Source organism: Microcaecilia unicolor, chromosome 9 (assembly GCF_901765095.1).
Source record: "Microcaecilia unicolor chromosome 9, aMicUni1.1, whole genome shotgun sequence".
Lineage (NCBI taxonomy): Eukaryota > Metazoa > Chordata > Amphibia > Gymnophiona > Siphonopidae > Microcaecilia > Microcaecilia unicolor.
This window is the reverse complement of record NC_044039.1, coordinates 156,901,348-156,973,436: the sequence shown is the minus strand read 5'-3', so window position 1 is coordinate 156,973,436 and position 72,089 is coordinate 156,901,348.

The following is a 72,089-nucleotide window of genomic DNA, read 5'->3' as shown; positions in this document are numbered from 1 at the left end:
CTTCCCTCAGAGAATCCCCAGGAAACAAGAGGTCTTTTAAATTCCTTCATTATAAACTGCTATAGTTTTTTCATCTTGTGAAAGTTAAAAGAGTATTTACAAAGCTCTTATACTGCAAATGCTACTTTATGTTCCATAGTTATTGTTATTTTCAAAAGATATGAAGTAGTCATCATAATATAATAATTCAAAAACTGTTACATTTCCAGATGGAACAGATTCATTATGCATAGCAACTTGTTCTTGTATGTTTTCTGAAATGTATTATGCTGGCACCATCTATTTAAAATGCTTGAAGGTGATAGGAATGCTGTTGAAGTTTCATTTACTTCATCATCACAACATATGGCAGTCCATGATTACAATAACATTGTGCATAAAGAATATTCAGATTAATATATAATGCTACCATAAAGTTCATATGTTTAGCTATAGCATAATGCATTTTATTACATCACACAATATTAGTATTGCCTTTGCTCAGGTATTACAGAGGTAATCTACGCTATGGCTTTCTCTTCCCTGATCGCCCCTTTTACTCCTCAGTCATCTAGCGGTCCAACCGATTCTTTTGCTGGCTTCCTGCTTTTAATATACCTAAAAAATTTTTTACTATGTGTTTTGGCCTCCAATGCAATCTTTTTTTCGAAGTCCCTCTTAGCTTTCCTTATCAGCGCTTTGCATTTGACTTGACATTCCTTATGCTGTTTCTTATTATTTTCAGTCAGTACCTTCTTCCATTTTCTGAAGGATTTTCTTTTGCTTCTAATAGCTCTAATAGGTTGTTTATCACTCATTGAATAAGACCTATAAATTGGAGTAAACTGTAGAAAATAATGCTAATGAAGCATAATTACAAACTATGTGGGACACATTCTAGATGTTCAGAGTGTATAATAGATGTACTTAATTACATTCTCTTTGTAGGTTTAACTATTTGCCTGTCTTGTTTTCTCCTGTGATGTGCTACTTACTCTTTGAATGTACATATGGAAGCGTTTGCTGTGGGTTAAAGTTGGTTTATGAACATTAGGGACACCTAGAAGAAATGTTTTAAAGATGAGATGTTCATATTTTAAGACACGAGTTGTGAAGATGTTCAGAAATAAATGAAATGAATAAGAAATACTCATTTTTTATCTTGAGCTACGTAGGGTTGCTAGGTGAAAGGAAATGGTTTTCTGAAATTAAAAATTTTTCAATATGTTAGATAAATATCATTAGTCTTGGAAAAGTAGTAAATCTGACATGAGAAACATTTTTATAAAACAATGGAAAACCTGATGAAATATTTATGTGTCAAAACTAACATTGCCTAATAATATATCTATTTTACACATTAATGCTGTGTTCATGGACTTTCAACATATTGTATTAGATTTTTGTTGAAACTCCTGAATGCTTCAGATATTTAAACTAAAGTATTGTACATTTCTGGCAGATGACTGTTTATTATGTATTAGGAGAATCACTTATGAAAAATTACTATAAAAATTGCCTGTCTGCACCCTTCATAATCTGACCCAGCTTACCCCATCATTCACTTTCTCCTCGGTCCCAGCTGTTTGTCTCACTTCTGTCCTCTCCCCCTCCTGTGATCCTAACACTTCCTTTTTAATCTCTGAATCTTGATTTCAGCACTCTGTTCTTCCTACCTCCCTAGTCTAACCACAGCATCTTTTACAGTGGAACCCTTTCACAGAGATAGGAGCCAAAACAATGCTCTCTTTCTCTCTCTCTCCTCTCTATACTGGAATCCTCCCCAGAGTTTAATTACACAATGAGTGAAGAAATCTTTTCTCTGATTTTGTTTTAAATTTACTACTTTGTAGCTTCATTGCATGCCCTCTAGTCCTAGTGTTTTTGGAAAGAGTAAACAAATAATTCACGACTACCCGTTCCACTCCACTCATTATTTTATAGACATCTATCATATCTTCCCTCAGCCATCTTTTCTCCAAGCTGAAGAGCCCTAACCATTTCAGCCTTTCCTCATAGGGAAGTTGTCTCTTTCCCTTTATCATTTTTGTCACTATTCTCTGTACCTTTTCTGATTCCACTATATCTTTTTTGAGATGCGGTGACCAGAACTGCACACAGTATTCGAGGTGCAGTCACACTATGGAGCAATATAAAGGCATTATAAGATCCTTATTTTTGTTTTCCAGTCCTTTCCTAATAATACCTAACATTCTATTTGCTTTCTTAGCCACGGCCAAACACTGAGCAGAGGGTTTCAATGTATCATCAACGATGACACCTAGATCCCTTTCCTGGTCAATGACTCCTAAAGTGGAACCTTGCATCATGTATCTATAGTTCGGGTTCTTCTTTCCCACATGCATCACTTTGCACTTGTTGACATTAAATGTCATCTGCCATTTGGATGCACAGCCTTCCAGTCTCATAAGGTCCTCTTGTAATTTTTCACAATCCTCTTATGATTTAACAACTTTGAATAACTTTGTGTCATCAGCAAATATAGTTACCTCACTAGTTACGCCCATCTCTAGATCATGTATAAATATGTTAAAAAGCAGCGGTCCCAGCACAGACCCCTGGAGAACCCCACTATCTACCCTTCTCAATTGAGAATACTGACCAATTAACTCTTCTCTCTGCTTTCTATCTTTTAACCAGTTTTTAATCCACAACGGAACACTATCTCCTATTCATTGACTCTCTAATTTTCCTCTGGAGGTTCAGGACAAATATATTCCACGTATTAGAAAAAAGGGAAAAAAGACTAAACGTCAGCCGGCGTGGCTAAACAGTAAGATAAAGGAAATCATTAGAGCCAAAAAACAATCCTTCAGAAAGTGGAGAAGAGAACCAACTGAAAGTAACAGGATAGATCATAAGGAATGCCAAGCCAAATGCAAAGCGGAGATAAGGAGGGCAAAAAAGGACTTTGAGAAGAAATTAGCGTTGGAAGCAAAAATACATAGTAAAATTTTTTTTAGATACATTAAAAGCAGGAAACCGGCCAAAGAGTCGGTTGGGCCGCTGGACGAAAATGGTGTTAAAGGGGCGATCAAGGAGGACAAAGCCGTAGCGGAGAAATTAAATGAATTCTTTGCTTCGGTCTTCACCGAGGAGGATTTGGGGGGGACACCGGTGCCGGAAAGAATATTTGAAGCGGGGGAGTCGGAGAAACTAAACAAATTCTCTGTAACCTTGGAGGATGTAATGGGTCAGTTCAGCAAGCTGAAGAGTAGTAAATCACCGGGACCTGATGGTATTCATCCCAGAGTATTAATAGAACTAAAAAATGAACTTGCGGAGCTACTGTTAGAAATATGCAATCTGTCCCTAAAATCGAGTGTAGTACCGGAAGACTGGAGGGTAGCCAATGTTACTCCGATTTTTAAGAAGGGTTCCAGAGGAGATCCGGGAAATTATAGACCGGTGAGTCTGACGTCGGTGCCGGGCAAGATGGTGGAGGCTATTATTAAGAATAAAATTGCAGAGCATATACAAAAACATGGACTGATGAGACAAAGTCAGCACGGATTTAGTGAAGGGAAGTCTTGCCTCACCAATCTAATGCATTTTTTTGAGGGGGTAAGCAAACATGTGGACAATGGGGAGCCGGTTGATATTGTATATCTGGATTTTCAGAAGGCGTTTGACAAAGTGCCGCATGAAAGACTCCTGAAGAAATTGCAGAGTCATGGAATCGGAGGTAGGGTATTATTATGGATTAAGAACTGGTTGAAAGATAGGAAGCAGAGAGTAGGATTGCGTGGCCAGTATTCTCAGTGGAGGAGGGTAGTTAGTGGGGTCCCGCAGGGGTCTGTGCTGGGTCCGTTGCTTTTTAATGTATTTATAAATGACCTAGAGATGGGAATAACTAGTGAGGTAATTAAATTCGCCGATGACACAAAATTATTCAGGGTCGTCAAGTCGCAGGAGGAATGTGAACGATTACAGGAGGACCTTGCGAGACTGGGAGAATGGGCGTGCAAGTGGCAGATGAAGTTCAATGTTGACAAGTGCAAAGTGATGCATGTGGGTAAGAGGAACCCGAATTATAGCTACGTCTTGCAAGGTTCCGCGTTAGGAGTTACGGATCAAGAAAGGGATCTGGGTGTCGTCGTCGATGATACGCTGAAACCTTCTGCTCAGTGTGCTGCTGCGGCTAGGAAAGCGAATAGAATGTTGGGTGTTATTAGGAAGGGTATGGAGTCCAGGTGTGCGGATGTTATAATGCCGTTGTATCGCTCCATGGTGCGACCGCACCTGGAGTATTGTGTTCAGTACTGGTCTCCGTATCTCAAAAAAGATATAGTAGAATTGGAAAAGGTACAGCGAAGGGCGACGAAAATGATAGTGGGGATGGGACGACTTTCCTATGAAGAGAGGCTGAGAAGGCTAGGGCTTTTCAGCTTGGAGAAGAGACGGCTGAGGGGAGATATGATAGAAGTGTATAAAATAATGAGTGGAATGGATCGGGTGGATGTGAAGCGACTGTTCACGCTATCCAAAAATACTAGGACTAGAGGGCATGAGTTGAAGCTACAGTGTGGTAAATTTAAAACGAATCGGAGAAAATTTTTCTTCACCCAACGTGTAATTAGACTCTGGAATTCGTTGCCGGAGAACGTGGTACGGGCGGTTAGCTTGACGGAGTTTAAAAAGGGGTTAGATAGATTCCTAAAGGACAAGTCCATAGACCGCTATTAAATGGACTTGGAAAAATTCCGCATTTTTAGGTATAACTTGTCTGGAATGTTTTTACGTTTGGGGAGCGTGCCAGGTGCCCTTGACCTGGATTGGCCACTGTCGGTGACAGGATGCTGGGCTAGATGGACCTTTGGTCTTTCCCAGTATGGCACTACTTATGTACTTATGTACTTATGTACTTATGAGGTACTTTGTCAAATGTCTTTTGAAAATCCAGATACACAATATCAACCGGCTCACCTTTATCCACATGTTTGTTTAGTGCAGTCCAGGAGGCGGCACAGGTAATGTACTAGAAGGAATTTGCATGCTAGGAAGTTGTGGTCTCTGGTTCCTTTTACTAAGCCTTGGCAAAAAGTGGCCTGTGGCAGTGTAGGCATGTGTTTTGGGCAAGCGCCGGGCCAGTTTTTACCATTTCTGCAAAAAGGGCTTTTTTTAATTGGACAGTAAAAGGGAATGTGGTAAAACTGAAACCAGTGTGCACCAAAACTGGCCTGAGCCCTTAACGCCACCCATTGATCTAGTGGTAAGGGCTCACGCACTACATACACAGTGACTGGTTGGAATGTACCAACTGCCAATTACCGCAGGAAAGGCCTCACGTGGGAGGAAATAAATAAATCATCCAGGTGTTATAGGCGCACAGCAATCTGAAATTACCACCAGGGGGCACAGTAGCCTGGCGATAGTCTCATTTTGGCATGTTCTGCATGTGCATAGAGCCTAACGCACCTTTGTAAAAAGGGACCTTCAGTGTGGTAAGAATGTTTACCATTACCAGGAGGAGTGAGATCCACTCTCTCCTCCCCTTTTTGGAGATACGTGTCAATTGAGTTGTGATGCCATGATAGCCATATGTGGCTGTGATCCTCTTAAGTTTGACCCTTCATGAACAGGACTGCTTAAAGTATTCCAAAGAAGTTATATGCTTACCAGAACTATAGTTACGTGAGGAAAGGGATCTAGGTATCATCGTTGATGATACGTTGACACCCTCTGCTCAGTGTGCGGTGGCGGCCAAGAAAGCAAATAGAATATTAGGTATAATTAGGAAAGGAATAGAAAACAAAAATGAGGACATTATAATGCCTTAGTATCGCTCCATGGTGCGACTGCACCTCAAATACTGTGTGCAATTCTGGTCACCACATCTAAAAAAAAGATAGTGGAATTAGAAAAGGCACAGAGAAGGGCGACAAAAATGATAAAGGGGATGGGATGACTTTCCTATGATGAAAGGCTGAAGCAGCTAGGGCATTTCAGCTTGAAGAAAAGATGGCTGAGGGGAGATATGATAGACTGAAGTGGAACGGGTAGATGTGAATTGCTTGTTCACTCTTTCCAAAAATACTAGGTGTAGAGGGCACACAATGAAGCTATAAATTAGTAAATTTAAAACAAATCAGAGAAAATATTTCTTCACTCAATGTGTAATTAAACTCTGGAATTCATTGCCAGAAAATGTGGTAAATACAGTTAGCTTAGCGGGGTTTTAAAAGGTTTGGCTAATTTCCTAGAAGAAAAGGCCATAGTCCATTATTAAGATGGACTTGGGGAAACTCCATTGCTTGCTTCTAGGATAAGGAGCATAAAATGTATTGTACTGTTTTGGGATCTTGCCAGGTACTTGTAACATGGATTGGCCTCTGTTGTAAACAGGATGCTGGGCTTGATGGACCTTTGGTCTCTCCCTGTATGGTAACTCTTATGTTCTTATGTGCTGAGTTCTAGTCTTGTGCATTGCAAGATAAAGTCAGGACATCATGGGGATAATTGTATAACAGGGTACATATTAGAAGGCAATTTTATAAAGAATATAGATGCCTATAATGTTTCTTTATAATACTAGTGTAACTGGCTATTTATGTGCTGGTGCAATCATTTATTCCAGCTATAGAGTCGGTGTAAGTGAAAACGTTTAGGTGCAACACCAACCCACTTAACTTACAGTATTCTGTAAGATACATACATAAGTGGGAGCCCTACCTATGACTGCCCATGTTCCGCACTCTGTAGATATTTGCCAAATAGCACTTAGGTGGCATGCAAGCATTTAAAGGTGTCATTGCACACTTATACATACATATACTACTATTCTAAACATTTATGCACATAATGCACACATAAATATTAATGCCTAGTTATAAAATTGCCCTCAAAATATGCTGGCATACCAGAATGAAAAATATTTGTGGTGGTGGCATTGGGCTACTGGTAGAACTCATTGTGCTACCTGCCAAAAAGTGTGAGAGTTCCTACTCCTTCTACGGTTACTGTTGGAACCCCTACTGGCAGCAGCTGGAGATTGCACAAGATTCTCAAGGGGTGAGGTTTGAGCAAGTGGGGGTGGGGGGGGGGGGGGGTGGGGGGTGGAAAAGAGTATGTGAAGAAGTAGTTGGAAAGAGAGAGAAGGTGCTGGATAATGTAATAACTAGGGTCTCTAAGTTGAAGAGCATAAGGGAACACTTAAGAAGTTAGAAGATGACATCAAAGGATTGAAAGACATGCAAGTGACGCTGTTTATGAATGCCATGGACTTCCAATTTACATTGGAGTGAGTAGAGAACTCCCTGCTTGCTTGCAATCTCAGATTCCTGAACTTTCCTAAAGCTCAGATGTCTTCAGCGAAAGAAATATGCAGGGGATTTTGAAGTTGCCAAGTGAATCTCTACCTCTAATAATAAGATCTATTATTTGCCCTTTGAAAAAAGGCAAACTGTGGAACCATCTGGATCAGATTTAAATACTGGCATTGAGACTGTGCCCCCTGATAGTTTAAATATAACTAAAATATTGGAGACTACTCAAGAGCTTATAGAGACCCATGCAACACTCCTAGGGGCCCTTTTACTAAAGGGTTAGTATACGGCAACTGCTGGAGCCCGGTGTTAGTTCCTACCCCCAGTGCTCGCTATTTCTGGCAGTACAAAAATTTTTCTATTTTTGTAGCACTGGTGCTTAGCTGGCAGTAATCGGGCAGTGTCATGCACTGCCCGGTTACTGCTGGGTTAGTGCGGGAGTCCTTACCGCCACCTCAATGGGTGGCAGTAAGTGCGCCCCCCAAAATGGCTGTGCGGTAAGTGGTTCACTTGCTGTATGGTCATTTATTTTCCAGCAAGAAAGACAGCCTTTTTACCTGCTGTGGTAAAAGGGAGCCTCAGCACATGTCAAAAACACACGCTGACAGTAGCGCTGGCCCCCTTTTACCGTAGCTTAGTAAAAGGACCCCCTAATGTCTTTTGTGTTTGAATCAGATAAGAACTTAATACTTCAACTAGTTCATTTTTGTTTAAAGGTCAAAAATTGTGGTGTTTTCCTGATGTGGGCAGACAGATTCAGCAAAGACGTAAGGCTTTTCTGGCTCTCTGCCCTCAAGTGTTACAAAATACTACTACTACTTATCATTTCTATACCACTACTAGACGTACGCAGTGCTGTACACTGGACATAAAAATATAGTGAATTGTTTTTGTGACTTCCTGTTAAATGTTTGATAAAAATTTCAAAATGTGAAGTATATATTCTATGACCTGATGCAGCTTAAAAATTTCATAGATAATAAACTTCCTTTACAGCTAGTTAATGGGCCTCCTGTTTAGATGCTGGTGTAGAATTCGGGTTATTAGTAATAGTCAACTAGGTTTGGGCTTTTCTTATATTTTCTTTTTCTGTTTATGGTATATAACTCTCTATAGTTTCTTTTAGATTCTGTAAATTGGGGACTGTAAGTGGATCTGTTTGATTTCTTTAATTTTTGACTTTTGTATTGCTGGAATATTCAGTTTCCTTATTTTGATCCTATTTTCTGTAAGCATTATGTTTTTTATTTGCTAATGATTGTGTGAACATCTAATAAAAAAGAAAGTTAAAAAAATGAAGAACCTCAAAAAACTGACTTTCTGAAAATTGAAAAACAACTTAAATGTCTAGGGAGCCCTTTTACTAAGGTGTGATAGGTTTTGTAATTACCGCATGTTTAATGCAAAAATTAATGCGCAGTAAATGCAGGGTCGTGGTCAGCATCTGCTCTGTATTTAGCGCATAGGGTAATCAATGTGTTACATTCAAATGATTCCCCCGCACCCCAGCACAATTCAGTGACTCCTGCATCCACAATACAATTCAATGAGTCCTCAGCACCCCTGACACTAGTCAATGACCCCTTGCACCCCCAACACAAATCCATGACCTCTCCCACACCCCTGCCACATATCAATGACCCCCACACCACTGATATAATCCAATGTCTCCTCTGCTGCTCTAGCACATTCAAATTACTCCCTACACCCACATCACAATCCAATGACCCCCACCACAAACCCTAATACAATACATTTTGACTCCCTTATACTCCAACATTTTCTAACGACTCCCCTGCACCCAGACACATTCAAATGATACTCCCATGCCCTCAACACAAGCCAATGACCATCTCTATCCCCCTGGGACTTCCTGGGAGTTAAAAAAATGATGGGTAGTGGTCCTAGGTGGCAGCGATTCTCCTTTGCTGCTGCCTGGGTTGGCGCCGAACTCCAGAATTTTGCTGATGATCCCTAGTGGTAGTCTCATGTACTATTAGGGATCATCCTCCCATATAAGGGTGGTGTGGGGGAGTCACTGGCTTGTGCTGGGGGTGCAGGGAGTAATTTGAGTGTGCCAGAGTATAGAACAGACATTTGAATGTGTTGGGGGGTATTTGAGGGAGTCTTTGCTGACTCTGGGTGAGTATTGGAGGGATGGGCGGAAGGTAGGCTATGGGGGATGGGGTTTGGCAGGAAAAGGGCAATAGTTTTCCTTGCAGGGGGCAAGGGTTGCTGAGTCAGAGGTGGGTTATTGAGGGGGAGCATGGGATATTGATAGAGGAGCTAATTAGATTGTGTCTGGGGGTCTGGGGAGTTATTGGATTATATTAAAGAGTACAGGGGAATCTATAATGACTACATTCAATGGCCAATAAACACAGGAGATTCCCATTGTGGGGTTTCTGGAGATGGGATTCTCAGTTTGGAGATTTACAGATCCATTGCCTCAAAAGCTCTCAGGTTCTAGGAAAATCCTGCTCTGGATACTGAAAAGCATGAAGACCCTGCCTCAGGACCTCTAAAGCATGGAGACCTTACCGCAGGAAGCCCAAAGTAGGGGACCCTGCCCTGGAAGCCCTGCACCAGGGAAAAACTGTCCTAGGATCTCAACCACCCACTCACTAATGAAATACCTACATACCTATCATCTATCCCTTACTCATCCAAGTATACCCTACCCACCTTCTTGCATACTACCTACCTATGTATCTAACTATCCACTCACTGATCAACTGCCACCTACCTAAGTACTCCTATTCATCTTCCTGCTAATCGACTTTCCTCTTGCTCCTTCATCTACAGAAAATCTTCCTCCTACCACCCTACACCCATTCACCCAGAGGCCATCTCCACTGGTCCTTCCATATATGTGTTAATCAAAGAGAACATCCTTTGTCTCCCCCTTCTTCTCCTTGTAGCATTCATTTACAAAATAGTGCCGCAAAAGGAAGTTTAGAAAAGGAGAAGGACACTGTCTTCTGCTAGGGTATTTATGGGGGAGACAAATGGGAGGAGGTTCCTAGAGGGAGTTGGGCAGTAGGTTGATGGGTGAATAAGTAGGTAATTGGGAGTACTTGAATGGGGGGTAGTTGGGCAGGTGGGGGATTAGTTAGGTTGGTAGGGGAGGGAGGGTGGAGATACTTGGGTAATTATGAGAATGGAGGGTTGATTAGTAAGTGGGAGGTAGGATTACGAGATCTGTGGTCTCAGGTAGCATCCCTCTGTCTTCGGGTCCTGAAGCAGGTGGTCCCTGGCGGAACTCAGGAGTCCTGGGGCAGGATCTCACTGACAGAGGTCCTGGTGTATGGTGTCCCTGCCTCTGGGATCCCAGGGCATTTTGGACTAGCTCAGAGAGCCTCCAATGTAATAGTTAGAGGTGTTGGTTATACTTAACTGCCACCTGTAATGCACTGAATTAACACAGAACTAAGTTCAGTTTTAACCTTTTTTTTTTTTTACTTTATTCCATTATAGCAAATAGTTTTACATATATTTTAACACATTTTTGCTTCAATGACTTTTGCATATCATCAATTTATTACATCAGAAATAAAGAAATTAAAATGGAAGTTTAAAATAAATCTGTTACTCTAATGCAGGTTTTTAATGCAGTCATTACAAAAGCCTGACAACAAGAGAAGTCTTATTCTTACATAAGATCATCAACTTGCAGAAAATTCTGGCTGTGGTTCCTAATTATAAAGTTAAATAGAGAGCTACTTTTGTTTTCAGTGCATAAATTTTACAGCTCCATAAGCTCTACTAGTTTTCTTCTTTCTCTGAGGATTCTTGACCACAGGATCCTAGATAATTTACATGGGAAATATATTTAGATTGTGGGTAAACTATTTTGTTTATCATGCAATTATTTAATATAAAATAGGCATAACATTTACCACATTACAGAAGAGAGAGAGAGAGAGAGAGAGAGAGAGAGAGAGAGAGAGAGAGAGAGAGAGAGCGAGAGAGAGAGCATGAATGATTTCTTATCTCTGCTAGAAAAAACTAAATTAATTATCTTGTCTGAGAATTTCATAGAAAAAGGCCTGTTTTACAGGTGGGCTGAAAAATGGATCTGCATGTGCCCAAAACACGCGCCTACACTACTGCAGCCCATTTTTGGCGCACCTTAGTAAACGGGCCCCTCAGTGCGCTATAACAGCTTTAATCATAAATATGCATCATCTGGTGGCCAAATTGGAGAACTACACTTCAGACATAATTAAAACAGGGAAATATCCAATACAGTTTACAGGTTTAAAACACACTGGGGCCCTTTTACAAAGGCACATAGGCGCCTACATGTGTCCAACATGTGCCAAATTTGTACTACCCCGGCTACCGCATTCCCTGGGCAGTAATTCCATTTTTGACAGACGCCCAAAACACAAGGTAGAAAATATTTTCTATTTTCTAGCACGTGGCACTTACTCGGTGGTAATCAGAAGTTTATACGCGCTGGCCGCTTACCACCCGGTTAGTGCGTGAGACCTTACCATAAAGTCAATGGGTGGTGGTAAGGTCTCAGCAATGGATGTGCGCTGGTTTTAATTTTGCTGCATGTCCATTTTCCGGCACAAAAAAATGCCTTTTTTCCAGGTGCGCTGAGTAAATGGACCTGCACGCATCCAAAACACACACCTACACCAGTGCAGGCCACTTTTAGGCACACCATAGTAAAAGGTTTGCACTGTTTCTTCACATGTTTATTTCTGTAACCCACCTAGAATTGTAAGATAGCACAGGCTATTAAAAAAAAAAAATAATAATAAAAAAAAAAAAATATATATATATATAATCCAAGTGCATGGTGACCCTGACAAGATTGAGCAGGAGCTTTGGCTGGATCAGCTGATGAAGGGTATTGCTACTTATACTTTTTGAAACAAGAAAATGTCAAACTCTAACTAAAATTATTTAAATAAAAATCAATGTTTAAATAATGTAACACTTAAAAAAAATTAATAGGAATACATATATAGGGCCTTCCAGAATCAAGATGGCAATGGAGTGAGAAATCACAGTGTAGGCTCCTGTTGCATTTTTAAAGTCTAAATATAAGTTTCTTTATTCACCATTAGCATAATGCCTAAACATAGTATTAGACATATTGCGTCATGCCTAAAATATTATTGGTCTCCAATTGTAATTGATGTAATGCAGCCATTTGTTTTGTTTTCATACCATCCTCTTTCTAATTAGGGATCCTCTGTGTTCTTCCCACACTTTTTAAAATTCCATTACCATTTTTGTCTCCACCACTTCCCATGGGAGGACATTCCAGATATCGACCACCCTCTTCTAGACACTAGAAATTTTAACAGCATAAAATTCAAATGTCTACTGTTCCTCCTTCTCCTTCACTGACTTCATTGCTGCATTGAACCAAAATAACAGCACTTGCTCTTCCCTTATCTTTTGGGGTTGCTGCTGCTGGAGTTTGGAAGGACTCCAGCTTGGACGGTGATATTTCAGTGAGCACTCTGGGGCCAACCTCTCCTGCTGTCTTGAGGATGATTGCACAGCAGTTTGCTCAGTCTGGGGAATAACTTGGGTTGTATCCATATTAACTGTGCAGTCAATTGATGCCTAATGGGTCTGTTCCACCTCCAGCTTTGTTGTCCAGTTCAGCACTGAGTCAGGAAGGTGAGGCTATTCCGCAAGCAAGAACAAAGAAAGGAAATGATGCTGAAGAAACATCCATAGGAGTAGGTTGTACCCAGTTTGGTGGCATACCTGTTTCCCTGGCCCTCTTCAACCTCTCATGAAACCAACAGTTGTGAATTTAGGTTCTTTGTGGTGTGCCCTAGAAAGCCTCCTTCAGGTTCGCTCTTCCTTTTTTAAATATCTTTAAACTCCTCCAGTAAATTGCAAGACCTGGAGATGCCTTTGACTCAACAAGATACCAGGATTGATATTATGGGTAATTCTATTGCTGAATTGAAAACTTTATCTGCACAGCATGCTCAGGATAGAAACATGTTGGTGAGACTATTATATAATTGAGGCATTATGCTTGTTTCATGTGGTAGTCTCTGAATTGAAGTTATAAGATTAGTTAATTTTATTATTTTGCGTTTTCCATTTTGGTTTGCAGAGTTAATAAAGTTTTCATTTTTGCAGTGACGTCACTATGGGAGGTTCCAGCATGTAGCCAGAGATCAGGCACCTTTAAAAGCCCCGGGAGTGGAATTTTAAAAGGACTGCAGTTGGTGCCTTGCTATAATGAGGAGCAGGAGGCCGCCTTAACCCTAGTCCCTGAAGAAAGCAGAGTGAAACTCGTGGCGTCGTAGGGGAAGGCGAAGGATTTAATGTGATTTCCAGTTACATGAAGGAAGTCATGACTACAGATGCACATCTCAGATAAGTGATAGTTTATGTTTAAATAATAGCTGCCTTTCGTAATTATGTACAATGAGACAATGGTGAGGCAGAGATTAAGATTTTAGGACTGGTTGGGTATAGGAAAATCATATATATATATATATATATATATATATATATATATATATATATATATAAAACAATTGCACCAGTCTGATAGCACTTTTTGGTGTTTGTAAAATAAAAAATAGAGCAACTCGATGAATGAGGTGCTACATCACTGAGCCACAGAGATATACTGTGAGTTAATTAACAGTGGGATTATCTGAGGGTGCTCTTTAACAAAGAAATCTATGAAGAACATTAATATTTGAAGGTGGATATTTTCCTGGTTTTGATGAGAGTCAGTTTGGATATAATTACCAGTGATAAATGGATACATAGCATATATAATATCTAAGTAAAGCCTGCCAGGCAGTCCACATAGATTTAAGTAGAACATTATTCCACAAGTTCGAAGGCAGGGCTATCCCTGGCGCATGTAGAAGATAATGAGGATGTAGAGGGTTAAAAAACACCCTTTCCATAAGCCATGGAGTATAATCATTGGATTCCAATACCCAATCTCTGAGGTGTCTAAGGAGAAAACACTGGGTGGAATACTTTATCGGCGTCATTTTTTTTCTACATGATCAAAAAACAAACAGTCTTGAGATTTTATTATTTATTTATTTTATTTATTAGGATTTATTTACCACTTTTTTGAAGGATTTCACTCAAGGTGGTATACAGTAAGAATAGATCAAACATGAGCAATAGGCAATTACAGCAGTTCAAATATTGAAATAATACAAAGTATGGCATAGTATACTGCTTACAATGTCAACACAATATGTAATAGAACATTTTAATTGATAATGAAGGGTAAAGCAAAGATGGAACATATAGATAGGTAAGAGAGTAAGATGAGTTAGAAAGTAAAGTAACTGATTTAAAGAAAGTTGTACATGAGGTCAGAGAGATGGTTTAACATTATCTCAGCTAGGGTAGGAGTGGAAAATTATGTCCTGCTGCAGTATGTGCAGCCCAAGTCACTCCTTGTGTGTGTGAGTGAGACTAACAAGTTAGTTACTTGTTCCATTATTATAGATCTTTGGATACTACTTTTCTGGAGGCAAAGGTGTCTGATTTTTTCCAGATGTATCCAGATGGATGCACTTAGAAGGAATAAATGTTTGTCTATGCATCAAGCTGTAGTTTCTATTGGGGCAACCTTTCAACTGAGATTTCCTTGCAAATGCTTTGTTTCCTATCAAAATAATTGATATGTAGTCTTTAAGCTTTCTCACTTTTCCTTGAGGGTAAAGCAAACTAGGGAAGGGTCCACTATTACTTAGGGGAAGATGCACTAAAGTCCTCGGAAGAGCTGTTCCCTTACTGATTCCATAGCGAATCGGTAGGGAACGGCCATGCATCAAGGAAATGGAATGCAAATGAGCTGCTTGTTGTAGCTCACTTGCAGTCTCTATTCCCTGGGAAACCAGTCGGCCAGTCGAGCATGCGCAGAGCAGCCAAGTGTTATGGTGGCTGCTCTGCGCATGCCAAAGACGTCCAAGAAGGACGTCCCTGACAAGCACTTCTCAGAGCCATGGGCTGGAGCGCAAGCTGCAGCTGCCAGTACAGCCGGTGATCCCTGCCACCCCACTCTCGGAAGAAGGGGGTGGATTGCGGCTGACCGTGCAGACCCTCCGCCCCGGGAACACGTGGCTCTCGGGGCGATGGGGGGTGAAAATTGCACCAAATTACCACCACCAGCATCGGGACATGCGAGGACGTAAAAAAAAACTATTTGGACATCTCTTTCGATTATGCCCCCCTCCAGGTCTCTCTCCGCAAAACACAGCGCATTTAGCTGACACTGGTGACAGCTAAATGCGCTGTGATTGGCTGAGAGAGACCAGGAGAGGGCATAATCGAAAGGGACGTCCAAATAGTTTTTTTATTTGGATGTCCTCGCAGAACAACACCCATCACAAAAAAAATCTGGGGAAAAATGTCCAATTGCTCATCAGGGCTGTCCTTTTAAAAAAATGTTTCAGTGAAGGATGTCCATGTTAGGCGCTTTAGAAGGATGGCCCTGATGAGCACTTGGACATGGCTAGGCAGTGAAGGACGTCCATAAAGGACATCCCTAACGAGCACTTGGATGTTTTTTTTCCCCGATTTTTTTTGGGTTATATTTATAGAAGTTTTTAGAGGCTGCGCAGCCCCAATGAGAGGTACAGACCTCCCATTAGATTTTCCACGGTTAGGCAATCGGAAAACGGTAGTGCATCTCATTACAATACAATTTCTACACATTATAATACTAATTTGCTCATCTGCATTCTGTTTTCGTTAGCTGCTACCGTGATCGGATAATGCCCTTTTGTGCATATCCTGGTTTACTACTTGCATGTTAAACTGGCTAGAACCAGTTTAAAACCCATGTTAATGGCTCGTTAAGTTTAGTGCATCTGGCCCTTACTCTCTAAATTTTAGCTGTTAGTTTAAAAGGAAAAATCCTTCCTATTTTTTTTTTTCCTGGTATTTGTTTTTATTTCTATCTTCCTAAAAGGCTTTCTTACTTGGTTCCTCTCCTGGAATTTGTGAACTATATGAATATGGGTTCCTATTTATATAATTATACATAACATAACATAGTAGATGACATGTTTATTTCTCCTGTATATATTTCTGAATTTTTTTAAGTTGATACATTGACTATCCACCTTATAATTGAAAGAGAAAAACGCCTAGATTTCGACCCAAATCGGGAGATAGACGTTTATCTCACAAAAACGAATAAATTGGTATAATGGAAAGCCAATTTTGGACGTTTTCAACTGCACTCCATCGCGGAAGCATACAAAGATGACGGGGGCGTGTCGGAGGCGGGGCGAAGGTGGAACTGGGGCGTAGTTATCGGCCGAGAAGAGATGGGCGCCTTTCGCCGATAATGGAAAAAAAGTATGCGTTTGTAGCTAGAATTTAGGGCACTTTTCCTGGACCCTGTTTTTTCATGAATAAGGCCCCAAAATGTGCCCTAAATGACCAGATTACCCCCAGAGGGAATCGGGGATGACCTCCCCTGACTCCCCCAGTGGTCACTAACCCCCTCCCACCACAAAAAATGATGTTTCACAACTTATTATTTTCACCCTCAAATGTCATACCCACCTCCCTGGCAGCAGTATGCAGGTCTCTGGAGCAGTTGTTAGGGGGTGCAGTGGACTTCAGGCAGGTGGACCCAGGCCCATCCCCCTCCTACCTGTTACAATTGTGCTGCTTAATGCTTAGTCGTCCAACCCCCCCAAACCCACTGTACCCACATGTAGGTGCCCCCCTTCACCCCTTAGGGCTATAGTAATGGTGTAGACTTGTGGGCAGTGGGTTTTGAGGGGGATTTGGGGGGCTCAACACACAAGGGAAGGGTGCTATGCACCTGGGAGCTCTTTTACCTTTTTTTTGTTTTTGTAAAAGTGCCCCCTAGGGTGCCCAGTTGGTGTCCTGGCATGTGAGGGGGACCAGTGCACTACGAATCCTGGCCCCTCCCACGAACAAATGCCTTGGATTTATTCGTTTTTGAGCTGGGCGCTTTCATTTTCCATTATCACTGAAAAACAAAAACGCCCAGCTTACAAATTGTCGAATAAAACATGGACGTCTATTTTTTCGAAAATACGGTTCGGTCCGCCCCTTCACGGACCCGTTCTCGGAGATAAACGTCCATGGAGATAGACGTTTTCGTTCAATTATGCCCCTCTATGTATTCTAAATGCAAATAAAAAAAATTAGGAATATATTTTCAGAATTCAAAATTTCTTTGGACGGCATTATTTCTGTACCCTTGTCTTTGAGGGCGCTATCGGTACTATTGTATTCATTTACAGTACTGAAGAATGATGTTATTAATTTAGGAGTTTCCAATATAAAGAATCTTTGATCAACAACTGTATCACATTTTACTCATAAAACTATAACAAGGCAAATTCCATATAGGAGCTCCGAGTGGTTGGGGAGCTTTTCCATATGAATGCTACTTTAGCATTAATGTCAGTAAAGTCTCCCTTTAAAGAGAAAAATATTTTCTTCCTAATTGGTGTAACTTTTGTGAGGTCTTGAACATCTGAATTTTCTTTTTTTGTTTTTTTGTTTTGTGATCCTGAGAATATCTTTATCTGCTTCTGAGTAAAAATTGCTCATTAGGGGGTCTATTTATGGAAATGCATTAAAAGCACTTCTAATGCATGAATTAAAGGACATAAAGGCTTTAGTGCATTAAAAGTAGCACTTTAAGTTAACTAGTACATCTGCATTAAGATCTTTTCTCTCTGCTGCAGAATTAAAAACTCTCATACATGTCCTGGAGCTCAAAAGATTGGATTACTGTACATCTGTTTACTATGGCTTAAAGTCGGAAATTTAAATAGATTAAAAACCATCCAAAACTCTGCAGTAAGTCTTAGCTAATGCTTAGAAATATAATCATGTTACACCCTTCAGTCTTCATTTCAATGACTTCCCATTACCTATAGAATTTGGTTCAAAATTGTTTTGCTGATGTTTTACGCTCTCCACTCTGTGTCCCTTCCATATCTGTCCAGAGTTTTGTCACTGTATTATCTCTCATATGCCCTGAGGTCTTATCAGGACAATGCTTGACCATACCTCCTCCCACATATAATCTGTTGAGAGAGATTTCTAATCGAGCTTGGTATTTGCAGTTATTTCACAATACTAACCAAAGAGTAGGATGAAGAGATTGCACTTCTAAAAAGCATAAGGGAGATGTGGCAGTCCTTATCAACGATATTTATAGTACATCAAAAGACTTGACATAGCAGTTGTGTTTTGGCACTCAGGTGCCTGTCTCAGGAGTTTATAAAATACATAAAAATAATAACTAATACAAATGACAAATGATAATAATATAATAAAAAAATAAAAAGATATCAATGTCTAAAAATTGCACATGAGCAAATTAATTACATCTAAGAGAATATATTAAGAAAAAAATGGATTCTAAAGTACTAAAAATATATATAATGTGATGACATCAACATATATAGGAGCAAGTTAAACGGTATGTGTAAAAAATATTAAGAAAAACAGACCATAAACTATTGTGATCAGTGATAATAATAATAATAATAATAATAATAAGATATTACCTTGGCTAAAAACAGAATCAAGAGCTTACAAAATCATAGATCGTGACACAGCCTTTATGCAGTAGTGAGTAGATGTATAAATGAAAAGCATAAAGTAATCAAGGGGAAAGATGCACAAAAATAAATAAATATGACACTATTATGAATAGTTATAAAGCATAAATGTTATGGTTTTGCTAAATTTATCATTAAAATACACATCACAAAATGTGTGGTCTCTTTTTCAGACGGAAATGAGGAAGTAAACTGACCTGAAGAATGATATGTTAGAATATTGGTTCTACACAAACAGGGTCCTTAAGCTTTCCAAAGTACACTATGTTGAAAAAATAAATGAGCTGAAGCCAATGAAAAAGGGGAACAGTTTAACCAAAAACTTTTAAAAAGCACAACGAGCTATAGATTAAATCATATCTAAGCATAGAAAATGTCAGTGCACAAGTATTACCAAAAAACGATATGGGTGAAAAACACACATTATCTGATGGAGGATATCCCAGGAGATAAAAGTGATCGAAAAGACAAGCAGAGGAAGAAGTGAAAATCAATGCGATGCATTATGTCAGAGCATATAGTGGTATCGCTATAACGTAGTAGAGACTGATATTTAAATCACAGAAAAAGAAGTAACTACCGTGACGCTAATACCGTCCATGGAGTGGTGAACAGAAAAAGTTATGAACCAAGAGATACATTACAAAAAATGCTATAATTGAGTGCGAAAAATTATTAACGTACCTGTATTATCCATTCTAATTCTGCTTCTGCCATTGTATAAACACTTTAGTCTATGGATCTATGCCACAGAAATATATACTGGAAACGTTTTAAATATTTGGACTGATAATGGATCTTGAATCTGAAACTTTTTTTCTCCCAGGGGATCTTTTCCTGATGTAGTAATTGAAACATGATAGGGTTTCTGTAGTATCTTCTTGAGTTAAGTATGCATTAAGATTTTTTATGTATGTGAAAAACTTTTGAAAATTTGTAAATAAATAAATACAGACGGATGAATACTAATAGGTATCTCTACATATGATTTTTGAGATCTGTACCTGCTGGTTGTCCGACACTTCATAGTTTATTATTGTGGTAAGATTGCTTGTTGGATGATTGAAGTTATTTACCTCTTCACCACTTTGATTTGCCTTTATAAATTCCTTTTTTGGCCTTTTTTTTACATAAAATAGTTTTTTCTGGAAATTTTCATAGGTGCTCTGTGTATGAGGTTAGTTTCCACATTCATAGCTCTCTCTTCTTTTTCGCTCTCTTTCATTCCATTGTTTGGCATTTTCTAATTATATTTTAACTCTTTACATCTATTCTTGAGTTCAGATTTTGCACTTTCCTTGCTTTCTTGCCAACCTCTAACATTTTCCATCTCATAATTCAGTCCCACCACATACAATGGGTACTTAATCTGACCATCCATGCAGAAGGATGTTGTAAAATGGTGGAAAAGATTAGTTTTAGGCATAATTGCAACTGCTGAGAGCTGGAACTGCTGTACAGAAATAAACAATAGAGGGTATTTCAGTTTGACCCATAAATGATCCAATCCATGCTTGCCCTTTCTAGATCACATTTCTGACAATCAACCCAGTTCCAGTCTATTTTTAGACCAAAATCCTCAAATTGAAAAAGGATGGTATAGAAAAAAGTTTAAAAAATGGACTAAGTTTACAGTTTTTTTTCTCATTCCCCAGTTGCATATTGAGGTTAGTACAAGCTAAGGGTGTCTTTTACTAAGGTGCGCTGGCATTTTTAACTCACACTAAAAATCATAAGTACATACAGTGGGGGAAATAAGTATTTGATCCCTTGCTGATTTTGTAAGTTTGCCCACTGACAAAGACATGAGCAGCCCATAATTGAAGGGTAGGTTATTGGTAACAGTGAGAGATAGCACATCACAAATTAAATCCGGAAAATCACATTGTGGAAAGTATATGAATTTATTTGCATTCTGTAGAGGGAAATAAGTATTTAATCCCTCTGGCAAACAAGACCTAATACTTGGTGGCAAAACCCTTGTTGGCAAGCACAGCGGTCAGACGTCTTCTGTAGTTGATGATGAGGTTTGCACACATGTCAGGAGGAATTTTGGTCCACTCCTCTTTGCAGATCATCTCTAAATCATTAAGAGTTCTGGGCTGTCGCTTGGCAACTCGCAGCTTCAGCTCCCTCCATAAGTTTTCAATGGGATTAAGGTCTGGTGACTGGCTAGGCCACTCCATGACCCTAATGTGCTTCTTCCTGAGCCACTCCTTTGTTGCCTTGGCTGTATGTTTTGGGTCATTGTCGTGCTGGAAGACCCAGCCACGACCCATTTTTAAGGCCCTGGCGGAGGGAAGGAGGTTGTCACTCAGAATTGTACGGTACATGGCCCCATCCATTCTCCCATTGATGCGGTGAAGTAGTCCTGTGCCCTTAGCAGAGAAACACCCCCAAAACATAACATTTCCACCTCCATGCTTGACAGTGGGGACGGTGTTCTTTGGGTCATAGGCAGCATTTCTCTTCCTCCAAACACGGCGAGTTGAGTTCATGCCAAAGAGCTCAATTTTTGTCTCATCTGACCACAGCACCTTCTCCCAATCACTCTCGGCATCATCCAGGTGTTCACTGGCAAACTTCAGACGGGCCGTCACATGTGCCTTCCGGAGCAGGGGGACCTTGCGGGCACTGCAGGATTGCAATCCGTTATGTCGTAATGTGTTACCAATGGTTTTTGTGGTGACAGTGGTCCCAGCTGCCTTGAGATCATTGACAAGTTCCCCCCTTGTAGTTGTAGGCTGATTTCTAACCTTCCTCATGATCAAGGATACCCCACGAGGTGAGATTTTGCGTGGAGCCCCAGATCTTTGTCGATTGACAGTCATTTTGTACTTCTTCCATTTTCTTACTATGGCACCAACAGTTGTCTCCTTCTCGCCCAGCGTCTTACTGATGGTTTTGTAGCCCATTCCAGCCTTGTGCAGGTGTATGATCTTGTCCCTGACATCCTTAGACAGCTCCTTGCTCTTGGCCATTTTGTAGAGGTTAGAGTCTGACTGATTCACTGAGTCTGTGGACAGGTGTCTTTCATACAGGTGACCATTGCCGACAGCTGTCTGTCATGCAGGTAACGAGTTGATTTGGAGCATCTACCTGGTCTGTAGGGGCCAGATCTCTTACTGGTTGGTGGGGGATCAAATACTTATTTCCCTCTGCAGAATGCAAATAAATTCATATACTTTCCACAATGTGATTTTCCGGATTTAATTTGTGATGTTCTATCTCTCACTGTTACCAATAACCTACCCTTCAATTATGGGCTGCTCATGTCTTTGTCAGTGGGCAAACTTACAAAATCAGCAAGGGATCAAATACTTATTTCCCCCACTGTAAGTATTGCCATACTGGGTCAGACCGAAGATCCATCAAACCCAGCATCCTGTTTCCAACAGTGGCCAATCCAGGTTACAAGTACCTGGCAAGACCCCAAAACAGTACAATACATTTTATGCTGCATATCCTAGAAATGAGCAGTGGATTTTCCCCAAGTCCATTTTAATAATGGCTAGGAAGCTATCCAACCTTTTTTTAAACACCGCTAAGCTAACTGCTTTTATGGCATTCTCTGGCAATGAATTCCAACGTTTAATTACACTGCCTCCATTATATGCCAATCTCTTTCATGCATATTGTGGATATCCTGAAAACCTGACTAGCAAGGGGTATTCCAGGACTGGACTTGGGAAACACTGTTCTACAACATCAGGTCTAATTTCTGGGAACGCCCCTGACCTGCCCCTCCCATGGCCACACCTCTTTGGGGTTGCGCACTGTCACGGTTGTGGCCGTGCCCTGGGTTCTACACTCACCTCTCCTTACAGTGACCAGGCCCTGTGGCTGCTGTGGACTGCCTTTTCCCTGTTTCCCAATCGTGTTCCAGAGATCAGTCCAGTCCTATTCTGATGTTCCAGCATTCTAGCCTTGCTTTGGTGTTCTTGCAGCCAAGCCTCGCTCTGGTGTTCCTGCTGCCAAGCCTCATTCTTACTTGTGACATCATCAGTAAATGCCTTTATAAAGCGCTTTGAAACCTTCCTGCTTTGCCTTTGCAACAGAGGTCTTCAGTTGAGCTCTTGTCTGTGTGTGTTTCTTGCACTTCCAGCCTGCTACTGCTTTGTTTCCGGTCTGTATACTTGCTTCTGCTAAAGCCCTGCTTGTCTTTGGCTCCAGTTCCTTCTCTCTTTGTATTCTATCCTGCCTGCCTTCTGCTTCAGTTCTGGTCCTGCTTGCTTCAGCCCTGCCTGTTCCAGCCTTGCTCGCCTTCAGCTTCAGTTCCAGTCCTGCTTATTCCAGCCCTGCCTTCAACTTCAGTTCCAGTCCTGCTTGTTCCAGCTCTGCCTGCCTTCAGGTTCAGTTCCAGACCTACTTGTTTCGGTCCTGCTTGTCTTCAGCTTCTGTTCCGGTTCTTCTTGTCCTAGTCCTGTCTGTTTTCTGCCTAGATCCTTATTTGGGTGGTTCGCCTGCTGCTGCCGGTCGCCACTACTCCTGACTTTGTGACACGTACTGTGAAATTTTGGCATGTATGTTATAGAATAGGGCGGAAGGCAGATTCATGCATAACTCATAATTATTGTCAATTATGTCCTTATTAACTCCAATAACTGTTAGTACTTGAAAAATTAGTTTACGTATGGCCTGGGCTGTGTGCCCAAATTTGGGTGACCTATACAGAATCTGAGGGATTATTATTATTTATTTGGATTTTGCTCACACCTTTTTCAGTAGTAGCTCAAGGTGAATTACATTCAGGTACACTGGATATTTCTCTGTCCCAGGAGGGCTCACAATCTAAGTTTGTACCTGAGGCAATGGAGGGTTAAGTGACTTGCCCAAGATCACAAGGAGCAGCAGTGGGATTTGAACCGGCCACCTCTGGATGTCAAGACTGGTGCTCTAACCACTAGGCTACTCCTCCACTCTAATGTGCATCCATGTATACTGTGTGAGCTAAAAGCCATGGTGCACCCCTTTCTGCATCACGTGTCAGTAATGTGCACAGAGAATGCTTGTGTCACAGTGATCTGCCTCCCGGCAGCCTTATGCTAGTTTTTTATAATGTAGCCCTAAAATATGTTTAATGCCCATATTATTATTACTTCTAATGATTTTTACTGCTGCAGTCACTATTTGCAAAGATATATGAGCAATGCATTGTGTGTAATGTAGTCTCACATATACTGCAGCCATCCCTGCTTGTTTGTATAAAGTTCATTATTAGTGATCTCTTCTCTTGCAAAGGCCTCCTCCATTTCTCAGTCAAGCTTGAGTCCTTGTCTATCTGCTGTCATTTCCTGATTATTTCTAATACTTTACCCTATCTCTCCAATCAAGGACTGCCATCTATGACAACCTCTGCCACCTGGTCTCAAGTTCTGTCCCTATAGGTTCTTCTATCTCATCCCTCCTGGGCTTGAGGGCGTTCTTCTTGACCTCTCTGTCCCCATGAGCTCAGACATGCTCTATCTATCTATCTATCTATCTATCTATCTATCTATCTATCTATCTATCTATCTATCTATCTATCTATCCATAGGCGGTCAGTGGCCCAACTGTTTGGGGAGGCTAAAGGGGGTGGGGTTAGGGGGTGGAGCCAGGGGCGGAGCTTATATACATAATTGTCTGATAACACACAGAAAAAAAAAAAATAAAAGTCACAATTAATACCTTTTATTAAATTTAGATATTAGATATGTATCATATGTCAAAGAATAAAGTGGTTGCTCAAAGCATATTCTAAGCACAATCGCTCAACTGCAAAACACTATGCACAACTTTGTGCAAAAACACACTCAGAACCTTACTGTACCATAAATATTACACTGGGCAGAACCTAATACACCAATATACCACCCATACGGAAAATGCAGACCGTCAACAATATGAAACAAGGGATCATATCATCACAATTCTCATGTAGAGCCACAAAACACCCTAATTCATGTTTAATGTGGGATAAAATGCCATAAATAAGTAAATAAGTATAAACTTTTAATGTTGAGCACCTGATTCTCAAAGTGGACATATTCCAAACACTATAATGAAAATAAAATGAATTTTTCTACCTTTGTTGTCTGGTGAGTTTTTCTGATCATGCTGGCCCAGTATGATCCTGCTGCTATCTGTCCTCAGTGGAAGTCAGGAAGTCATCCTCCTTAAATATCTCCCTGGCAACCCAGGACACCTCCAGCCATCCCCCCTCCCCCGCTCTCCCAGCAGTAAGGTAAACAAACCATAAACCAATTTCTACAACTGGACAAGGCTAGAGGGCTTTCACTGCAGCTCCTGCTGTGAGGATGGAGGTAAATCAACAATTTAAACCCCTCAGAGCACAGCAGGGGAGGCTTAGCCTGTCCAAGCCTCTTATACCGGGCGCCTATCTATCTATCTATCTATCTATCTATCTATCTATCTATCTATCTATCTATCTATCTATCTATCTATCTATCTATCTAATTTACTGCCTTTTTGAAGGATTTCACTCAAGGCAGCATACAGCAAGAATAAGTGAAAACATAAGCTATAGACAATTATAGCAGTAAAAATATTCAAACAACAATACAAATTATGGCAAAGTATGCTACATTACAAAGTCACCACAATATACAATAAAACGTTTTAATAGCATAGGTTGTAAGCAATGACGGAACAAATAGATAAAAAAGAGTAATAGGAGTAAGAAAATAAGGTACTAGTTTAAAGAAAGTTGCAAATGAGGTCAGAAAGGTGCTTGAATATTATCTTAGCTAGGGTAGGAGTGGATAAACATGTCCTGCTGTAGTATGTGCAGCTGGTGTAATTTACTTCTTCCATTAAAGGCCGGGTTAAGGAGCCAAGCTTTCACCTGCTTCGTGAAGTACAGATAGTCTTGTGCTAAGCAAAGCCTTTCAGGAAGTGCATTCCAGAGTGAGGAGGCTACTCCGGAGAAGTCTCTCTTGCGGATGTCACATTGTGTGAACACTGCAATGTCCTTTGGAGAGGGTGTGCTTAGGGATACTCCTTGGGAGGACCTTAGTGACCTTGAATGTGTGTAGAGGGAGATCCTGTTCTTTAAGTACTCCGGGCTATTTCCTTTAAGCGCCTTGATGGTCAAACACAGAGTTTTAAATTTGGCTCTGTATTGTACTGATGGCCAGTGAAGCTTATGCTAAAATGGTGTGATGTGAGCGTGTCGCTTATAACCTTCTATAAGTCTTGCTTTAGCATTCTGAATTAATTGGAGCTGGTGCAAACCCTTTGTTCTGCATTACAATAATCCAGTCTTGATGTTATCATGGCATGCACAACTTAGACAAGGCTTGCCTTCTCAATGGAAGGAGTCAGGCAGCACAGTTGTCAAAAGTGATAGAAGCTACTCTTAAAGGTTGCTTGGATTTGGGGGATTAGAGTAAGTGTTGAATCGAGCTGTATTCCAAGGATCCTGACTTGCAATTTGAGGGGGGCGTTCATATTTCCCAAAAGAGATCTTGATGTTAGGTATGTGCCCTTTTACCCTTCGCTCTCTCACTGTCTCTCACACAGTATTGCATGAATCAACAGCACATCTCTGAACCACCTTCATCTACCTGACAACTTCCTCATCTCGGCCATCAAACTTCCTTTTCTTCAAATTTCCACCTCCACTCACTGATACAGCTTTCAGAACTATGAAGTCCTTTGCCTTGGGGCAGTAACTTCTGAGAATCTACTAACTGTGAGTAAATCAGCTACATTTATTCAATAAAGTAAATGTCAGAAAAGAAAGAGACTTCAGGTATGTGCTAGTGTGTGGAGGTTTAAAAGCTTTAGGAGGATTTGACACATGGCTCGAAGAAAGTGAGGTTGGCTCTACCTGTGTAATGTAAGCACAGCATAGGTCCTCGCTGACGACTGCTAACACAGATGTTGATAAAGTCCAGGATCCAGCAGCAACACCAAGCTGGGGTTGATGAAGGCCGGGACTGACCACAGACATAGGCGCCGACTCTGTGGGTGCTATGAGTGCTTGAGCACTCCCAATATTTTCACCCGCCGGAAGTCGGAACCGGAAGTTCCCTTCCCAGCCAGTCCAACCTGCCCAGTGTTCACCCTCTTCTTCCTCAACAGTCCTCCTCCGGTCCGCCCTCGCCTTCCTGCGTGCCGCCCAGAATTTTAAAAGTCATCTTACCTCGGGGTCCTGGCAGCAGCAGTGAAAGGCGAGCAGGCTCGGCACTTCAGCCTTCCCTTCTGTCTCAGCTCTGGTCTCGCTCTTGCAGAAACAGGAAATGAGGGCGGGACCAGAGCTTAGAGAGAAGGGAAGGCTGAAGCGCCGAGTCTACTCGCCTTTCATTGCTGCCGCAGAGACCCCGATGTAAGATGACTTTTAAAATTCTGGGCAGCACGCAGGAAGGTGAGGGCGGACCGGTGGGGGACTGTTGTGGGAGAAGAGGTTGGGCTGGGGTTGGGACTGGCACTCGGAGGGAGGGGGGCCTGGAACTTGGAGGGAGTGAGGGGGGCCTGGAACTCGGAGGAGAGGGAGGAGGAGGGGGGGAATGCACCACCTGTAAAAAAAAAAATTCAGCAGCCCCAATCATTTTGAAAAGTTGGATCCTATGGCCACAGAGAGATAAGGTTGGAGCAGACCCAAAGTTTAGGCAGTTAACAGGTAAGGTCAGGAACAAACAAGGATATGAACAAACAGGCAGGAATGCTGGAACAAGTCAATGCACACTGAAGTCTGCAGGATATCAGGAAGCCTGTTGTCGAGGAACTGGTTAAGTGGATGGAACCTCCTTATATACTTGGGCAGGATTGATGTTATTAGTCAACACCCTCTTACAGGGCTATAAAAGGAAGTGCAGAGTTCCAGAAGGTAGAACAGATTCTTTAGACACGGAAGGCTGCTGGAGACCATGTGTAGAGTGGAAACAGTGGAAACAGATGAGGGGCGTGACAGCTTGTTAACTCATAGGCGTACTTTGGTCATTTCATTTGGGGGGACAAAGGGTGTGGCTTGGCTTATTAGCATACTCATTTGCATATTTACATATTCGTTATGGTTCTTCAAAAAACATACACCCCAGATTAAAACACTGAATATGAAGCCAGTATATCAAAGCAATGAAGCTTTTTTTTTTTTAACTGAAATGAGTCAGCACCAAGGGAAATTTCTCTCCTTATGCCCCTCACATTCATACAAATTAGCAAGAGGAGAGTTCACTTTACCTAGACCCGACACAGCACCATCTCTGTTCGCTTTCTCCAAATTGCAGCAACTCTCCATACCATGCCACATAAATAGAAAAAATCCTTCACCTAAGTTGCACATGCAGAACACGAACAGACCCTACTACTACTATTTAGCATTTCTATAGCGCTATACCTACCCTCCTCTCCTCCTTCCTGTATACATTAATTGATTTGATTTGCTTACTTTATTTTTGTCTATTAGATTGTAAGCTCTTTGAGCAGGGACTGTCTTTCTTCTATGTTTGTGCAGCACTGCGTACGCTTTGTAGTGCTATAGAAATGCTAAATAGTAGTAGTAGTAACAGACCCCTCACATGATACAAAATAGGAAAAAGAGGGAGAGTACTGGAAGGATCTTCTAACATAGGACATTATTATGCAGGTAATTGCCAATAAAGCCCTATCTTTCCCTATCTTTCACCAACTTCCTTAGCCCCCATTCCCATTCTCTTAGCCCTCATCTACCCTCCACTGAATCTCATCACTCTATCAGTCCCCAGCTCCATCCTTGTCTCTTTCATTTCCTTGCTTCCAAGGCCATTCTTATATCTCTTACCCTATACCCCATGCCCTTCCTTCCTCTCCCCCCCTTGCAAGGTCCAGTGTCGCTCCCCCTCCCTCCCTCCAAGGTATGGGCTCCTCCTCCCTCCCTTTCCCCTCCACAAAGTCTGGTGTTGCTTTCCCTCCTTACCCCCCTGCCCCACCCCCACAAGGTCTGGTTTCGCTTTCCCTCCCTCCCCCCTCCCCACAAGGTCCTGTGTCACTTTCCCTCCCTCCCCCTCCCAAGTTTGGTGTCACTCTCCCAATCTTCCTTCATCCCCCCCATAGGGTTGTTGACACTCTTCCTCCTTTCTCACCAAGTCCGGTGTCACTCGCTCTTTCTCCCTCCCTACAAGTCCGGTGACGCTCGATCTCCCTCCCCCCCACTGCCACCACCAATGGGTCCTGTGTTGCACTCTCCCTCCCCCCTGTAAGCTTCAGTGTCACTCCTCCACCTCTCCGCTTTACTCCCTGCAGCCTTTCCAGCGTCCGGGCTGCTGGCAGCGTTAGCAATGTAAGCACGCTGCCTTTGCATGGCCCAGAAGACTTCTCTCTGCAGCGAGCGACATGCCTAAGAGGAAACAGGAAGTTGCAATACAAAGAAGGCTTCTGGGCTGCGCAAAGGCAGCGTGCTTACATTACTAACGCTGCCGGCAGCCCAGAAGATAGAAAGGCTGCAGCAGGAGAAGAGTGGAGAGGAGGAGGAGTGACACCAGAGCCTGCAGGAAGGAGAGAGAGTTGCTGTCATGCAAGCCGTTTGGGGGGCAATGCCCCCCTCACCCACCAAAACTACGACCATGTGTTAACTATGTGCTTCTGACTGTGGTAGCTTTCTGCATCACCTTCTCTGTGTCAGTATATACTGAGAGAGAGAGACAGAGGAAATTCTCTTTCTGTTAAATGTTTTCCTACTTTCTTTCTGTATGAGATCAAGCTTTGAAACTTTAAAGGATACAGTACCAATATATATTTTTACTCATTTTTGTCTAGTGGACCTATAGCCCTAAACAAGACAGCACATATTCAGAGAAAACCATTTACACAACAAATTTTAGTCACCTTATAAATAAAAAGAATAAAAGGACAGAGTTTAAGTCATCATGTAAAACAACTGACACCTCTGTTATATCAAGGGAAAGAGGACAGAAAAAGCAAGAAGGACTAAGCATGAGCTTTTCTGGTTGCCATAGCAACTGGACTTAATGAATGTCATTGAAAAATTGATGTTCAAGATCACTGAGATATACTTCTGCAAACACAAAAGCAATCCTTCTCTCTATTCCTGAAATGAAAAAAGTCAGTGTCTTTTCATTTCCACAATTCACAGCTTAAAATATTCATGGTAGCAAATAATTTCTACACATATGCGTTGATAACATGCCTCCCACAGAAATTAGTACCTGCAATGCATAGCAATGTTTCTGAATCAAATGACAAAATTCCAAGAGGTAGATATTCATTGGGATGGGCATTGTTATTCATCTAAAGTTATGCATATTCCCCCGGATTCTATATATAACCCTGAGATAACGCTGAGATTTCCATGCAGAAATCAAAGAGTATTTCATAACAATGCGCATAATCTAATTGGTTAACAAGCTAATCAGAGCCAATAATTGGATATTAAAACCAAGTATCAGCACTAATTGGAAGTAATTAGAATTTACACGCACTTGCTAAGAGTACTCTGTAAAGTGATGCGTGTAAATTCTAATGCAGGCTGCCAAAAAGTGGGCATGGCCATGGGCATGGAATGTGTGATTCATAGTGTTACCCCTCCCCCACGCCTGAGCTAGTTGTATGGTGATCACTAGGTTCTGGTTCGCCTGATGTCAATAGTCGTGGCGGTGCTTCCAGAAACCCAGTGCTCAAGAGTGGAGAGGGGACAAAAGAACACTAACCCCGTCTCTTGCCCTCAAGAAAGCAAGAGAGGAAAATAAGCTAAATTTAGGAATTTTTCCAGTTTTTGGTAAAAAGCACCCTCTCACTTCTCAGTCAAATAAAGAACTTTTAATAATGAAATACTTTATTGCATGTATTCCATGCCAAAACAACAACACTTTAACATTTGTGGCTGAACAGTGAATAAATAACAATGTGAAATTTGGAATGTAACAATTCTCATCTAATCTTCAGTTCCCCTTCACTTCTTAAAGAGAACCATCTTCATGTCAGGTAGGTATTTTATTAACTCTCTCCTGTTCTTATGCAAATTCAAATTAATAAAGTTTTCCTTGAGAATTGGCACTTATCTGTAACTGATCAGTTTATAGCAAATTTGAGTAGATTCTTTCTTGTGTGTGGGCCCTTGGATGAACTGAGTTGCCGGTGTTCTCTCGCAGTTGTTGTCTTCTTCCTAACTTCTCTAATAACAAAACAAGTTGGGAGGCAAAACCCTGACTTCCTTTTTTCTCTCTCCAGGAATTCCTCTAAAGGGACTTTAAATGTATTTCATAATACTGTGGCCATCTCGCTAATTTAAATAAAATTAATTAAAGTATTACTTATTATTCAACCTATGCTTTACTGGGTAATCCCTATTCTAAACTGCTGGAGTAGCTTCTGCATGGCTGCTGAGCTTCACCAACAGTGTAGCATTCCATTCTCAATCTGACACCAACATTCTATCATTCACTAAACATATAGGATAATGATTCTCTCAGACCCTCAAACTCACCAACACTCAGACCTGGTACCACAGTAGTATTCCCCTTTCCATTTTACACATTCACTCTCACAGTTTTCCCTGTTCCACTCAGAAACCTTTCCTCTTTTCTCACCACTCAGTCATATCTCACCCCCCAGTCAATTTCAACTATTTCTCACCCAGAGTACTTGCAGACTTGAAACACAATCAAACTTCCTTCCAAGTCACTCTCAGTTTAATCCTCAATTATTCCCTCCTCTATACCAATCTATTCCCAAATCACTTAACCACTTTTTCCTGTTTCTCTCTCAGACCCTTCAGAAACACATCCACTCCCACTTAGTACTCAGCTTCCTCTCTCAACTGCCAGCTGCTGTTGCCAAGCCAACAGAAGCTCAGCCCTCAGCAAATTCCAAGGACCTGCGCTGCTGGCCACAATGGAACTCCGGGACAACTTGGGCAATTTTATGTATTTTATTAACCCCTCGGGTTACAATAGGCATTCCAAAGGTTTACACCCAGGACTATAGAATGCATTTGCTTCAGTGCTGGTATTTACATCAAGTTTTATTTGGCTTAAATGGATGCACCTAGAGGTAGGCACTGGCATGGCCGCTAGGCATCTTCTATAAACTATGCCTAAATCTAGGCACAGTTCTAGATTACACCTAAGCGGTAATTTTTTCAGTGCCAATTTTTCAGGCACCATGAATAGAATCTGGTCCATTGTGATGAGCACCTCCTCCTCCTCCTGTCCATTATGGGCAGGTCTCCAAATGGAAAAGTAGTCCTGCCTATAATAGAGACATCTACCTGCCCAGCTGACAGTCAACACCTAAATGGACTTGGAGTCAGTGAACCAACTTCTTTCCAGGTCTTAGCCGTGGAGAAAATAGATCAATCAAAGCTTGAAGCTTGGAAGGTCCTTCTCTTACTGAGGGTGAGGAAAAAAGTCCAAGTTAACCTATATGAATATTCTGCAATATCCTATATAATAATTTGTACCTCCAACGTTCCATGGCTGTCTGTCTGTCTGGGTTTGTAACATCTCCTGACGTCAGCAAGCCTCAACCATTCCATTCACTCTCACTGTCCCGCCCTTGCATCAAAACATAATGACATCAGAAGGCGGAACAGTGAGAGGGAAGGTAACGCTGGAGGCGAGCTGACGTCAGGAGGGATGTTACGAACGGAATGGAAGCCAGCCAGCCAGAGAACGTTCAGGTACAAATCAAGGGGAGGAGAGAATCGTGGGACATCGAGGGGAGGGGTGGGGAGGGGAAGGGGAGGAGAAGGGGAGGGCAGAGCAGAGGATAACTGATGGACATGGATAGGATGGGAGGGAGAGTAGAGGAGAGAATCGCGGGACATGGATGGGAGGGCATGGAAGAGGAGAATCGCTGGGGATGGGAGGGGAGGGAAGAATCGCTGGACATGGAGGAGAGGGCAGGGGAGAGAGAGAAAAAAAGCTTACATGAGAGCCTTCCTAGGGCCCATTTCATTGTTGAGGAAATGGGCATGGTTCCACTAGTATTTAATAAAGAATTCAGTAAACCTTCTTCCCATTGAAGTTATTCTTCTTATATCAGCACTCAGTCCCCTGAAGGTACAAATCATTTCCCAGCATCCTTTCAAGTATGAAAATTAGTTCTTCAGTGGCTGCTAATGCTGCCCCGCCCTTGAAAGAGGCACAAACAAAATTCTTCAGTTGCTGTGTCACTTCTGCCTTAATTCCACAGGATTCTTAGTGACCTTCTGCTGCTTCATATCAGGTTTAAAACATTCACTATTCTTTCTTCATTATTCATACCTGTGTCTTTAATTCAGATGCTTTACATTCATACAGCCATTCCAAACACTAGCAGCATAGATTCCACTTGGTTGCTCTTTTGACCACCACACCCTTTTCCTTCTGCTGGCATTCTGCTATACCCCTGCTTACATAGCTTCCTTTTGCCAAAAACCTCCCCATGACCATTCCCAAACAAAAAGTGCAGCCAAACTACCAGAGCACTTGCCTTCAAAACAAAATTACATACAGTTCATTCCAACTACCTTTCCTATAAAGTCCATCTTCTCTAGAAGAGAGTTCAACAGAAATTAGTACCAGCATTTTCAGGGCATGGCTTTACTTTTCACCTCTGAGTTCCCATGGCACGGTTTTCACTTAGGGTTCCTCAGCATACTCTTCCCAGTCCTGTGTGGGCCTCCTCCTTACCTTCCGTTCAGCCTAGGGAAGTTTATATAGCATTAAACTTCCTGGGTGGAGCCAGGGAGACCCACTTGCTGGAATGTTCACCGTCTGGCCTGGGCTCCCCTCTCCCAGCCTTTAAAGGGACACACACATAGACATACATACTCCTTTCCATTATCATAGGGTCTATTGGGCTATTAAAACCCCCTTACAATAAGGAGGTACCATCCCATGTTTTCCTCAGCCCCTCTACTCCCTGAGCTGATAATCCCAATGCCTTATGGAACATGTAGTTTCTGATTTTCCCTGCTACAGTGATAAGCAATGGCTGCTTGTCACAATATGTTCAACCTACTGAAATGCATGTTGATCATTTGAATATACATGCATATCATTACATGGATAACTTTATCCATTTTGATATTTCTGATATTTATACATTTGACAAACACATAGGGCCTGATATTCAGCACTATTTAACCAGCCAACAACAGCTCCTGGCTGGTTAAATAGCTCTTAGACGGCTAACTGCTATTATTCAGTTCAATTTTGTGGTGACTAGGGCATAAAGTAAAGTAGCACAACTGTCATCCAGATAAGGTTGAATTGAACAGATGAGATGGAGTGAATGGAAACAGGAATGGGTGACTGACGAGATCTGGGAATGAAAAGAGAGTGATGAGATGGAGTGAATAACTGCATGATTTAGCCAGTTAAGTATTAATATTCAGAGTTACAAAGCTAAGTTTAACAGTTAAGATAGGCCTGCTATTTATGCAGCCTATCTTTAACTGCTAAGCACTTAACCGATCAGCGCTGAATATTGGTTTAATCGGCTAAGTTGCCGTGGATAAAACTGAAACCAGATATTTAATACTGGTTGCTGGATATGGCCCAGCTTTGAATATCTGGAGTAAGCACCGGCCTAGAAAGGAGAGGGTAGAGTGGAGAGGGGCACAGAGGAATGATGCTGGGTATGGGTGGGAGGGATAGGGACATAGAGGAGTGATGCTGAACATAGGGAGTAATAGAAACACAGAATGGAAATGCTGGACATGGGGAGGGGAGCCTAAGGACAGGGACACAGGAATGATGCTGATCATGGGGTAAGGGGATGGGAACATAGAAGGGTGATGCTGATCATGGGAGGATAGAGAGTCAGGGGCAATCCTAGACAAGGGACACAGAAATGGAGTGAAGAGATGCTGGCCACAGGGAAAAGAATATGGACAGAGGATGATGGTGGACATAGGGGGAGGGATATAGATAGAGAAGTAATGCTGAATCTAGGGGATGGATATGGACAAAGGGATGATGCTGGACATGGACGAGGAATATAGACACAGAAGAGGCTAGATATGGGGACACAGAAATGGGAAAAGCTGAATATGTGAAAACAGAGTCACAGAAAAGGGAGATGCTGAACTTGGGGCCAAGATAGGGATGCACAGGAGAGAATGATGATAGTACATAAAAACATAAGAATAGCCATACTGGGTCAGATCAATGGTCCATCTAGCCCAATATTCTGTTTCCAACAGTGACCAATCCAGGTCACAAGTACCTGGCAGAATCCCAAATAGTAGCAAGATCTGCTATTGAAATAGACATGGGGGAGCAGTGTTTTCCCCCATGTCTATCTCAATAGCAGACTATTGACTTTTCCTCCAGGAAATAGTTCAAACCTTTTTTAAACCCAGATACGCCTACTGCTGTAACCACATCCTCTAGAAATGAATTCCAGAGCTTAACTATTTGTTGAGTGAAATAATATATCCTTCCATTCATTAAAAAAGTATTACAAAGTTACTTTACTGAGTGTACGTTTTGAAAGAGTAAGAAAGCAGTTCACTTTTACCCGTTCTACTGCACTCAGGATTTTATATCTGCCCTCAGCCATCTCTTTTCCAAGCTGAAGAGCCCTAACCTCTTTACCCTTTCCTCATATGAGAAAGTTCCATCCGTTTTATCATTTTGGTCACCCTTCTTTGAACTTTTTCTAATTCCGCTATATCTGTTTTGAGACATGGTGACCAGAATTGCACACAATATTCGAGGTGAGGTCACACCATGGAGTGATACAAAGGCATTATATTATTCTTTGTCTTATGTTCCATCCCTTTCCTAATAATTCCTAGCCTCCTATTTGCTTTTTTTGGCCACTTCCGCATTCTGAGCAGAAGATTTCAGCGTATTGTATATGATGACGCCTAGATTTTTTCTTGGCTGCCAACTCCTGAGGTGGACTCTAGCATCAAGTAACTATGATTTGGATTATTCTTCCCAATGCTCATCAGTTTGCATTTGTTCATATTAAACTTCATCTTCCATTTGGATGCCTATTCTTCCAAATTTCCTAAGGTCTTCCCACATTTTCTCAAAGTCCACATATTTTTTTTAGCAACTTTGAATAGTTTTGTGTCACCTGCAAATTTAATCTCCTCACTTGTCTTTCTGATTTCCAGATGATTTTAAAATATGTTAAATAGCACCGGTCCCAGTACAGATCCCTACTGCATTCCACTATTCATTCTCCTCCACTTAGAATAATGGCCATTTAACTTTATCTTCTGTTTTCTATCCATTAACTAGTTCCTAATCCAGAACAGAAGATTTTCTCTTATCCCATGGCTTTTAAAATTTTCTCAGGAGTCTTTCATGAGGGACTTTGACTTCAAAGAAATGAAGCAAATTGGTGAGGCAAGACTTCCCTTGGCTGAATCTATGCTGACTCTATCCCATTAAACCATGTTTGCCTATGTGTTTAATCTTTACAATAGTTTTTGCTATTTTGCCCAGCACTGAAGTCAGACTTACTGTTCTGTAATTTCCCAAATCACCCCTGGAACCCTTGTTAAAATTGGCATTGCATTGGCCACCCTTCAACCTTCAGGTACTATAGATGATTTTATCAACAGGTTACAGATCACTGGCAGCAGATCAACAATTTCATGTTTGAGTTTGTTCAGTACCCTGGGGTACCTACCATCCAGCCCGGGTGATTTACTGCTTTTTAATTTGTCAATTTGGCGCAGTAAGCCATCCAACCCTTCAAATGGTACAGGTAGATCACTTACAAGAGAATATTTGCTGAATCCCCTATGGCAAATGTCATTACATGCCACTGAACTAGCATGTAATGATTAGCATATGCTAATCTTGGCATAGCGTGTGAGAAAGTCCCATATTAAAATGCATTAAGCCCAGATTTTAACACACTTTAGTAAAAGTGCATGTTTTACAAAATATTATGAACTGTCTGGGGATTTTGGAAGCTTAAGCACAAAGTAACAGTGCAGGAGACAAGATGGATGATGTAAAGAAACTTCCACTGGACTTGAAAAAGTTCACAGCAAAAGTTTATTAATAAAACCTGGACTTGACACGAGTTGTGTTTCGGCCACTCTGGCCTGCCTCAGGAGACCCTCCAGCTTATAATCGAACGAGAATAACGCCCAAGTTCCGACCTAAATCGGGAGATGGGCGTTCTTCTCACAAAAACAAATAAAGCGGCATAATCGAAAGCCGAACTTTGGACGCTTTCAACTGCACTCCGTCGCGGATGCGGACAAAGTTGACGGGGGAGTGTCGGAGGCGTGGTGAAGGCGGAACTGGGGCGTGGTTATCACCCGAACAGAGATGGGCGCCCTTCGCCGATAATGGATGCGTTTGTAGCTAGAATTTAGGGCACTTTTCCTGGACCCTGTTTTTTGACGAATAAGGCCCCAAAAAGTGCCCTAAATGACCAGATGACCCCCAGAGGGAGTCGGGGATGACCTCCCCTGACTCCCCCAGTGGTCACTAACCCCCTCCCACCACAACAAATGATGTTTCACAACTTTTTACTTTCACCCTCAAATGTCATACCCTCCTCCCAAGCAGCAGTATGCAGGTCCCTGGAACAGTTGTTAGGGGGTGCAGTGGACGTCAGGCAGGTGGACCCAGGCCCATCCCCCCCCTACCTGTTACAATTGTGCTGCTTAATGCTACTAGTCGTCCAACCCCCCCAAACCCCCTGTACCCACATGTAGGTGCCCCCCTTCACCGCTTAGGGCTATAGTACTGGTGTAGACTTGTGGGCAGTGGGTTTTGAGGGGGATTTGGGGGGCTCAACACCCAAGGGAAGGGTGCTATGCACCTGGGAGCTCTTTTACCTTTTTTTTTGTTTTTGTAAAAGTGCCCCCTAGGGTGCCCGGTTGGTGTCCTGGCATGTGAGGGGGACCAGTGCACTATGAATCCTGGCCCCTCCCACGAACAAATGCCTTGCATTTATTCGTTTTTGAGCTGGGCGATTTCATTTTCCATTATCGGTGAAAAGCAAAAACGCCCAGCTCACACCTTGGCGAATAAAGCATGGGCGTCTATTTTTTTTTAAAAATACGGTTCACTCCGCCCCTTCACGGACCCGTTCTCGGAGATTAACGCCCATGGAGATAGGCGTTTCTGGTCGATTATGCCCCTCCCTGTATATTATTGCTATAGTGTTTTCTGGAAAAGCACACAATCTTCAAACAATATGTACAGCAAAATGAAGCTGTGTAACAACGATCTCCTTGACTTAAGTGTGTGTAGTCAAAATGAGACGAGCACCATAATAAAAACATCGAACGATGATGTTGCTCGTCTCGTTTTGATTACACACACTTAAGTGCCCACCCTCATTTCCTGTTTCCGCAAGGGCAGGACTAGAGGCAGAGCTGAGAGAGGGGAAGGCAGGCTAAAGCACTGAGCCTGCTCGCCTTTCACTGCTGTCATCAGACCCTGAGGTAAGAACTTTAAAATTATGGGTGTCACGCAGGAAGGCGAGGGGCAGGCGGAGGACTGGGAGAAGAGGGCAGGCTAGCACTCGGAGGAGAGGGAGGGAGGGGGGCCTGGAACTCGGAGGAGAGGGAGGGAGGGGAGGGGGGCCTGGAACTCGGAGAGGGGGGGCGTGGAACTTGGAGGAGAGGGGGGCACTGGAACTCGGAGGAGAGGGAGGGGGGCCTGGAACTCGGAGGAGAGGGGGGCTAGGAACTTGGAGGGAGAGGGAGTGAGGAGGAGGAACGGGAGGAGGGAGGGAGGAGGAGGAGGGGGAGGAGCGAGGAGGAGAGGGAGAGGGAGGGGGAGAGAATGCATCACCTGTAAAAAAAAAAAAGAATTCAGCACCCCCAATCATTTTGAAAAGTTGGCTCCTATGACCATTACTATATCTGCAGTACCGAAATACCACTGAATGTCCACTTCTATTATCTCTTTGGTATATTTCATACCTTCAACAATTCTGAGCAAGCTTGACAAATCTCCATTTACCATGTGAACATTTTTAACTTATATATTTGTTTTATATTTCTTACAGTTCCCCATCACACAATATTTTTCCAAAAGGAGAGCTATTTATAGCCTCCTCTATGTACATTTGTGGAATTTATTATGATCTTTAAGTAAAAAAATGCATGTTAATGTTAGTAATCTATTTATTTTTAACTTGGTGAACTGTGTTATTGGAAAAGAATTTGCAGTTATTGTAAGCAAGAAATCATAACCATTTTTGCCCTAGGTCATACCAAGCTTCCATTTAAAATTTAACATCTATCAAGGAGCTTATTTTAGAAGTTCTACTTGGATTTTAGATGTGTATAATCCAGCACTGAAATGTTTATATTGCAAAATCATCTAAAGCCTGTTTTACAAAGCTGGGATATACACATGTAAAAACACTAAGGGGTCCTTTTACTAAGGTGCGCTGAAAAATGGCTTGCGGTAGTGTAGGCGCGGGTTTTGGGTATGCACCAATCCATTTTTTAGAGCGCCTGTAAAAAGGCCTTTTTTGCCGAAAATGGGTGCGCGGCAAAATGAATATTGCCGCGTGTCTATTTTGGGTCTGAGACCTTACCGCCAGCCATTGACCTAGCGGTAAAGACTCATGCGGTAACCAGGCGGTAATGACCTATGCATGCCAAATCCCACTTGGTGCGTGTCCGTTACGCGCACCTGAAAATAAAAAAATAGTTTTCAGACGCACGTATCGGATGCGCGCCAAAAATGAAATTACTGCAAGAGCCACGCAGTAGTTAGGCGGTAAATCTATTTTGGTGCACGTTGGGTGTGCATAGAAGCTTACGTGGCGTAGTAAAAGGGCTCCTTATTCCTCCTGTTTACTAAGCTGTGCTAGCGGCTGGCACACAGCAGTATAGTAACAGGGAGGTAAAACATATGCATATGACAAGATGGTATAGTCTGGGTATGTTTTGGGTGGGACTAGGATGGGCCTAAAATATAAATGTGTATTCCCCATTTCAGAAAGGGAATGCAAGTCTATGTCCAATAAGATCAACATTGGGATTTACATCTGCTACCTGAGATGTCCAGGTTTCAGAAAAATGCTCGTATCGAGTCACAGTAGGGATTACAGGAGGTCATCCCCTTAATCCCCTTGCGGTTGATGTCTCCTATGAAAGTGAAACTGGCAAGAGATACTGGGCTATGTGACAGCTTTAGTAAAAATAGATGTTTATGTGTCTAAAATGACTGACATATACGTTTATATTGCTATAACATGTATATGCCAACACATAAATGTTTATGTGCCCATGTTGTCCTGTTGATATTTTGAACATTTATGATTCTAAAATGGATGCTCCAGGCTCATGTAACCAGTGCATAAAGTGTTCATTTCTTCATGTATTTTAACACAGGTTGTATATCAGCAGATCCTGTTCTAAAATACTTCCAATTTGTATGCCCTTTTTATTTCTAAAACCCTTCTCCATGTATCATGATTTGTCAATGTTTCACAATCAACTTTGTTTTAAAAGAGAACACATTTGAGGAATTCCTTTTTGATGAATACTGGCCACAGGCAGTGGTGCACAAAGGACTGATGGGTCGATATTATCGGAGTTTGGAAAAGCCCCTTGGTGCAATGGCTCTTTCAGCAATACAGGATAAATGGAACCAAGATTTTGGTCAGCATTTCATGGATAATTTTCTGGTTAGTTTGAAAGATGGACCACAACTGGCATAAAGCATTCAACTTCAGGAGTTGTATTACAAATTTCTCATGTGCATCCACATATATCCATCTTGGGCTAAGAAGATGGTCTCTCCTCAGATGGGACTTGTCTTAAGTGTGGTACAGTGGATGCGACGTTATATAAACATTGCATTTGGATTGTCCTCTGATCATTTGGTTTTGGCATTCTTTGTGGCTCCATCTGAGCTGCATGCATGATTTTTCTTGGGATGCTAAACCATCTCACTGTTTTCTCAATTATATGGAAAATGTGGAAGAGGGCACACGAATTACAACTTTGTTCCTCCGTTAAGCTATGCTAATTGCAAAACGTTGCATCTTGTTACAATGGATTCAGAATACACCTCCAAACAATCACACAGTGGAGGAACCAGATGCATGATCTTTTACTAATAGAGAGATATACTGTGGAAACTAGAAGGCTTAGGGCTGAGATACAATTTCTTAAGTTGTGTACTCCTTATCTGAGTATGTTATCGATCAGAGTTCACTCTCAATTTTTGAATTTTTTGGAGCTGTGATGGGTTATTTCATTTAGGGGGGAAGTCTTTTTATGTGACTGTTCATAGCAGTGGTGACCATATGGGCGGGAGGTGGGGGGAAGAGAATAGGGGTTCTTAGTTAAGTATTTTTGGCTTGTGTATATGCAGTTTTATACAGAAGGGTTGAGGGAGAGGAGGGAGGGGAGACTTCAGGTTGCAGGTTGGGGATTTGTCAGTATTATTCTCACCTTGTTTATTGCATTGCTTGCTTTGCTAGGTGTCTATAGCCTTGTATTAGTTGGCATTTTATCCTATACTATATAGGTGGTTTAATAAAGAGAACACATTAGCGTGGGGGTCAATATTCAGCTGGCGGCGGTGAGCATTTTGCTGACCACTGCTGGTGTTATTCCCAGATATTCAATGCCGGGCCACATCCGGACTTCAGCATTAAATATCTGTTTTATGCAGTACTGGCTAAGACATAGCTGGTTAAGTCGATATTCAGAACTTAACCAGCCATTGGTTGCCGCATAAAGATAGGACTGTGTTTTATGTGGTTAACCTGGCTGGTTAAGTGCTGAATATTGGCAATTAACCAGCCAGCTGTTGACTCCGCCCATGGAATGCCCCCAAAATAGGTGTTTTTTCACTTAGACATGAACTGCAAATTTTCAGTTATGATAACCAGTTAAGTGCTGCTGAAAGTTAGCGGATAGCCCCGAACAACCAGTCAATGGCTGTTTCTGACCAGTTAAATCATTTGAATATAGACCAGATGGTGTTGTTCTAACTTTGATTCATATACATTCTCTTTTTATTTCTTCCAGACATAAAGTTGCCCCTGAATATATTACAGACATTTAATTGTGGAAATGGAGCATGAAATAAACACTGTAATTCATTAGCAAACGTGTGAGTATTGTTCATGCATGTGGTCCATTAATCAGTGGCAACTAGTGTTCAGAATGTTGTTATGCATGACTGCTAACCTTGTTACACAGTGTGAAGCACTGTTCATAAAGAGGATCCCTAATTTGAGATTTATAAAATATCTTCTTCAATTTGTTCTCAAAGGACAAGTAAATCAGATTCTGTCTTAAGTTTGATATTTGAAGGAGCAGGACCTACGACAAGTGGAGGTGCACAGGTTTCCTACGAAAGTCAGTGAAACAAGGAAGAGGGGAGTAGGACAGGTTGGCTCTTTCCAAACAACGAGGGAGACGTGTATGTAATTCCAAATCTTTATTGAAGAACAACAAATGACTCATTTAGAATTACATACACGTCTCCCTTGTTGTTTGGAAAGAGCCAACCTGTCCTACTCCCCTCTTCCTTATGTTTTATATTTGCCAGAATTGTTGGTTTTATGTTTTTGATTTAGATTTATGTGCAGAGGATTGGCTGAAGGATATGCAAGCTATAAATAAGCAGATAAACAGATAAATAGTAATGATGTTACAAAGAAATGTTGCTGGTGGTACAACTGCACTTTTTTTGTACCTCATGAGTTATTTGAAAATACTAATTTTTGAATTCTCTTTGAGTTCTCTTGTGAAAACAAAGGTTAACATTCAAATTGACTAATAGCAATAATACCACTTTACCCAGAAGTTAATAGTGAAGGGGCTGATATCCAGTGTAAACTGTGGCTAGATAATGTACTGCTGAACTGACACCCTCTCTGAAAAGTCCTTTTACCAATCAGCAGTAAAACGTGGCCTTAGAACACCCTTATATAGGTCATTCCTGTGTCCTAGGGGCTTACGTGCTAATGGCCACATGAAAATGTGAACATTAGCATTTGGCCATTATTGAAAAATTCAAATAATCAGCCATTTTACCTTTGTGGTAAAAATGGACTTAGCACATGGGAATGACCTGTATAAGGGAAAGGGAAGGGAAATGGGACTTGATATACTGCCTTTCTGTGGTATTTTGCAACTATATTCAAAGCGGTTTACATATATACAGGTACTTATTTTAAAGCCGTTTTTACCACTGGAGTAAAATAGCCAATTTTCATTGATGGCCATATTCTAATATTCCTCAAATGGCAGCTATGGGGATTGTCCAGGAAGTGTTGCAATGTCACTGGTACAGGTTCCTACTGATTGTCTCATGACATTGGCTAATTTAGTATTATGTCATAATTATTTCATGTTTGATTCTCAGCTTTATTTAAAAATTCAAGGTGTTGCTCTGGGCACTGCTGTAGCTCCTAGCATTGTGAATCTGTACATCAGTGCTTTTGAAAAGCGTCATTTACATGCATGTTTTTTTCATCTGGACAGCATCTACAGAACGTTTACATCAGTTTATTTTGTGGCTGAATTCTCTGGATGAACATTTAAAGTTTACTATGAAGTGGCGTCATCTGAAGGTTTCTTTTTTGGATACTTTGGTTCCCAAGAAAGGTCAACGTTTGTGTACTACAGTTTTTCGTAACCCTACTGATCGCAACACCTTATTAAGATTTCTGTTCTAGTTGAAGAGTTGCTTGGCAATTGGACAGTTTTTGAGACTGTGTTGGATTTGTTCCACAGATATGGTTTTCAAACAAGCTCAAATTTTGGCTTTTAGATTGTCAAATTGTGGATATCCTTGGAAAATTATTCGTCAAGCCTACAAAAGAGCATGCTTTGCTCAATATTCTCTATTGCTATATGTGTTGAGTTATTCTGATTTGTCGCCTTACCTGGCTATTATAATTCAAAAACATTGGGAAGTTTTGACTTTCCATCCAGTTGTTTCATCTTGTCCCTGTATAGCTTACACTCGGGGCTGTAATTTGCATGCCCAACTGGTATATACAGTGTTTCCTTTTTATTTTAGAGATGATACATTTCATGAAGGTCATTGCCCTTGTGCTCATTGCCCTTGTGGTCATTGCCAATTTTGTGACCAGAAGTTATGGAAGAATCCTATAACATTCAAATTATATGATGTGCAAATTTCCACTCATTGTACATCATTTGTTGTGTATGTGATCTTTTGTCCTTGCAATCAGAAGCATTAGAAAACATTTGATTAAACACAAGCGACGGTTGAATACTTCCACCATGTCAGTTCCTCTTGTTTCTCATTGCTTATAAAAACATCATACATTCGAACAATTGAAGTGGTTGTGATTGATCAAGTTCCTTTACCAGTACAGGGTTGTGATAGAAACTTCATATTAGCCCAAAGGGAACAGTTTTGGATTTTTGAAACATGCTCTGGTTTAAATGAGTCTGTTGAATGGAACTCTATTATTTAACTGTGATATTTTGGGTATGCCAACACTGAATGCAAATCTCTTTCATGTATATTCATTGTAGGTATCCTGAACTGGGGTGCTTCCAGGACCAGGTTTGGGAACCACTGCTGTAGTTGTTCAGCTGGAAAAGAGCATTGCTTGATAATGTTACCTCACTCTGGTTGAATTCTTACTGATTAGCCAGAATGAACAATTGTTGCAGTGGGCCCTGAAGCTGCTTCCCCATCTTTATGTGGATCAAGGTTATAAAATGTAGATCAAGAAGGTATAATGTCAAGTTGAGGGGAGTGTAAAGTTGGGATGATGTTTTGTTATTAGTTATATTGTATCTTTATTGGTTGATAAAGTAGCAACTCTGTTTTGCCATCAAACTTAAGATATGATGGGAGAGGGGTGGAATGTGAAATATAAATGCCCAAGTAATTTATGTTTCCACTGAGACTTAGGGGGCAGGTTATCAAGCTGCATTAGGGCAATAACCCAAGTTAATTGCCCTCTAATGTGACTTAAAGGGCACTAACACAGGTTGTCTTGCCCTAGGTAAATAGTAATGAGATGCAAAACATGCAAATGTATGTAAAGCAGCTCATTATTATATATATATATATATATATATATATATATATATATATATATATATATGCCATACCATGACCTGCGGTGTGTACAAGGTACATATCACAGGCCACCATATAGCTGGTAAAATAACCCCAGCTAAAACCCCCTGTGTAAAGAAACTTGACTCCCTTACAATAGTACTATGAGACTACCACTAGGGCATCATATTGAATGAAGGTGCCAGCAAGGGCAGCAGTGACTGGGGATTGCTCCTACCCAAGGGATGCTCATTGGGGGTTTGGTGATCAGGGGGAGTTTGACTGAAGATTGGGGGCTTAAGGTCATGTGTGGGAGGGGTCAGTGTCATCAAGGAAGTTGGAGATCACGTGCAGGAGGGGTCAGATATCATTGAGGCATAGGGTCTTCTGCAGGGAAGTCGAGTGTCATTGGGGGTTTGGAATCTTATGAGGGGGGGGGGTTGAATGAGGATCAGGGGTAAGTGTGCTTGGGAGTAGCTGCCTGTGGCTTTGAGGCCTGTTGTTGCTAGGCTGGTAAAATAATGCTCCTTGTGAGGTGGCTCATAAGCAGCTTTATTCATTTATCATGGTAGTCAGCAACATACAGTACTATGATATTGCAGGTTGGTGACTCCTGTGCTAATTTAAGGTGTGGCAAAAGCTTACCTTGATGACTTCCTCCCAATCTGGTTAAAGTCTAAGTGCACCACTACCATACCTCCAAATCCACCAAGACTTAACTGGTCAAACTTTGTTCTGACAACAAGTTGTCCAGACAAAATGCATTTGGTCTACAGATGAGAAATTTAAAAACCTAAAATTTGTTTGGGTAATTCCCAAAGGTACCTGGACAAATCTATTGAATATTGGCTATGAAATGTGTTACCTATGAAAGCAACCTATGTAGATACACTCATTTTGACCTATCTTTCCATGCAAAAGAAATGCTGAAACCCAAGTTCCAATATGTAGTCACAGTTGATAAAAATAATATATCACCTTCAAAAGGACACCATCTTGTTGTGGTGGAGGGGCTTGTATAGTTTGATAATTTGGAGGGCTATGCTGTAGGGATATCCAAATCAGTCAGGCCTCTGAGCAGCAACCTGAATATCAATGTCCTAATCTCAGGAACTAAGATGACAATTGGAAGGTGTTATTGCTGCGAAGCTCTACTGTGGTTCTGAGTCTTTGCTGGTCCCTATGGGGAAAGGAAGGAGAAATTATGTATTTACCCTCCCGGACCTGCTGATCTACCCTGGATGGTTCAGACAACTTTGGAATCTTGTGGAATGAAGCTGCAAGGAGAAGCTTCAGCATCTTTGGGTGGTCCCAATGGCCCTGCAGGACAAAGTTTGGATGGGGTGTTGCTGAATTCAGCTGTCTCTGCGATCTGCTGCAACCCAGAAGTGCTTTTCTTCACATCATTACTGAGCACCTGACCTTGGTAGGGCAAAGTATTGGCTTGGATTTGGAAGAGGTGCTGCAAGATGTACCTTCCCCTACTATCGGGGAAAGGAGTGGAGTTGTCTGGGGGGGGGGGGGGGTGGATTTGAGCGTCTCCCTACCCCTGCCTCTGGGTTCATTGTTGCCTTCTGGAGGGCTGTGGAATCTAGAGAAATCGGTGGTGGTTACTTTAGAGCCCTTGTGGGAAGTGCTGATCACTTTGGATAACTTACTTCAGATACAATGGTCCTCATTTTCAAAGCAGATGGACTTCTTAAAATGCCTAAAAAATCCAATCCAAATCCTGATTTTGGAAAGTCAGAGTTTGGACATTTCATATAGCAGTTTATCCAAAAAGCAATGGTGTGTGTTGTGGGTGTGTTTTGAGCAGGATTAGAGAGGGCCCAAAAGTAGGACATTCAACAGAGAGTTTGAAATGTCCATGCCTAAAAAGGACGTTTTTATCTAGACTTCTTTTAATCATGTCCAAGTTACAAAAGGTTGCTGTAATTGAGCAGTTAACCACTGGAAAAATTAAGGTACGACCTCTCTCTCTCCCCTGAAAGTGAAGCTAGAAAGGAAAACTAGGCTGTATGTCAGCTGCAGGTATTATGCCATTTTCAACAAACCAGCAAACAGGTCAAAGGAGTAGCCTAGTGGCTTGTGTAGTGGACTGTGACCTGAGGGACCGAAGTTCAAGTCCCAATTCAATTGTTTTTTTTTTTAAATAATTCTAAGCCTTTCAGAAACAGAAAAAAAAACCTACTGTACCTAAATATATAAGACACCTGCAAGCCTGAAGGTTACTGAAATGGTGTACATTCAGGTATTATTAGTAGGTATTTTTCAGGTCCTGGAGGAATCACATTTATGAAAAAGAGTGATAACAGGATTTGGACCTGTGTCTCTTGGTTTACAGTCTACTGCACTAACCACTAGGCTACTCCTCTGTTCTCCAGAGACATCTATGGCTATATTTTTGAAAATGATACCAGACATTCATGTCCCTGGTTTTTTGCCATTCAAAAGTTGGACGTTGAAAAATGGCTATTCATTTTAGATGTTTTCAGTGTAAAAACATTCCTCTCATAGCCATAATCGAACAGAAAATCTAGATGATTTTCATGCTTGATTATGACTGCAAGATGGCCATTGTTTGGGTCATTATTAGCAAGGCTTATTTTGGACTTAGATGTTTTTTTTTTAAATGCCCCTCAATATGTATAAATTTCATTTAAGGTAGATGAGTTTTCTGTACAGTTTTTGGCCATATTCAGGAGTAGAGTCAACAAGCTGCAAGAACTGAGTGTTTGGAGAAGCAGTTGTGTACATAAGTACATAAGTACATAAGTAATGCCATACTGGGAAAAGACCAAGGGTCCATCGAGCCCAGCATCCTGTCCACGACAGCGGCCAATCCAGGCCAAGGGCACCTGGCAAGCTTCCCAAACGTACAAACATTCTATACATGTTATTCCTGGAATTTTGGATTTTTCCAAGTCCGTTTAGTAGCGGTTTATGGACTTGTCCTTTAGGAATCCGTCCAACCCCTTTTTAAACTCTGCTAAGCTAACCGCCTTCACCACTTTCTCCGGCAACGAATTCCAGAGTTTAATTACACGTTGGATGAAGAAAAATTTTCTCCGATTTGTTTTAAATTTACTATACTGTAGTTTCATCGCATGCCCCCTAGTCCTAGTATTTTTTGAAAGCGTGAACAGACGCTTCACATCCACCTGTTCCACTCCACTCATTATTTTATATACCTCTATCATGTCTCCCCTCAGCCGTCTCTTCTCCAAGCTGTATAGCCCTAGCCTCCTTAGTCTTTCTTCATAGGGAAGTCGTCCCATCCCCGCTATCATTTTAGTCGCCCTTCGCTGCACCTTTTCCAATTCTACTATATCTTTCTTGAGATGCGGCGACCAGAATTGAACACAATACTCAAGGTGCGGTCGCACAATGGAGCGATACAACGGCATTATAACATCCTCACACCTGTTTTCCATACCTTTCCTAATAATACCCAACATTCTATTCGCTTTCTTAGCCGCAGCAGCACACTGAGCAGAAGGTTTCAGTGTGTTATCGACGACGACACCCAGATCCCTTTCTTGGTCCGTAACTCCTAACGTGGAACCTTGCATGACGTAGCTATAATTCGGGTTCTTTTTTCCCACATGCATCACCTTGCACTTGCTCACATTAAACATCATCTGCCATTTAGCTGCCCAGTCTCCCAGTCTCGTAAGGTCCTCTTGTAATTTTTCACAATCCTGTCGCGATTTAACGACTTTGAATAACTTTGTGTCATCAGCAAATTTAATTACCTCGCTAGTTACTCCCATCTCTAAATCATTTATAAATATATTAAAAAGCAGCGGTCCTAGCACGGACCCCTGAGGAACCCCACTAACTACCCTTCTCCATTGTGAATACTGCCCATTTAACCCCACTCTCTGTTTCCTATCCTTCAACCAGTTTTTAATCCACAATAGGACATTTCCTCCTATCCCATGACCCTCCAATTTCCTCTGTAGCCTTTCATGAGGTACCTTGTCAAACGCCTTTTGAAAATCCAGATACACAATATCAACCGGCTCCCCTTTGTCCACATGTTTGTTTACTCCTTCAAAGAATTGAAGTAAATTGGTCAGGCAAGATTTCCCCACACAAAAGCCATGCTGACTTGGTCTCAGTAATCCATGTCCTCGGATGTGCTCTGTAATTTTGTTTTTAATAATAGCCTTTACCATTTTCCCCGGCACCGACGTCAGACTCACCGGTCTATAATTTCCCGGATCTCCCCTGGAGCCTTTTTTAAAAATGGGCGTTACATTGGCCACCTTCCAATCTTCCGGTACCACGCTCGATTTTAAGGATAAGTTGCATATCACTAGCAGTAGCTCCGCAAGCTCGTTTTTCAGTTCTATCAGTACTCTAGGATGAATACCATCCGGTCCAGGAGATTTGCTACTCTTCAGTTTGCCGAACTGCCCCATTACGTCCTCCAGGTTTACCGTGAAGTCAGTAAGTTTCTCCGACTCATCCGCTTGAAATACCATTTCCGACACCGGTATCCCACCCAAATCTTCCTCGGTGAAGACCGAAGCAAAGAATTCATTCAGTCTCTCCGCTACGTCTTTGTCTTCCTTGATCATCCAGCGGCCCAACCGATTCTTTTGCCGGCTTCCTGCTTTTAATATACCGAAAAAATTTTTTACTATGTTTTTTTGCCTCTAATGCTATCTTTTTTTCATACTCCCTCTTGGCCTTCTTAATCTGCGCCTTGCATTTGCTCTGACACTCCTTATGCTGTTTCTTGTTATTTTCAGACGGTTCCTTCTTCCATTTTCTGAAGGCGTTTCTTTTAGCCCTAATAGCTTCCTTCACCTCACTTTTCAACCAGGCCGGGTGTCTTTTGGACTTCCGTCTTTCTTTTCTAATTCGCGGAATATGTATGGCCTGGGCCTCCAGGATGGTATTTTTGAACAGCGTCCACGCCTGTTGTACAGTTTTTACTCTCTCAGTTGCCCCCCTAAGTTTTTTTTTTTTACCGTTCTTCTCATTTTATCATAGTCTCCTTTTTTAAAGTTAAACGCTAACGTATTTGACTTTCTGTGTACAGTTACTTCAAGGTCGATGTCAAAACTGATCATATTATGGTCACTGTTATCAAGCGGCCCCAGTACCATAACGTCCCTCACCAGATCATGCGCTCCACTAAGGACCAAGTCTAGAATTTTTCCTTCTCTCGTTGGCTCCTGCACCAGTTGCTCCATAAAGCTGTCCTTGATTTCATCAAGGAATTGTATCTCTGTAGCGTGTCCCGATGTTACATTTACCCAGTCTATATTTGGATAATTGAAGTCACCCATTATTATCACATTGCCCATTTTGTTCGCGTCTCTGATTTCTTTTATCATTTCTGTGTCTACCTGCTCATCCTGGCGAGGCGGACGGTAGTACACTCCTATCACCATTTTTTTCCCTTTTATACATGGAATTTCAACCCACAGTGATTCAAAGGTGTGATTTGTGTCCTGCTGAATTTGTAATCTATCTGAGTCAAGGCTCTCGTTAATATACAATGCTACCCCTCCACCAGTCCGGTCCACCCTATCATTACGATATACTTTGTACCCCGGTATGACAGTGTCCCACTGGTTATCCTCCTTCCACCAGGTCTCAGTAATGCCTATTATATCCAATTTTTCATTTAGTGCAATATATTCCAACTCTCCCATCTTATTTCTTAGACTCCTAGCATTTGCATATAGACATTTCAGAGTATGTTTGTTGTTCTTATTTGCATGATGCTTAGTACCTGACACTATTGATTTGACATCTTTTGTCTGATCTTTAGTTGTATTTAAGGGCACCTGGCCTACCACGGTCTGTTGTGCAACCTCACTATCCAGAAACCCTATCTTCCCTGTTTGTGAGGTATCTTTGCAAGATACCTTTTCCCGAACCATGCGCTTTTGAGCGACTGTCGGCCTTCCCCCAATTTCTAGTTTAAAAGCTGCTCTATCTCTTTTTTAAATGCCAACGCCAGCAGCCTGGTCCCACCCTGGTTAAGGTGGAGCCCATCCTTTCGGAATAGGCTCCCCCTTCCCCAGAATGTTGCCCAGTTCCTAACAAATCTAAAACCCTCCTCCATGCACCATTGTCTCATCCACGCATTGAGACTCTGGAGCTCTGCCTGTCTCTTGGGCCCTGCACGTGGAACAGGTAGCATTTCAGAAAATGCTACCCTAGAGGATCTGGATTTGAGCTTTCTACCTAAGAGCCTAAATTTGGCTTCCAGAACCTCTCTCCCACATTTTCCTATGTCATTGGTACCCACATGTACCAAGACAGCGGACTCCTCCCCAGCACTATCTAAAATCCTATCTAGGTGACGCGTGAGGTCCGCCACCTTCGCACCAGGCAGGCAAGTCACCAGGCGATCCTCACGTCCACCAGCCACCCAGCTATCTATATGCCTAATGATAGAATCACCAACTACAACATACAGTGTGAACTGTATGATCTTACAGTATCTTCAAGTGGGACTTTGGGAACAGTGGGTTAGCGAGAAGGGAGACTCTGAGTTTCATTTAATTTTTGGAGTCTTCTATGGAGCCTATTACCAGAAGAATTACTTTTCATGACACTTTTGCACTTGAACCTGTCTGTAATACTGTCTCTATTTCAGATATATGGTTGAGCAGTTTTTGGGATCACAGTTTTTTTCCTGATATGTTTAGACTGATCACATCCAGGGACTTCATACCAGGGGTTGTTGCACTGAGGGTAATGTTATTGATTTTAAAAAATGTTTGTGCAAATGTTTTGTAATTTATAGTGGGACTAATTATCTATTTGGCCGCAACATTAATTTATTAACATCTCATGGCATCTAGGTTAATCAACACTAACAAATCAGAACAGCATCCCAATCCCCATATTGCCCTTCACATTCCATCAAACACACTCTGTCCAAACCCCCAAACAGTAACCTCTTCAGCTACTCAGTGACAATCCTTACCATCCCCACCAGCAAAGATATGCCTCAATGTTATGGATGTGGTGGGGGGGGGGGGGGAGAAGGAGGGAGAGAATACCTGGCCCCCTCAGTCCATTCTTGGGCCCTGCCCAAAATGCACTTCTGGCTATGTCCCTGTTCTGCACACTGCAGCAATACAAAAACTCGCTAGGAGGGCAGGAGGGTATGAGGATACACTCAGCAGCAGGAACAGAAAAAAAAAGCACCAACCCCCCTCTCTAGGACTTTTAAACATTCATATTCCAGCCCCTTTATCCATTTTCAACCTGCCCTGTGGTCCACTTCAAATCCATCATTGTTCAGGCCTTAGATTTAAAAGCAAACTGCAGGTTAGACTCAGAGCCTCCTTTCATAGTTGCTCAGACTTGTAGAGCAGGCCAAAAAATAAAAATATGCTAAACTAACCAGGTTAGTGCAACTAAAATAAAAAGTATGAAAACAGCACGATTACTGTTGTGATATGTTTCATTTGATAGCACTTAACTAAATCTAAAAATGTTATTTTTGAATTAGAACATACAGTTCAAAACAAAATTCATCCATGGAAGCTCCTCTGACCGAAACTCAGTGTTAAATGCCAAGTTATTCAGAAACTTAAACCTGGGGCTGCTTGTTACCAAGAATAGACTCCAATCTTTAATCCCATTCTTTATTTAGTTCAGTTGATGAGAAGATTAATCATTTACAGTTGCACTGGATTTTCAGAAGGCGTTTGACAAAGTGCCGCACGAAAGACTCCTGAAGAAATTGCAGAGTCATGGAATCGGAGGTAGGGTATTATTATGGATTAAGAACTGGTTGAAAGATAGGAAGCAGAGAGTAGGATTGCGTGGCCAGTATTCTCAGTGGAGGAGGGTAGTTAGTGGGGTCCCGCAGGGGTCTGTGCTGGGTCCGTTGCTTTTTAATGTATTTATAAATGACCTAGAGATGGGAATAACTAGTGAGGTAATTAAATTCGCCGATGACACAAAATTATTCAGGGTCGTCAAGTCGCAGGAGGAATGTGAACGATTACAGGAGGACCTTGCGAGACTGGGAGAATGGGCGTGCAAGTGGCAGATGAAGTTCAATGTTGACAAGTGCAAAGTGATGCATGTGGGTAAGAGGAACCCGAATTATAGCTACGTCTTGCAAGGTTCCGCGTTAGGAGTTACGGATCAAGAAAGGGATCTGGGTGTCGTCGTCGATGATACGCTGAAACCTTCTGCTCAGTGTGCTGCTGCGGCTAGGAAAGCGAATAGAATGTTGGGTGTTATTAAGAAGGGTATGGAGTCCAGGTGTGCGGATGTTATAATGCCGTTGTATCGCTCCATGGTGCGACCGCACCTGGAGTATTGTGTTCAGTACTGGTCTCCGTATCTCAAAAAAGATATAGTAGAATTGGAAAAGGTACAGCGAAGGGCGACGAAAATGATAGTGGGGATGGGACGACTTTCCTATGAAGAGAGGCTGAGAAGGCTAGGGCTTTTCAGCTTGGAGAAGAGACGGCTGAGGGGAGATATGATAGAAGTGTATAAAATAATGAGTGGAATGGATCGGGTGGAGGTGAAGCGACTGTTCACGCTATCCAAAAATACTAGGACTAGAGGGCATGAGTTGAAGCTACAGTGTGGTAAATTTAAAACGAATCGGAGAAAATTTTTCTTCACCCAACGTGTAATTAGACTCTGGAATTCATTGCCGGAGAACGTGGTACGGGCGGTTAGCTTGACGGAGTTTAAAAAGGGGTTAGATAGATTCCTAAAGGACAAGTCCATAGACCGCTATTAAATGGACTGGAAAAATTCCTCATTTTTAGGTACAACTTGTCTGGAATGTTTTTACGTTTGGGGAGCGTGCCAGGTGCCCTTGACCTGGATTGGCCACTGTCGGTGACAGGATGCTGGGCTAGATGGACCTTTGGTCTTTCCCAGTATGGCACTACTTATGTACTTATGTACTTATGTACTGAGACAGATTACATACATACAGAGCGAGTCTGAGTCTGTGTCTGTGATTAACCCTGATCCCAGAGAGGAGAATACTGAAACACAAGAATAACAAAGACTACAGCAGCAACTTCACAGTAACTGCAGCAGCCATGACAGGTAAAAAATCACTATGAATTACTACCCTGAGAGGAAAAAAACACAGCATGGAGAGTTAAAGCCCTCTACACACTGGATGTATGACCTAGGTATAGCTACCATCTCTCTCAGTTTTCCTCAAGAGAGCAATCAGAGGGAGGGGGAAATTCTGCTCCTACTAGAGACAAGCAGTAACAAAGCTCCAAAAGGCACTGAGAGCAGAACACGGGTATTTATAAGGGTTAATCACAGAGGACCGCAGAAATGCAGGGATCTGGTTTATATACATAGCTTAATAAATATACAGACATGTAATCTGTCACAAGCAGACAGAACAAGCTGCCCCCCCCCCCATGCAATGGGGGCAGAACAGAAGCATTTACCATGACTTATAGGAATAGGCCGCTTTATGGTTCAGTAGACTGAAAAATCAGTGTTTATCTAGTGTTGTCAGCAGTTTGCATGTTCCTCATCAAGAATTCAGAATACAGTTATAGTCATAACACTTTTGTTTTATTTGTTACTAGTAAAAAAGGCCCGTTTCTGTAGGCAAGGAAATGGGCCTTAGGCAGGCAATTCCCCCCCCCTCTGTGCTACAGCCCCCTTGAACCCCCCTTCCGCGAAGCTGTCGTTCCCCCCCCCCGTGCTGGTGAAATCTGCCCCCCGCCGCTGCCGCCGCTGCCGTTGCCGTGCTACCTGTTCTTACAGCTGAAGTGTTGTTCTTTCCGTCCCGTTGGTTATTCAATCATCTTGTCGGGAAGTTCCTCTGCGTGTGTCTGACATCAGACGCATGGAGTTAAACTTTCTGAGAAGATGTTTGAGGAACCCAACCGAAGGGCAGAACAACACTTCTGCTGTCAGCACAGGCAGTGCACAACAGCGGCGGGGAAGGGGGGGGTGCGGTTTTCGGCATTCCGGTGGGGGGGGATCGACAGGTTCGCGGAAGGGGTGGGTTTCGAGGGGGCCGTAGCACGGGGGGTGACAGCTGATTCCGAGGCAGTAGGAGGAGTAGGGAAACACGCTGCGCGTGTTTCCCTACTCCTTTCCTTGCCTTGGAATCAGCTGTTTTGACGTCAGTGACGTCCGTGTGTGTCTGCCTCGCAGACCACCTGCAGCCAGGGAGCCACGGTCCCAAGCATAGAACATTGGAGGTGAGAATTATTATATAGGATTTCCTAGGGAAAGGTTCTTTAGATGTATACATATTTAACCCCACCTGTGGTTTTCTCTTTTCCCCAGACTTTTTAACAATACATTTTTTTGCAGTTGTTTTTTTTTTTTCATACAATTATTTAAAAATATTAATGCATAAATTCTGTTACGTAACTCTTTAGGAAGTAAATCCTGAAAATTTTGGGATCAATATTCAAAGTGATATTCAGAGCCCCTCCTTCCTGGTTAAATCACACTGACTGGCCCAAACACTAATATTTAGTGGCATTTAACTGAAGAGGGCTGCTCAATACCATCTCTAAATGACTCAGTGCTCTTTGGTTAATGCTGCAATGGTTGGCGGGGGGGGGGGGGGGGGGGGGGGGCAGAGTTGGGCTAACATAGAAGTTATCCAGACATTGCCAATATTTAATTCTGTATTGCTGTTCTAGAGCCCCGTGTGATATTTGTAGTACTGCCTGTTCTTAAGTAGGGTTCTTATTTAAGTCATAGGAATCGGTGCTACTGTTCTATGGTAGATTTGCTATATGTATGTTGGCTTAGGATTTTTTTCAGGTTTTGTATTATTTCACAATATGCTTGATAGTGTAGAGAATTATTTTGCTATTACTGAGATGACATGAGAATCAGATTTAAAAAAATAAAATTTTGTAACTTCCATGGAGAAATGGGCTAGTTATGATTTGCACATGTTATTGGGGGGAGATGCAGAGTATGCTTACATTTAATACATAAATCACACCAAAGGGCCATGAGGGTCAAGTATGCAGTGTGTCACAGATACGAGCATTGTCCATCAGGTGTGTCCTTACTGAAAAAAGGTTAAGAACCACTGATCTAGATGATTCCTTTAAGTAAACACTGAACCCTTCTTTGGGCCTGCTAAATTCAGATTTCCCCTCTTGGCATCCATTACACAGTCTATATATTTAATAGCTCATAAAGCACTGTAGACTCCAGTTAAAACTGCCAAACTAGCTACTGTAGTACTGTATTAAATTTGCCTTGCAAAGTTGAAACAGGTTTGTTATCTCACTTTTTATTGTATTGTTTCAGTATAACAGTGTATTGTTCAAAAGTCTGAAAATGTATTTGTGACTGTGAGGAAGTGTGTTTTATGCCTGTAAAATGTATTGGATATTTTCCTGCATTGATTATGTTCTGAAGTGTATTTCTTCTGTTTAGCCAGTGGATGGTGCATGTGTATGCTTAAAGCTGTTAGAGAGAACTGACTTCTCTTTCTTTTAGTTGGCACACCGATAATAGGAAGTGCCTGTAGAGATGTAACCAGTTTTTATTTGAAAGTTGACTGTTCCGGGCTGTGATTGGCTGTTGCTTCAGTTTCAGCCTGGGAGAAGAGAGATTAAGAGAGAGAGAGAGAGAGAGAGAGAGAGAGAGAGAGAGAGAGAGAGAGAGAGAGAGAGAGAGAGAGAGAGAGAGATCTTTGCTGAAGCCCTGTAAAAAACAGATATATTTGATAACTGGTGAACAGCTATATATGTCCTGATCTCCCTAGGTACTTTCTAGGAAGTATGCAAATATTTAGTTTTCCAATTGATCCATTTTTCAGTTATTTGTTACTATTTGCTAATTGCACATTTTTTTTGTTCCAAGTTCTGAGAATAAACACATTTGTTTGTTCGTTCTGCCTGTCTGGACTGATAAAGAATCCTGGTGTTTTTTGTATTGGGTCTGAGTGCTTTCTGGGAACTGTGGGACCACTGGAAGTATGGCTCCAGTAACCTAGAAATCACTGGGGATAATTGGAAAGTGGGAGACTTACCCAGAGGCGGTTGTGACCCAGTTGGTGGGAGGCGGGTGCTAGTGTATAACACAAGCGGCAGGTGCAGGCAGACCTGAGCTGTGCTAGGGATAGACCCTCTAAGTGGCTGCGGAGTAACCCCAGGCAGGTGGCTAGGTGTTTCGTGACAGTTACATTTTAGAAATTCAAGAACAATTGACATACCATATTTTGATCTTACACTCACTAAAAACTTGATTCTTCTTAATTGTAAGGGATAATTCATTCATATATTTTAAGAGCTGGTGAACTTGATTTGTATAACATAAATATGAAAGGGTTGCTGTTGAAAGAAATATTCATCTTTTTCTTTGAATAAGAAGTAGGCTTTATTGTCCTGTTAAGCTAATAGATCTGTGGTTTAAAGGACTCTTCAATAGATTTGAGGTTTTGTACTAGGTTTGGTTTTGTTGTATAAGATAAAAATGTTAGAATAAAGATATTTTGAACAAAAAGACACGGAGTGGAAGAAAGCATAACAGCACAGCAGGGGGAAGAAGAGCTAGGGCAAGGGTATGGGAGGACACAGCACAAATATCAAAATCACACAATTCCTGTTTGTCAAGGAAGGAGAAGAATATGCAGAAGAGATCAGAAAAAGAGCCAGAGGCTGGATTAGGCACCATGGAGACAACCATGCAACTATACTAGATGTTTCACTTTACTCAAAACTAAAATAACTAGTATGATATCCTTGGGAAATACTTCAGAAGAAATTAAGTTCTGGGCTGCAAAGGAGCATATACAGAAAAGAACAGCAATATGTTTGTAGCCTTGTGGTCACATTAAACATCAATATCAGGGCATTATGAGGCAATTCTATAAGTGGTGTAGAATTATGGTACAGCTAGAAGCCCCCACCAGAAGGGTGGGAAATTAAATCTCAGAGCTCAGGCTGTTAAAAACACTGACCAAGTCAGAAATCTGATGGCTAGCATGGCTAGGAGCTTGCTGGAGAAGCATGGCCTAGTTTTCTAGCCTGGACTGAGGCCTACATGATTTAAACTGGAAAAGTTAGGTCAAGAAAAGCTGAGGTCAAAATGGAAACTGTCAAAAGTGTCAGTTACAAAATGGATTTCAGTTATAAAATGGATTCCCCCCCATTTCCACATCTGAGTTAGAAAAAAGTGTTTTTCTGAAACTTTTTCTGAAACGTCATGCCAGGTGCAAGGATGGGGAAAATTTCAGTTGAGATAGAGACGATACCGGAGGTTGCGGTTAAGCGAGTTTGGAATAAACAACTGTTAACATTGAAGTCAATACAGACCCATTGATTTGCATATACCCAGAATTGTATAAAAGACAGAGCAAATCTTGGTGGGGCTAGAAGAGTTCCAAATTCCATCCAGAGATGCTGCCGGTCAGATCTTCAGTCTGATTGATGTTCTTGATTGCCTTGTATTGCTTTGGTAAGAAACAATAAATATATATATCTGCAATCTATCTTTCTTATCTCTTTCTTATACAATATTTAAAGTACTAAATAATGTTTGGAGTAAAAATGGTTAGTAGGACAGGTATTGGTAGGGGGTCAGATAAGCGCAAGAATATTGTAGATGAAAGCCTTCTAGGAAGCCTCTCTGGTACGTGGCTAGAATGGCCAACCTACTAGAGGGGGACTTCAAGGGTCTATCCCACCCAAATAAAAACAGTGGGCTGTGGCATGGTGACGGACTGATCTATAACAGCATTTGGGTACCCAGATTCTGTCATAGAACTTTAGCTTAACCCTACACCAGTGTGCCTAACATTTATGCGCATGTAGTTGTACCATCCATAACTGCAAGAGCCTAAGGTGCTCAATTTTGAAGCATATAGATGTCTAAGAAGGCTGAAATGGATGTACCTGTGCTTGAAATGTCCAAATCCTGATTTTGCAAAGGCAGAATAGGAACAACCAGCACTGCAATATATCCAAATAATAAGTAGGCGTGTTCTGGGAGTATTTTGGGCAGGACAAAGGAGGACCTGAAATTTGGATGTCCAGCAGCAATTACTGAAGGGGATGAAACGTCCATGTCTAGAAAGGACATCCTTATTTAGACCTTATTTAAGGAACATCCAGGTTACAGAAAGGTGCTGTGATTCAGCAGTTGTATACTGGAGGAATTAAGGCATGATACCTCCTTAATGACCTAGTGGCTGCTGCCCCCTCCCTCTCCCCTAAAAGTGAAATGGAGAGGGGATACCAGGGTCTATGACAGATTCAGGTATTGTGGGCATTCTTAACAGACTCGTTAGCAAGGCTGAGGAGTATCTTAGTGGTTAGTGTAAAGGGCTGTAAACCAAGGGACTCAGGTTGAAAACCTTCTTCAACTCTTTTTTTTTTGTGACCTCTCCACAAACAGAAAAATACCTATCATATTTTAATATATAAGACATCTTTCAAGCCAGAAGGCTATTGAAGTAGTGTACATTCAGGTACAGTAGGAAATTTTCTGTTCCTGGAGGGCTTACGATTACAAAAACAAAGAGTTAAAAAGTGGGACTTGAATCTGGATCCCTCGGTTTTTAGTCCACTGTACTAACCACTAGGCTGCCCCTCTGCTCTACACGGATGTTTATATGACCATTTACCTAGAATGTTGCTGTACAAACATCCATGTCCCTTGTATTCCTCCGTTCAAAATTTGGATGTTTCAGTTTCTAAAATGGATATTCATGCTGGACATTTCCAGCACATGGACATTCATTTCATGTTTTTTTTAAAGGTTGTATCTTGTTCAAAAATGATTGCGAAATGGACGTCCCTATTCTGACATGGACGTCTTTTAGAAAATGTCCCTCTATATGTGTAACTTACAGTATTCTGTAAGTTGTACACAGCGGCAGCACTGTTCATGTCACTCCCATGCTCCACACATTTCTTGCATTTACATGCTCTGCCACTGACATGCATCTTAACAAATAATGCTTAGTCACTTTTCTGCCATTTATGTGCGTAAATGTACATAAAGTGGCACATACGTGGTGGTTCCCAGTTAAGGAATTACCCTTTAAAACAGGCACCTAAGGAAAGAGTGTAAAGATCTGTGATTATAGTTGCCTCCATTCTCTCCAACACTATTCTTATCCTTCTCCACAGCCTTTGTATCTCTTTCTAATCTCCTCTTCTCCTCTCTCTGTCTCTTCTACCTTCTTATCAATTTCTTGTCTCTCTTCTCTCTTTTACTTACTCTCTTCTTCTTTTCTATTTCTCCTCATCCTTTATTTTTCTTTTCCACCAATCCGTCCTGCCCTGTCAATCTCAACTCCTGCATTATGAAACCTGGGATCCTTTGAGCTGAGCCCTTGAAATAACATGTGAGCTGCAAAGTTAATATCTGATTAAAGGTAAACGATAAATCCATGACTATAGGACTAGATTCTATATATCATGCCTAAAAAAATCAGCACCGAAATGAAATTTGCCTGGGCGTATTCTATAAAGTACGCCTAAATTTCCGCATGGTATATAGAATACACCGAGCGCTGTTCCATGTGACTAAATGTAGTCATGGGCAACTAAACCAAGTAAAATTTGGTGTAAATCCCAACGTCTAAATTATACGCGGACTGGGTGTATTCTATAACAACTTGCATAGATTTTAGAAATGCCCATGACCTGCCCATTCCACACCCATGGTCATGCCCACTTTTCAACTGTGCAACTTAGAATTTATGTGCACCATGTTACAGAATATGTTTAGACAGTTCTGTGTGTAAATTCTAATTAATGCTAATTAGTTCTGATAATTGGTTAACATCTAATTATCAACACTGATTAGCTTGTAACCAATTAGCTTATGCACATTTTTAAGGGATATGCTTCGATATCTACATGGAAATCTCAATGTGATATATAGAATCCCGAGGATAGTGTGCAAATGCAAAACAGCAGGTTGAGGAGAGCTTATTGCCCTATTTAATGCATCTATCTAAAATCAAATTTGCATCTGATGTTCCTTCATTTACATAATTATATGCACTAACTTTAGCATATGTGTGCTAACCTCTTCCAGGAATGCATGCCTAGTGCTTTGTTGCATTGCAGGATGATAGAGGATGAGAGCTAAGCATTTATCTAATGCTGGTCCTGGGTTCAAAATGGCACCCATGAGAATCACAGTAATCCTAATGTGCTAGCTGGAGAATGTGGGAATGCCCACTCTCCATCCCCTCCTAAAATATTTTTTTAAATAGATAACATGCAGGTTACCTCACACTAACAGGCAAAATAACGCAAATGCTTTATATAATATGTAAACTGCTTTTATTTATTTATTTTTTATTATTAGGATTTATCGCCTTTTTGAAAGAATTAACTCAAGGAAGTGTACAGTAACAATAAATTGAACATAAGCAATAGATAATTACAGCAGTAAAAATATTCAGATAACAATACAAATTACGGCACAGTAGACTACTTACAATGTCAACACATTGTAACTACAGAAAGGTGGTATCAAGTTCCATCCCCTTTCCCTTTAAAGTGTTTTGCAGTAGCTTGCTAGTGCACGCTAACTGCATGCTAAGGGCTTAATTCCCTATAGTAAAAGTGCCCCATAATTAGTAATGCTGACACAGCCCATTTACTTTGACTGGGCTGTGTTGGCAATGTCGCGTGGAAGCTGCTAGCGCAGCTTAGTAAACAGACACCATAGAGAATAAAAGGGCTTGTGTTAACTTGCATTAAATCACATGAATTAAAACTTTCATACAAGTTACTAAATGAGGGCCTGTTTTTGTATTTCAAACAAGAATCTTCCTCTCTCCTAAATCAGAATATTCCTTTTGGAAATGTTTCTGTCTTTCATTGGGAGCCATCCACAGCAAAACTGAGTTAAATGCGGAAAGAGGCACAGGGCTGTCATGCTTCATTTAAAGCAAATGAAGTAAATGTATGTGTATCAAAGATACTATTTGGCCAGAGGTATGCGAGTTCCCATCGCCTGGAATTTATCTCTCCCTTGCTTGTTACTGCTCTTCTTTCCCATTAGAAGTTGCTGTTACAGTGGATCACAATAATAATTTAAAAAGTTTGTGAAGTCAAGTCTGAAGTTATATAGCACTACACGAGAGCTCTTAATTGCACTTGTGGTTCATAGGACTAATTGCTTTCTTCGATATGTTTTCTGTCTATGGTAATGAGAAGGTAAAATAGACCCCAGTTGGTAAGAAAGATCTGTTTTTCAATTACCTTCTCCAGCTCAACAACTTCTTATATTTACACTCGTAGCATCAGCAGATGGAGGGGCGGATCTATAACACCTAAAGTTAGTGCTTACTTTTCTTTTGGTGATTCTCAGCTTTTAGTTTCAAAGTCAAAGATTTTCAGCAGTTAGATCCATTCAAAATGAAAAACAGTGTCTATTTAATTGAATGTAAAAACTCAGGGGCCAATTTTTAAAAGGTCTGATAAAGAGTTAGGGGCCGTTTTACTACGCCAAGGTAAAAAGTGGCCTGCGCTAGTTTGGATGCGTGAAATTACCGTGGTGCTGGGTCAATTTTACCACAGCAGGTAAAGAGGCCATTTTTTAAAGGGGCGGTAGATGGTTGTGTGCTAATATTAAAAGTAACCTGCAACAATTTACTGCTTGAGCCCTTAACGTTACCTATTTACTTGGTAAGGGCTCATGTGCTACTCCTGCGGTAATCAAATAGCGTGCAGTAATGTGGCTGTGCTGCTAATTACTGCTGAGAACACCCCCTGTGGTAGAAAATAGAAAATTATTTTCTAGTGTAGGACACAGCTTGCGCCAACTTTGAAACTACTGCAGGATACCCACACCAGGCCCACCGAGAGGGGGGCAAAATTCCCTGGGCCCGGCCTCCAAGGGGGGCCGGGCACCAGGTCCTGGGGTCTGTCTCTCTCCTGCTCCTATCAGGAACTGGTCCCGGTACACTGGAGCAGGTGAGAGACAGGCTGCAGTGCCGGGCCTCCCTTGGAGGCTGGGAAGCAGCAGATGCATCGACGTAGGGGGCGAGGCCCCTCACGTTAGTGCATCAGCTCCTCCCAGCCTCAAAGGGGGGCCTGGCACTGGGATCTCTCATGGCAGCAGCAGTGGCTGTATTCCAGTTAGGCTCGGTGGCTGTATCCTAACTGTGGGTTGGGGGCGTTGGCTGCATCATGATGGGGGGGGGGCCGTCAGCTGCGTCCTGATGGGGGCTCGGCAGCTGCATCCCGAGTGGTAGGGGGTGGCGGCTGAATTCCAAGTGGGAGGGGAGCCCGGGTGCTTCCCAAGTAAGGGGGGGGGGGGCATCGTCGTCCTTGCCCTGGGCCTGGCTCTGACTCCCGGCGGTGGTAGTGTCGATTCAGCATGCACTACCCACACATTAAATATATTGCAGCTTAGTAACAGGCCCTTTAGTTGGTTAAAGCAGGCTGATTGAAAATAGCTACCTCCAGTCAGTTAAATTTTACTGGCATCAATGTGCAAGGTGCAAATGTTATCTGGTTAAAAATGTACAGCTCCAGGGTTGATACTGGAACAGTTTTACAACTCAACCAGTTTGTGGTGATTTTCAGTGCTAATCAACATAATAAAGCTTGAAGGCAGCAAGATATTTATGAGACTATCAGGCTCATTTTCGAAAGAGAAGGACACCCATCTTTCGACACAAATTGGAAGATGGGCGTCCTTCTCACAGGGTCGCCCAAATCGGCATAATCGAAAGCCAATTTTGGGCATCCCCACCAGCGGACTGTGGGGACAACCAAAGTTCACGGGGGCTTGTGGAGGTGTAGAGAAGGCGGGACTTGGGTGTGCCTAACACATGGGCGCCCTCGGCCCATAATGGAAAAAAAAGGGCGTCCCTGACAAGCACTTGGATGACTTTAACTGGTACTGCTTTTCTTACGACCAAGCCACAAAAAGGTTCCCAAACTGACCAGATGACCACCGGAGAGAATCAGGGATCACTTCCCCTTACTCCCCCAGTGGTTACTAACCCCCTCCCACCCTCAAAAAACATCTTTAAAAATATTTTGTGCCAGCCTCTATGCCAGCCTCAAATGTCATACTCAGGTCCATCACAGCAGTATGCAGGTCCCTGGAGCAGTTTTAGTGGGTGCAGTGGACTTCAGGCAGGCGGACCCAGGCCCATTCCCCCTACCTGTTACACTTGTGGTGGTAAATGTGAGCCCTCCAAAACCCACCACAAACCCACTCTACCCACATCTAGGTGCCCCCTTCACCCGTAAGGTCTATGGTAGTGGTGTACAGTTGTGGGTAGTGGGTTTTGGGAGGGGGTTGGGGGGCTCAGCACACAAGGTAAGGGAGCTATGTACCTGGGAGCAAATTCTGAAGTCCACTGCAGTGCCCCCTAGGGTGCCCGGTTGGTGTTCTGGCATGTCAGGGAGACCAGTGCACTACGAATGCTGGCTCCTCCCATGACTAAAGGGCTTGCATTTGGTCGTTTCTGAGATGGGCATCCTTGATTTCCATTATCGCTGAAAATCAGAAACGATCATCTAGGGACGACCATCTCTAGGGATGACCTAAATGTCAAGATTTGGGTGTCCCCGACTGTATTATTGAAATGAAAGATGGAAGTTCATCTTGTTTCAATAATATGGGTTTCCCTGCCCCTCCACCGGGACATTTTGCGAGGACATCCTCAGCAAAACTTGGGCGTCCCTTTCGATTATGCCCCTCCATGGGGCTCATTTTCGAAAGAGAAAAATGTTGAAAAAGTGGCATAAAGCAACATTTGGATGATTTTCTCTCAAAAACGTCGAAATTAGTATTTTCAAAACTTGTTTTGCAGATGTTTTATCTATGCAATTAGGGGTGGCATTAGGGCATTTCTAACACTTGGACGTTTTACAGCCATAATGGAACAAAATGAAAACGTCTAGGACTAAAACTTCAGGGGTGTCTCTAGAATTAGCATGTGCTAATTATTAGTGAGCGCTAAAAATGCTAGCGCTCCTTAGTAAACAGTCCGTAAGCATCTTGGACTATTCTATGAAGAAATGAAATGCTAATCGCTTAAGTATTCTCTTAGGGGACCTTTTACAAGGGCGCGATAGGTGCCACGTACATGCAGCACACGCCAAAATAAGACTACTGCCAGGCTACCATGCCCCCCTGGCAGTAATTTCAGATTCAGCACGTGCTCATACCGCATGAATGATTTTTTTTTTAATTTCCTGCCACACGTGCCATTTCCTGGGTAATTGGCACTTGGAATGCGCTGACCGGTCACCATGCATGAACCCTTACCGCTAGATCAATTGGTGGCGTTAAGGGCTCAGGCTGGTTACAGCATGCCCCTTTCCCATCCATTAAAAAAAGCCGTTTTTTTGCAGATGCGTTAAAAATTGGCCCGGAGCGTGTCCAATGCATGTGCCTATACGACCGCAGGCCACTTTTTACCGCGGCTTAGTAAAAGGACCTCTAAATGTAATAATGTTCTTGTAAAACTGATCCTGCTTTAATTCTGAACTAGGGGCAAAGGAATAATATAATCTTGACTTACATTTCAGGAAATGAAGAAAGCATGTAAAAATAAAAACTTTTTATACAGAGTAAATGATAGGGATAAGTTATAGCAAGACAAACATGTCAAGAAAAGATTTCTAAATTGTTAAAAAATATATATCCATAGAAATGGCTGGGGTTGCATTGCAGCTACAGCCAGCCAAGCAGCATCCGTAAGCAGAAATGAAGGTTCCTAGTGCATTATCTATGGCAGAATGATTCTCCCCTGCCCTCTTCCTTCCCCTGCAACATACACAAGCCCCATATTAACTAAACTGCATTAGCTGTAATGCAGCATGGCCAACACCAGCAGTTATCAAAGGGGCCCTTTTATAAAGTGGCAGTAAGCCCACCATGGGGTTCACCACACGCCAATCTGGAGCTACCACGGCCCAACGTGGGCGCCAGCAGTAGCTCCACCCCTAGTGTGCACTAGCGGAAATATTCAATAATTATTTCTGCAGGCGCTAACCTGGCAGTAAATTGGGCAGCACCACATGCTACCCAGTTACTGCCGGGTTAACGCAGGAACCCTTACCACCACCTCAATGGGTGGCAGTAAGTGCTCCCCCCTGCATGGCCACATAGTAAGTGAAATCTTACTGCATGGCCATTTTTTTCAGCCTTTTTACCTGCTCCGGTAAAAAGGGCCTCAGCGTGTGGCAAAAACAGCCCCCGGCGCTCGCACAGGGTCCCTTTTACTACAGCTTGGTAAAAGGATCCCACATGCTAAAACCTGTTGTTTCTTTCTCTATCACCAAATTTTGTCCTTTCCTTTCTGAGCACACTACCTTATCCACACTCTTATCAACTTGCTTCTCACAGTTCTCCCACTAAGCCATCTCTCTCCCCTTCAATCTGTTCAAAATTCTGCTGCATGACTTATATTCTGCCAGTGTTGCTATCCTCATATTATCCCTCTCCTCAAGTCACTTCATTAGCTCCCTATCCATTCAAACTCCTCATATTGACTTATAAGTGCATTCACTCTGCAGCTCCTCAGTACCTCTCTAGTCTTATCGCTCCCTATACTCCTCCAAGGGAACTCTGTTCACTGGGCAAGTCCCTCTTATCTGCACCCGTCTTTTCCACTTCTAAATCTAGACTCCATTCCTTTTATCTTGCTGCACCATATGCCTGGAATAGACTTCCCGAGCCAGTACATCAAGCTCCGTCTCTGGCCGTCTTCAAATCTAGGCTAAAAGTCCACCATTTTGATGCTGCATTTAACTCCTAACCCTTACTCACTTGTTCAGTACCTATGTTTTATCATTCCCACCTTAGTTATTCCCTTATCTCTTATTTGTCCTGTTTGTTCTAATTAGATTGTAAGCTCTATCAAGCAGGGACTGTCTCTTCATGTCCAGTGTTACATATGTCTAGTAGTGCTATAGAAATAAATAGTAGTAGTAGTGCATTAACTATTAAGATGTTAACTAACATGGGAAATACAATTTTAGAGCAAGGAACGGGTGGAGAATAAGCAGGGATTATTCCTTACAATCAATATATTCATCATTATTGCTCGTTAATTGTTAACAAAGTAGACAACGCAGAGCAGTTAATGTCACTCAAAGAGGCGTCACTAACAGCATTACATATTCTCTGTCATGCAGTTAATGCACATTTGCAGTTTTGTCTCTGTACTATTTGCATGGTAGCCCTCCCTAAAATGCTTGGAATGCTCCTAACAGTAAATACAGAGTTTAAGCATTGAGTATTATCATATGATGACTACAAAACCTTAGCACAACTTAATAAACACACTTCTAAACAACTTGAATATCTTTAGAAGACTGTGACAAATTTTGTCATGCAAATCAATATTTTTAAACAGCTGAATTTGGTTTTAAAAAAGTCCATTATCTGCCACTATTCAACCCCTGGGGAGGCTAATATGATGTTTTAGATAACTCAGGTCCAGAAAGAATCATTGTTTTATTCACAAGTAAGACTTGACTATATTTGATAGAATTTCAGTAGGTCAAATGTTACCTTATCTGTAGTCTCAGAGAAAATAAAGCAATCACTAATAAAAACAAAGGAAATATTTGCTATTACTTTTATAATTTTCTGTTAAGGCAAGAAAAAAAAAGATAACTCTTATTCCTTGTCTAGAAGCTGGAGCCAATATGCAGCAAATGAAAAAACTGTGTTCAGGAGAGCTCATTTTCATGCTCTACAGACTCTAACCTTGTCTCCAAAAGCCAAGGTTGATGCGTCCCATGCCAAATTAAATCTAAGATGTATGTGGTAATGAAAAGGGTAGCATTCCATGAAAATTTCAACTTTTCAGTTAAAGTAGCTATGGTTTATTAAATATGCAAATATTACAATGTCATTGTAACTTTGCAAATTATATTTTTGCCTTAATGTTAAGAAACATGCTCTAAGACAGTTATGTTGGCATTTTCTCCAAGCCTTTATCTCCAGGTAAAATGATTCAGCTAAAAAATAAACCACAGACTTGTGAAAGATAAGGGAGATTTTTTGCTGCATCGTTCCAGGTAGCCTCTTTTATAATACATTTAAATTAATTATACGCCAGATCCTCCTTTAATCCGTTGTCCTTAATGCTTATCAAACTTGAATCAAATGAAACAGAAGTGCTGAATATGTTTTGCATTTTAAATATATCTCTTGTTCCTCCCCCCCCAAAATATGTGCATTTTGAAACCAGGGGTTCCTTTGCAATGCTGTTAAATAAAAATATTCTTATTGTATATAATTGGTAAAGCATATGCAGAAAATCTGCAAGGGCAAAAAACTGTCTATTTTTTTCTTTTTTAACCAGTTAATTTTAAGTTGAGCCATCAGAAAAGTTGAGCATACTATAGAAATGTAAATACAAATCCCATATTAATCATTCATGCTATTTTTGCATTCTAGGCATTTAGGGTCTCTTTTATTAAACTGTCCTAGAGATTCCCAGTGCGGCAATTAAGAGGAAGCTCATAGAAATTGAATGGGCTTCCTCCTAATTGCCACATGGGAATTGCTAGCGCGGCTTTGTAAAAGAAACCCTTAAGTTTGTATGGTGTGCTGGCCTTTTCTTTTCACACTACTCTTTGCCACCCAAATAAGGTCCCTTGTTAGCTATTAAATATATATTGATAAACTAGATTGTATAATAATTTTACAATTTATAATTGGTGCTCAGAAACATGCAACCTAACCAACAGTGGACGGGCTAGCACTTTACAATCATCGCATCTCCAGTTGTTGTCACCAATAACAAATGAGATCTTAAGCTATGTTTACTTATCTTTATTTATTTATTTGTAGCATTTGTATCCCACATTTTCCCACCTATTTGCAGATCCAATGTTATTACTGAAGATGTGCCATCCATTCCACTGTGGATAATGATTCCTTCTTGAACTAGTGATCAACTTAACAAAATATCAATATTCTTAGTCCTTACATTCAACTCCCTATAATTTTTCAAACTACTACTGATGCTTCGACTTCCAATAATATACGCCAATGATTCCTCAAATATCATAGTTAAAATCCAAACCGGCCATTTTGAAGTCCTTGTTAGCTATACCACTGAGCCTTGTCCTACTAAATGATAGAACATTGATTTGAAAGTATTTATATACTGCTTTACTACAACCAACTTAAGGTGGTTTTCAGAAATGTGATAAAAATGAGGAAACATAAATGAAGCAGAGCACTAATTCTATAATGGCATCTTGGCACCAAGATTCTGTTACATGTGTAATTTAGCACACCTAGGTGTGCCAACGTACATAGGGGCCCTTTTACTAAAGGGTTGCTGTGCGCGGCAACAGGCTTGCCACATGCCAATCCGGAATGACCCGTGGACTCCCGCAGGAGCCCAGTGGTAGTTCCCATCCCCAGTGTGTGCCATTTCCTGTGCTACAAAAATACTTTTTGTAGCGCTGGTGGACAACCGCTCTTGGACAACCTTCACCCCCCTCAGCACTAAGGAAACCTCCACAGCACTATCCAAACTCTCCAAATCTTACTGCCAGCTGGATCCATGCCCCAATTATCTAATGAAAAATGCCCCAGATCGATTCATCTCAGACCTCACCACCCACCTAAATTTCCTACTTCAACAAGGCACCTTCCCCTCCGAACACGGCAACATTTTACTCACACCACTTCCAACCCCCCCCCAAAAACTAGCGAAAGACATTACTAACTATCAACCTGTGGCCTCCATCCCTCTCCTAACCAAACTAATGGAAAACAGAGTGACCGCCCAACTTAACGAATTCATTCAAACATTTTCCCTACTACACGAATCACAATCAGCCTTTCGACCTGCACATAGCACTGAGACAGCACTACTCACCCTGATAACCAAGTTCAAACAAGAAATTGCATTTGGTAAAAACATACTTCTTCTTCAATTCGACCTATCCAGTGCATTCAACATGGTAAACCACGATATCCTCACAAAACTAATGGACAAACTAGGGATCGGCGGAAACATCATTAAATGGATACAAAGTTTCATCACCACCAGAACCTACGAAGTCAAATCAACCTCATCTATATCATCCGCGTGGTCTTCTCAATGCGGAGTCCCCCAAGGATCGTCTTTATCCCCAATCCTCTTCAATCTTATGATGATTCCTCTGGCTAAATCCTTATCCAAAGCTGGTCTAAACCCCTTCATCTATGCAGATGATGTCACCATATTCATCCCTTTCAAATCCAACCTTGCAGAAATCTTTGAAAGACTAATTACCGGAATGAACATATTAGCTTCCTGGGCCAATGCCTTCAAAATGAAATTGAATAAAGAAAAAACTCAATGTTTAATCCTATCATCAAAACACTCCACTCTACTCCCAACCACTCTGGTCACCCCCAATGTGACAATCCCGATATCCGACAATTTAAAAATCTTAGGAGTAACGTTGGACAACCATCTGACTCTGGAAACTCACGCAAACGCAATAACGAAAAAGATGTTCAACATGATGTGGGTACTGAAAAGAGTAAAACCATTCATCCCTCTAAAAACTTTCCGCAACTTGGTACAATCCACAGTACTCACCCACGTCGATTACTGCAATAGCATCTTCATTGGTTGCACTACCCAAATACTGAAAAAAACCCAAACCACCCAAAACACGACAGCCAGACTAATTTTTGGTAAATCAAGATTTGAAAGTGCAACACCACTCCGCGAAAAGCTACACTGGCTCCCCATCAAAGAGCAAATAAATTTCAAAATACACACACTGATCCACAAGATCCTCCACGGAGAATCTCCAAGCTACATGACCAAATTAATTGACCTCCCAAACAGAAACAGGTCCAAATCCTCTCGAACATATCTCAATCTTCATCTTCCGAGCTGCAAAGGCCTCAAATACAAAACCTACTACGCTTCCAACTTTTCTGTGATAGGCAGTCAACTCTGGAACGCCATACCAAGACTCATTAGATAACCAACGAACTTCTACCCTTCCGAAAGTTGCTGAAAACATACCTCTTCAAACGAGCCTATTCAAACGACCCAACTTAATCTAATTACCTAAACCACATCTCTAAACCAAACCACTAGCATTAACCATACCGTATCCTGTCCCCATATTCCTTTGTCTTCTCATTCTCTATACAATTTGTATCTCTGTAAATGATGTATCCATATCTTATATTAACTTTGATACACCTATTCCCATTTATTGTAAGCCGCACTGAGCCTGCTATCGAGTGGGAAAGAGCGGGGTATAAATGCTACAAATAAATAAATACATGGCGGTAATTGGTGCTGCCCAGTTACCGCCAGGTTAGCACGGAAGCCCTTACTGCCACCTCAATGGGTGGCGGTAAGTTCTCCCCCCCATGAAATAGTCGCATGGCAAGTGGTTCACTTACCGCATGGCCATTTCTGTTCCAGCAATAAAGACAGCCTTTTACCCGTTGTGGTAAAAGGGGGCCTCAGCACACATCAAAAACAGGCGCTGATGCTAGATTCTATATATGGCATCAGAAGATTTGCACTGAAAAAGCGCTATTCTATAAGCCGTGCTTAAAGTTCGGTACAATTTATACAATAGTGCTTATGCCCGGGAATTGCGCCTAACTTGAATCCCCATTATTGTATAACAACACAAGTTAACTTTAGCAATGCACCCATTACGCCCATTTCCACACCCCATTTTTCAGATCGTGCATAAATTTTAGTTGCGGATTCTGTGCCTAAATTTGTGTGTGTAAATGCCAATTAAGTTTGCTTGTTAAACCCATTGACACTAATTAGTTCATTATTCAATAAAATTGCATACATGAATTGGGCGTGTGGCCAAATTTGCACATGCAATTTTCAGCGACTTTTCTAGAAATAGGAGGTATATGCCCATGGCTCACCCATGCTCCACCCACATGTACATGGCCCTTGCCGTTAGCCTCTATGGCACTTAGAAGCTTCCTTATAGAATAGTGGCTAGTGTTCATGTGTCTACTTCTAGGTGCCTTTATATAAATTGCACTGAAAATAACATAACATACCAAAACATTACAAAATCAGAAACCAAAACTTCCCATCAGTTCTGTTCAACCTATCATTCTAAAGACAGTACATTTGTCCTTGCTTCTGTTAAAAATGTTTTAAAAGCATTAGAAAAATACTATTTGGTCTGGGAAATAGTGTGCTCTGTTAGATGAAACAAAAAAGCAGGGCTTTTTTTGAGGGGGGTACTGAGTACCGGCACCTTTTCCATTGTCTGCTAAATTTGACCCATGGTCCCCAAGTTTTAATGAAAGAGCTCAGGCTCTATGCACCAATTCTGCCTTTTCATAGATTCTGGGACTGATTGTAGGGG